At 40.3% G+C, this 72,089-nt stretch overlaps 1 pseudogene; it reads right to left on the bottom strand.

The window, feature by feature from the left end:
• Window positions 1–19,846: 19,846 nt before the first annotated feature.
• Window positions 19,847–20,730, bottom strand: LOC132515817 (small ribosomal subunit protein uS2-like; annotated as a pseudogene).
• Between the last annotated feature and the right edge of the window lie 51,359 nt (window positions 20,731–72,089).

Genomic DNA, 72,089 nt, shown 5'->3' with positions numbered 1-72,089 from the left:
TGATGTATGCGTTCTTTCAACACTTCCTTCATTTTCTTAATTGATTTTTAGCTCATTTTGAAATATTAGGTTACAGTTTTTATCTGTTTTGTACACATAACCTTTTGGAGTGCTTTTGTTGTCTAAAAGGATGTTATTCTCCTCTTTATTTCTTTTTAAAAATGGGTTTTGATCATGATCCTTGTTTGGGTCTCATTTTAAGCAAAATGAAATTTTCTGTGTTTCCTGAAGATAGTGGAATGGGCCAAGATAACTTTTCAAATTTCATGATTCAAGAGCTTCATCTTCTGTTGTTTTCACAAAGTGATAAATAGACTTATACTTTCTGAGATTGTTTTCCCCTACCCCCGTTCCCCTTTTGCTACTGTTTCTCTGTCATGCTGTATTTGAATAGACTTAGGAATTTCTCCTTACTAGTGGGATTTGTCCTGGATAAGTATTTAGTTTGTTAATTTCAAGATTTCACATAGCTTAGACTGATCTACGTTCTTCATAATTTACCGTGTACTCCTGTACTCACCCTGAGCATTGAACCACTCCCAGTTCAGCTACTGACCTTAAATTGGCCCATTGCCCTTTCCAGTGAGTGTCTATTGGGGATTTTGGAGTTCTCATATTCTCAGGAGCTCAAGACACCCTGCTATTTTCCTCTGTGTAGATACTGATGCCATGCAGGCCTTGTAGTTGTTGCTGATTCTCTCTCTCTCTCTCTCTCTCTCTCTCTCTCTCTTATTTTTATTTTGTGGCTTGTGGTAATTCCTGTCATCTAGTTTTGTGGTGAATTTATCCATGGGCACATTTTTAGCTACGTGCATTAGGCAGAATAATATTCACCTCCCCTCAAGGTATCTCCATCCTAATCCCTGGAACCTGTGAATCTGTTACCTTACTTGGTAAAAGGTGCTTTACAGATGTAATGAAGTTAAGGATCCTGAGATAGGGAGGTTGGTTATACTTTATTATCTGGGTGGGCCCAGTGTAATCATAAAGGTACTTATAAGTGAAAGAAGGAGGTAGAAGAGCCAGAGAAGAAAATGTTCCTGGAGGCAAAGTTTTAGAGCGATGTGATATAAGAAAGACTTGACTGCTGGCTTTGATGATGGAGAGAGGGGATTGTCCCGGGTAGAAAGGAAAGGAAGACTTGAGTCTTTGAAACGTGCCGAATCCAAATTATTCTGCTAGATTGGTATATTATCGTCATGTGGCTGCTGCAAAAAATTATCACAAATTTAGTGGTTTAAAAAAACAGAAATTTATTCCCTTACATTTATGCAGGCTAGATGTCTGAAATCCAGATGTTGGGAGGGTTGTGCCCCTTCTGAAGCTCTAGGGAAGAATCATTCCTTGCCTCTTCCAGTTTCTGATGACTCCAGACGTTCCTTGGCTTGTGGCTGCATAACTCCAATCTCTGCCTCTCTCTCGGCCTTTTCCTCTGTGTCTGTGTCTTCTCCTCTTCTGTCTCTTATAAGGATGCCTGTCATTGGATTTAGGGCCCATCTGGATAATCTAGGATGATCTCTGCTTGAGATCATTAACTTAATTATATTTGCAAAGATCCTTTTCCCAAATAAATTTACATTCACAAGTTCCATAGTTTAGAATGTGGAAATTAAAAAACATATATATATATATATATATAATTTTATTTATTTACTTATTTTTAAAATAGACTTTATTTTTTAGGGTAGTTTTGAGTTCACAGAGAAATTGAACAGATACAGACATTTCCCATATACACCCTGTCCCCACATACACATAGCCTCCCCTTTTATCAACATCCCCCACCAGAGTGACACATTTGTTACAACTGATGAACCTATGTTGACACATCTTTATCACCTAAAGTCCATGGTTTACATTAGAGTTCATCCTTGGTGTTATACATTATATGGATTTGGACTAATTTATAATGAGGTAGCCACCATTACAGTGATACAGAATAGTTTCATTGCCTTCAAAATCCTTTGTGCTCCACTTATTCATCCCTTTCTTCCCCTTAATGCCTGGCAACCACTGATCTCTTTATGGTCTCCATAGTTGCACCTTTTCCAGAATGTCATAAAGTTAGAGTCCTATAGTATGTAGCCTTTTCAGATTGACTTCTCTCAGTAATATACATTTCTATTTCTTCCATGTCTTTTCATGGCTTGATAGTCCATTTCTTTTTTAGTACTAAATAACGTCTTGTGTGGATGTACCACAGTTTATTTATCCATTCACCTACCAAAGGACATCTTGATTGCTTCCAAGTTTTGGCAGTTATGAATAAAGTGCTATAAACATCTGTGTACAGGTTTTTTTTTTTTTTTTTTGTGGACATGAGTTTTCAATTCTTTTGGATAAATATCAAGGAGTGTGATTGCTGGATTGTATGATAAGAGATTTTCAGTTTTATAAAAAAACAACCAAATGACCAAGCTATCTTCCAAAGTGGCTGTACCATTTAGCATTCCTCCCAGCAATGTATGAGAGTTCTTGTTGTTGCTCTACATCCTCCTCGTCATTTAGTGCAATCTGGTTATAATAATTTATTAGTTCCAGGAGGGTTTTTTTTTTTTTTTTTGCTGATTCTTTTGGATATTTTACATAGATGTTTATATCATCTGTGAACAAAGATAGTTTTCTTTCTTCTTCCCTTATGTGTTCCTTTTATTTTTTTTCTTCATCTTATTGCATTAGCCAGGGCTCCAGTATGATGTTGAAAGGCACTGGTGAAAGGGGACATCCTTGCTTTGTTCCTGACCTTAGTGGGAAAACTTCAAGTTTCTCACCATTAAGTATGATGTTAGCTGTAAGTTTTTTGCAGGTATTCTTTATCAAGTTGAGGAAGTTCCCCTCTATTCCTAGGTTAGTGACACATCTTTTTTGGGGTCACGAAAACTGAACACAGTTGTCTAAAATAGTTGTCTGGAAGAAGGAAATCCCTCTTGTCAGACAGTAATTCTTCTACTCTGTAAGAACATCAGTTATTTGAAGTCCAGTTTTTTTATGGTTATTACTAAAGATGATGAACTTGGGCCTTTATTTGTATAATTGCTTTTATAGGTTACTTGTGTAACATATGTGTTTTGATTAATTAATTAACAAAGTCCTTTATCCCACCTTGGTATCAGTGTAAGAAAAATCAGTATAAACTAACTATACTGTTCCTCTTGAGTTGAGGGAAAGATTTGAAATCTAGAGGTCTTTGAATAAAATAGTATAGCTCTCCACTTTCTGTACAACTATGTGGTCCATAAAAATAATTTAGAGTCACTTTATGAGTAAAAAAATCTGGTATCAGGCTGAAACTCTCTAATCTCTGGCATCCGGGATCAGAATCGGAAAATATACCACCTAGAATTTCCCTTAGATGACTGCAATTATGCTGCTTCAAGAGGAAGAAGATAGTAAGAAAAAACAATGAAAATCCTTCTAAGTTTTGGTGTCTTCTTATAGTTTCATTGCTAGCTAATCTTTTGGTTACCAAATCCAAATTTTATGCTATACATAGTCAACATCTTTGTGACAGTTCATTACTAAAATAACTTTAAAAGGGGTTAGACTAACTCTTTAGAAAATGAACTTCTCTTGGAAATTATGCTGTTCTGTGCACAGTTACAATAGATTATTAATGGAGCTTGTTGAAAGTAGACTAGACTCTGTGTAGACCGTCTTTAGATATGAGTAATACAGAGTCAGGGATATAACACTAGATTGTACCATCCTGTGGTTTTTATTTTATGTTGATAACTTTGTTAAATAAACAACACATAATTTGATTTTATTTGTCCTTATAAATTAAAAAAAGTCTCAGAGCAAAGGTGAAATGAAACATGAATCTGGTTGTATTTCAGAAGAAAGGACAAAATTGCTTTTAAAATGCCTATTATTCTGTGAGAACAAGTGGATTTAATTCCTGGTAGCCACATTTCTTTATTGGTCTGCCATCTGAGGCTCAGAGCCTCTGTGTGGTTTAGTCTCCTGGGTGCTTCTCTGAGCACTCGGAAATGTCCTTCTCAAACAGCTGCTTGGTCTTAATGCTCTAACTTAGAGTCCTCCTTTCTGCCTAATGGCTCTGCTTTTCCGCTTGGAGTCTACAAAGGTCCAGTCTTTTTCTCATGCACATTTTCAAGTCACCAAACGAAAGATCATCATATCCCAAAGGACTAAAAAAAAAAAAAAAAAAGGGTAAAAAGAAGATTGAAAAAAATGGAATTTGGGAGCAAGAAATATATTAAAAGATTGTTCCATTATTTAAAAGTAGGTGAGGTAATGTTAACATTTGTTGAGGATAATACAGACCTGCCTAACTCTTATTTTCCTCCTTCTTCTCTTTTAAAGAAAACAATTAACAAATTGAAAGATAGAATAAAGAATTAAAGACTGAGATGAATGAGTGAAAGCAAAAGGGCATCTGACTGCTTTAAATATACTCAAATCTTTAGACCAAGAGGAAGTAAATCATGAACCTGGAAAAGTATGCATATAACTGCTACTAATGATCTTTGAGAAAAAAAAAAAAAAGGCAAAGCAGAACATTGCCAATCACTTCAGGGAGGCAAACATTTTAACTTTTATAATGGAAAAGATAAACATCAGAAATTACAAATGGGAGACTTTGAAGTTGACTCACACAATTTTCTACGCTGGTTCTGTCCATGCCCATGTTCAAGACTTGGCAGGTAAGTGGTGCCCTAACCTCATGCCAGCTCCCAGAATTCTTGAACCTCAGCCCAATATCAGAGTCTCTTGGCTTCCATTTGCCATTGAGAGGAGATAGGACTGCAAACAAATAGCTTTAGGAACTTAGAAAAGTATGCTATTTTCACTGGGAACCAGTAGAAATGCACTAGCAGCAAGTCATACCAAAGCAACTTCTTTTACTTTCTGAGGGTTTACTTGTGTTGAGAGTATCATATTTCACCAAGATACCAGGAATTGTGGAATTGGAGAGCTGGTAGGGATCTCAGAGATCACTTAGTTCAAATTACTCATTTGTAAGTGAAAAAGGAAGACCAGAAAGAATGACTATATTGCCTAATGTCACACAGTAAGTTTATGGCAGATAGAGCTTGGAATAAACTCAAGTTTCCTAGTCTGAGTTCTTTGTAGAACATCAGGTTCTTCTCATGATATCTTTGTTGACAGAAGAAGTAAGGACTGAATGAAGCATAGTTAGGTGGGTTTATAGTTGGTGCAATAGCCACACTCCAAAAATGTTTAACAGATTTGTGTCATTTGAAGAGAAATCTATAATGGTATACTTCAGGTTTCTGGCTCTGTCACTGTCACTTTTAATATTTTAATAATTGAATTGGAGATGAAGGCACAGAAAACCTCTTACTAAATTTTCAGATGACAAAGTTGGGAGGAATAGCTAATACACTGGATGATAGAATCAAGATTCAAAAGGCTTTTGACAGGCTGGAACAATGAGCTGAAAGTAATAAGATGAACTTTAGTAGAAGTAGGAGAAAAATACTACAATTAATTAAAAAAAATCAACTGCTTCTATTCAAGATGGAGTGGTTTGTAGTTTTAGCTGAATGTAAGTGCAATGTAGGCCAACAGTGTCATTTGGCTGCCAAAAGAATGTACTGCAATCTCACGCTCTCTTAGAAGCATTCTTGTGTTCTGATCAAGGGAGGGGGTTATTCCCCGCACAGACCACGTGTGGAAGACGAACTGAACTTCAGCACCACATTTTATTTTATTTTATTTTATTTAACATCTTTATTGGAGTATAATTGCTTTACAATGGTGTGGTAGTTTCTGCTGTATCACAAAGTGAATCAGCTATAACTATACATATATCTCCATATCCCCTCCCTTTTGAACCTCCCTCCCACCCTCCATATCCCACCCCTCTAGGTGGTCACAAAGCACCGAGCTGATCTCCCTGTGCTATTCAGCTGCTTCCCACTAGCTATCTATTTTACATTTGGTAGTGTATATATGTCCATGCCACTCTCTCACTTTGTCCCAGTTTACCCTTCCCCCTCCCCGTGTCCTCAAGTCCATTCTCTGCGTCTGCATCTTTATTCCTGTCCTGCTCCTAGGTTCTTCAGAACCTTTTTTTTTTTTTTAAGATTCTATATGTATGTGTTAGCATACGGTACTTGTTTTTCTCTTTCTGACTTACTTCACTCTGTATGACACACTCTAGGTCCATCCACCTCACTACAAATAACTCAATTTCGTTTCTTTTTATGGCTGAGTAATATTCCATTGTATATATGTGCCACATCTTCTTTATCGATTCATCTGTCGATGGACACTTAGGTTGCTTCCATGTCCTGGCTATTGTAAATAGTGCTGCAGTGAACATTGGGGTACATGACTCTTTTTGAATTATGGTTTTCTCAGGGTATATACCCAATAGTGGATTGCTGGGTCATATGGTAGTTCTATTTTTAGTTTTTTAAGAAACCTCCATACTGTTCTCTATAGTGGCTGTATCAATTTACATTCCCACCAACAGTAGCACCACATTTTAACAAAAATATTGACAACTGTAGCGCTTTAGAGGAGAGTGACAGGATTATGAAGAATCTGTTGTGAAGAAAACTAGATATATTTATTCTGAAAAGGAAAAGACTTACAGATAATTTGTTAATGATAGCTATCTTTAAAATTGTTCATTTTTTTAATGTTCAATTTATCATTCATTCAATAAAGTTTTATTCAGAACCCTATACTAAGTGCCAGGGATACAGAGGTAAATATGATAAGATCTCTGCCCTTAAGAACCGCATAGTCTAACACTGTGTTTCTAAAAGCAGGATCATTGGACAACCTGGGTATCTGTCAAACAGTGTAGCGTACTAGGCTTCACATCAGATCTACTGAATCAGCCTAAGGGGTGAGGTCTGGAAAGCTACATTTTTTAGGATCACACATATTAGCAACATAATTGGATAAACATTGTTGTGGAGTTTTGTCTAATGTGCTTAGGAAGCATATGGGAAGGAGAATCAGAGTCTGTTTGATTGTCTGCCATGTATCAATAGTATAGGGAACACAGATAGTTCTGGTTGTTGTAGAGGGCAGGATTAGCACAAGTGAGGAGTAGAAATTAAATGGGATCAGTTTTCAACTGAGAACAGTGAAGAACTTTGTAACAGTAGGGGTTTCAGTAACAGAATAGGTTTCCTATTGAACAGCGCACTTCTTATCCTGGAGATGATCAAAAAGAGTCTTGACAAGAAACTGTCCTGGGATTTGGGGAAGAATGTTCATGCCTCCCATTCTACGACCCATGTTAGCACAAAGAGGGACATTTCTACCAATGCTTCTATCCCCTTTCTCTCAACTTGCTCACTTCTCCTCATGGGAGAGACTAGTCTGTTTTGTTAGAGTCTGGGGTATTTTTGAGGCCATGCTTTGCTACGGGCAGGTCACCATATAAAGCTTTTTTAAAGATGCTGGTGATTACTGTATGAGTCAGACATGCAGGCTCTTTATCCAGATGGGTGTGGGTCTCCAGGGTCTGCTCTGTGGACCCCATGGCACAAATGTGTAGGCGCCAAGGTATATATTGAAGATGGAAAATAGGGACCCCATTTAGCATCTGGTATAAACTGTATTCTCCAGCACAGTTATTAGAACACCTGCTTTGAGGATCGCTGAATGCTTTCCAGGCCATTAAGAAGCTGATATTTGGATCTCTGTTTGGTTAAAAGTTCCATTATCAGACAGAGTTCTGAGGTGGAGAGCAGGCCCATGTTCTGAGTAGTAGGCCCATGAATCCATACATATTTGTTTTTCATTGAATGATGTAAGGAAACTAGCAGTTGGGCTCTCTTGGTACTCAGACATCTAGTCTCTAGAGGTAGAAGGTTGGACTAAATGACTCCGTTAACCTTTCAGAGTCTTAATGGAGCCTGGATGCTTTAAGTCCCTGTTCATTTACAGAATCTGGCTGATATTATTTGAACAATTTGTCCTTAGATCTGGTGATCAATAATACCCATCTATCAAATGGTTGGATCTCATATTTCCTATGGCTTTAGGAATCCTCAGAAAGATGGTGTGGTCTCTCATGTAATTTAGGCTGTGCCCTTCATTTATGTAAACAAATTGTGGTGCATGTGTGGTATGCTGCCCAGGTCCTTCCTTGAGGACTGAAACACTCATTCCTCAAGTTGTTGAGAGTCGGAAACTTATGGCTTGTAGTGGAGTCCCTCACCAGAGACTGTCCTCTGATGAATGTCTCCTCACCCAAGGTGATGCTTCCTTCCTGGAGGCAAACCACATGGTTGATACAGAGGTATAAAGGCCCACGATTTGCCCCAATTTGAGATCACTCTGTAGAGCCATCCCAGTTCCAAATCTCCCCATGGGATCAACTGAGGATTTTTTTTTTAAAGCTTATTTATTTATTTATTTATTTATGTCACACTATGCTGGCATGTGGGATCTTAGTTCCCCGACCAGGGATTGAAGCCATGCCCCCTGCATTGGGAGCATGGAGTCTTAACCACTGGACCACCAGGGAAGTCCCAGGATCAGCTGAGGATTTTGTTGTGACCCACCACAAACCAATTTTTCTATCTGTTCAGTGTTGCTTTCATCTGTTCCCATAGGTACAGTCCCAAGAGGACTCCACAGCAAAGGTCCTGCATATGACTTGCTGTCTCAGAAGTCGTCTTCATCCTAGAGAACCCAAACTGCAACGTGAATACTTGCTGTCTTAATTTAGGTATCAAGCAAGTGCTAAGCGTACGGAATATGGCAGTGAGAAAAGAGCCTACAATTCAGTAGTTCATCTATTTCCAGTTACTGTGCTTCCCTGATCTAGGCTATGACTTGGTTAAAATATATTGCTGCCTGCACAGGTCAACCTTGCTGCGGATATTCACAGGGTCCTGCTGCTGCACCTCTCTTAACCCCTGTACTTTTGGGCATGTCTCATCACGGCCTATGGCTGTGCCACTAGTCACCTTGATGCTACTGGCTTGGCTCTGCCATGCTAGCTATGCTAGACCCTGTTGCTAACCTGTTCTCAACCTCTACTTCCCTCGATATGTCTGTTCTTTTCACTGCTGTCTGCTTGAAGCTTATCTCCATCTTTGCCCATATTTGTTCTCTGAATCTTTCGCTTGTGAGGAAACCTGTTCCCCTTCTTGTGTCTTTCTCCTTTATGGGGGTCTTTCCCTAGTGGTAAAAGCTTTTATTTTCATCATCTAGCCCTCTGTGGAGGTCATTTTCTTGTCAGAAATGCAGACGCCTTTGAGTGATTGATTTCTTTTGTATATTTGTTTTCATGTACTTCTCTTCTGCCTTGGATATACAGACATCCCAGGGGGCTGGCTAGGGTTAGACGGAGAGTGTTTTAAGAATAGCCTCATATTGTACCCAGAATAACAGTTCCCTTTTCTACACTCAGGCCCTGATACTAAGTCTCTCCCTCCTGAGACTCCTCCCTACTTATGGTAACTTTTCCTTCAGTGGCCTGCTTGTTGCTGTTTGGAGCATAGCTTCCCTTGGGACCTCCCCAATCTATCAGAAATGTCTGTATTTGTCTAGACCTCAATTATGAACACAGTTCAAGTTCTTTCCCATGGGGGTCCTAGGCCCATACCAGTAAAAGGATGCAGCTAGATTCTTATCTAAGTGTCCACAAACATTCCATGACAGTTACCCTTAATAGCCTGGTGCACATAGATGACCTCTGGACAGGAGGGCGCCTAGTTCCACATGCTAGCATATCTGAATCTCAGCCAGAATGCATTGCTACATACAACTTTGGGATCCCATGAAGTGATAATGTGTGATAGGAAGAGAACTGGACCTGGATTCAGGAGATCTGGAGTCTTGTTAGTGCCACAAACTCATTGCTTTTTAGCTCTTTTAGTCTCAGTTTCCACAATCAAAAATGAAGGAGTTAGACTAGATCACGTCTAATAAGTCTTTCAGTTCTATCGCTTTATGATTTTTTTCTGGCCACTTGTGTCATCTTTCCACTCTTTATTACCATGACTTTAATTGGCTCTGGCGTGAACTCTCTGAGGGATGACATTTTCAAAACAGTTTGCTGCTGGAATGCAGATGATACTTTTCCAGGGTTGACACATATGCATTTCTTTGTGTGACCTCTGAAACCCAGCACAGAATTTTCCATCACAGTCTGCCTGGAGAGGCCTGGAGAGGCCCATCCAGGATAGCTCCTTTGTAACAGATTTTTGGATAGAAAGCATTAGGTTCACCTTGTGCCCAGATAATACTGAAGACTGGAAGGAAATCAGTTGGTTGGAGATTTTTTTAAAATGTATTTACTCCCCTAATATGAAATCCTTGAATTCAGCATACAACAAAAAGCAAAGAGTAATAATGAGTGCATTATACATGCATATAACAAGAAATCCAACAATGAGAATGTCTGTAAACAAGTTCTACAGGATCAAATGCTGTCAGTACATAATGTGAATGTTTTAACATAGGGTGTAAAGCCCAAAGACAGAATCACAAGGCTAAAAACAACTGTATGAAGATATCTACGTTTCCTTTTCTGAAGTGTAGATGAGCCTCAATTAAGCCATCATCAGTGAAAGATTATCAGCGTTACACCTAATCAAAAACCAACAGAGAATCTACAGCCCTCAGGAAGAAGCACTTTCTCTTTCTCTTCACAGTAATTCAATGTCTAGAAAGCCTTCCCGTCACCACTGTCTCCATTCAGGGGAGGTATTAGGCAGGTAACTAGTACAGAGACACTTACAAAGTCAGCCTTCTTCTCCAGCCTCTGTCATCCATGGTCTTAGCAATTCTTTCTTTAAAAGGCCACCCTAATCTGTTCTCTATCTTTGTCACACCTAACCTGCTTTGGTTTAGGCCCTCGTCATTTCTAATCTGGATTACTGTAATTGTCTCTTCACTCAGTAAACTCCAGTTCCATGACAAAAGTAGAAACATGGGACCCAATGCAAGATTGATATTCCCAGCCACTATAAAATTTCACATTCTCTTGTAAGCATGGGAGGTAAGATTGACCAACAGTGGTCTGGCAGGCATGTATAAAGGAATTGGAGAGGGATGGAAATATTTATACAATGTTGGGCACATCTGTACCAAAGACTCGAAGAAAGATACCTTGGTACCATGAATGATATAGTTTCTGTATTCCTGGGCACTTGTATGGACTTAAGGGAAGGTGTGAAGTTAACTGGGTTCTGATCAGAGGTTATGACTCATCCTGTTTTTTTCCTACACTACCCAGGCGGTACTACTTCATTTTCCTATCTATTTTTCAGGATTTTGTTTTGGCCCTGGGATTGAGCTCACACAGTCCTGCCATACTTTTCTACGTTAGATGCATTAGCTTAGTTTTTCTACCACTTCAGTCTCATACTCCTTTAGTCCATCCTTTACATTACTGCTAAAGTCATTTTTTTCTAAAATGCAAATATTTTCATGTATTCTCCCACTCATCGTCCTTCATTGGTTCCCCACTGTCTTCAAGGTACCATCCAATCTTCTTGTTGGAATAAACATGGCCTTTTATTATCTATCTGTTGCTTACCACTCCTGCTTTTCCTTCCTTATGGCTTCTTGCTCTTGTGTATGCTCTCATCTCAGTCTTGTATACCTGTTTACCTCCTGGGAGTTGGCTGATTCCAGCTCATCCCAAGAGTCTCCGGTACTGGAAAGTCATTTCTAATCTCCCTTCATACTTTTAATTATGCTGATCTCAGTGAGGTTCCACTCTTTACTCCTGTGAGTTCCCACAGAATCCTGAACTTGTTTCTATCATAATAGTCATCACACAGTATTACAATTATTTGTTTCTTGTTTATCCCTGGCCTGGTTGGAAGCTTCTTGAGGTCTAGATCTTTGTTTCATTTTTATATCTTCTGCTGTAGCAGGAGATTGGCCCATAGTGGATGATCAGTAAGTGTGGGTTGGATAAATGAGGTTGAAGACCTTTCTAAGAGGGTTATCTACAGAAGGTTTCTTTTTTTTTTTTTTAACGGGTACAAGGTTTAACTAGACAACCTCTAAAGTTCTTTCTAGCTCTTAGATACATGATTTTATGCTATATTGGGGACCTTGAGGTAAAATGCTCAGAAAGTAGGGCTTCCCTGGTGGCGCAGTGGTTGAGAGTCCACCTGCCGATGCAGGGGACATGGGTTCGTACCCCGGTCCGGGAGGATCCGGAGCGGCTGGGCCCGTGAGCCATGGCCACTGAGCCTGCACATCCGGAGCCTGTGCTCCGCAACGGGAGAGGCCACAACAGTGAGAGGCCCGCGTACCACAAAAAAAAAAAAAAAAAAAAAATTCTCAGAAAGTAGCGGCTTCTACATAACACACATTTTTCTTGTTAGGGTATTTAATTTGGTGATTTTGATCTTTTACATGGTTCAGTTCACAGCATGAATCCTCTTTTCAAAAGATTCTTCTAAGTCAGTCATTTAACTGACAGAAATAATTTTCATTATCTTTGTTCAAACAATTTGATTAGATGTATTACTCAGTGATTTTATTCTGTATCTCTAAGATCCTATCAATGTACCTACAGTGTCAAAGAGTTTGGTAGGGAACAGGAATTAGGTGTGGGTTGCAAAGACATAGGCAGACATAGTCCTAAGAGTAAACCAGATCATCTAAGGATCAAGGTTCAAGAGCCAGAATTCAGATGAGCAGTCTGACAGTGTCACAGACATGTTGTCACAACCTGGCAGTGGAATAAACCTGGGCAGAGGAACAGAAATCAAGAGAGCACAGAACCCTCAGTATAGAGCAAGACAGGACCAATAGCCTAAAGTCTTAGCAGGTAGAGATAGAGGAAGAGCTGGGAAAGGGTCAGGGACAAGAAGGAAGACCAAAGCAGGAGCGAAAACAGATTCAAAGAACAAAACCTTGACTCTGAGGTAGAATCTGGCCCGGTCAGAAGATTCTTGATGCTCTTAGTATAGCAGAAATGAACATCAGCTTTGCTGGAAGTAATCTGAGGTTAGCAAATAGGAGCAGAAATTGACTATCGGAGTCCTGTGGCATTTCTTATGGTACTTGTTTTATAGTCTCTTATAAGCATATCTACTGTCTCTTGTTACACAGTGAACTCCTTGTGAACGACAACCACTGTTTTCTCTCTATTACACTGAGTGTAGTACTTTGCATATACCTGGTGCTCAGTAGTATGTAATGAATTAAGTTACAGCAGTTAGGAATTACATTATTAATGCTCCCTGGAGAATGCTGAGTGGCTCTAGTGATTCCCAGAATGTTCATTTAAGCCATCTGTAGATTCAGTTGTTTTTAATGCCAGTCACTGATTTTTTTTTTCTGGGTAATTGAATATTTAAGGTCTGTGTGACCCTGGAAAATAAGTAATGCTCTTAGGAGATGTATTGAGATCTCTAATGAGTCAAAAAAAAAAAAAGAGTAAGTTTTCTTGGGACAAGATCCCTGTCAGAGTGCCTCCCTATTGAGTGAGAATATCAGATTGTTTGCTCATAAAAGGATCAACAGCTGACACCAGTGAAATAAGTTTAAGATTCAAATTTATCTCAATGTCTCATAATTAAAAAAGAATGGTGTTGAAAACTCTGTAAAATTCAGAAACTCAATATGGTGAATCAGTTTCTGCTTTCTTGATAAAGTATCCTTCTGCTTTTAGGACTGTACACCTCTGCAGCCAGAACGATATTCTAGAAGGAACAACCACTTAGAAACACTGAGCTTTCAGAATCTTATGTAATACACACTTATGATACAATATCAAATTTAACCCCGACAAATGAGTACTGGAGCCTCATAAGGAATGGCTCACATCTTCTGATTTTTTTCTGAATCTATTTCTATACCAACTGGAGTCAAAACATCCTTCTACTTGCTTGGCCTTCCTAATTGTTTTCAGCTTCTTTTTCCTCCTTGCTAAATGATGAAAATAATCCAACTTTATAGTTTTCCAAGGTCAATACGGTGGCCCTATATAGAGAGTGAATTGAGATTAAGAATTCAGTTTTAATTCTGGGAGCTTGACACAAAATTGGTTTAATTTGATCTATTTGATTTTAGTACTTTAATTTCCTCATAAAGGAAATTTAATTTTCACCTGCTGGATTTTGCTGATTACCCTTTGCCCTGTCTTGTGCTAGGCAAAATTCCAAGTAGATTTGGAGTCCAAAGTGTTGGATTGGGGTCTCAGTTTCACCGTTCATTAGCTATGTGAGTGTGGGTAATCACCAGAGGCTTAGTATTCTCACTTGTAAAATAAGAATAAAAACCTCTTGCCCTGGGTGGATTAGATGAAAGACTGTGTGTCAAGGTATTCTGACAGCACCATGATCATTACCTAAATTTTTGCTTTATTTATTTATGAATGGAAACTCTCAGAAAGTTAGTTCCTCTACTGTCTTAACTTTTAACATGAAATCCTTAAGGCAAAACTCAATCGATGTTAACCAAAGACAAATAGAAAATAAAAACCATCATCACCATCACCACCCTCAACATCACAGTACAAGGTATACAGGGATAAAAAACCATATCAGGCTAAGAGAAAGGCCCTCTACTTCTTGGAAGAACAAATAAGCCAGCAGTGCTTTTTGCTATGCAGAATCAATTCAGTAGAAAACTACCTACTTTGGTATGATTTGAGGGGTAGTAAAAACATTTCTGTCCTAAAATAGAATCCTGCTAATGACCTACAGTAGAAAGTGAAAAAAAACATGGGAAACTGGGCTAGTTTCACATACTTTGTGAGACTTCCAATTGTCTTAGGGATCTATGGGGTCTGGGGACAATGTCAGAGGTGACACTTAGGGTTTCAATGATTAGCAGCATTTTAAAAATGGGGTTTCAAATTTATATTCTCTGGGTTTTTTTTGTTTTTTGTTTTTTTTGCATCTACATGGAGGAGGTGAAAGATGTAGGGGAACGCTACAAGAAGATAACAGAACTTTAGAAACTATGACCCCAAAACATTCTTCTCTACATGTTCCACTGATTAGTGATTGATTGTAGGTGGGTAATATGATATGATGGACAGTAACCTGGCCTGGGGTCAAGAGATCTGGGTTCCAGGCTTGTCTTTACTATTAAAAAATTTTGTTTTGCTTTTTAGTCCTTCATAACTCTGAGGCTCAGTTTCCATTCTTTTGAAGTAAAAGGGTTGAATAAATATCCTCTTAGTTTGTTCCTTTGGAAAACATTATTGAGCTCTTTTTTTTTAAAAAAATAATTTATTTAATTATTTTTGGCTGAGTTGGGTCTTCATTGCTGTGTGCAGACTTTCTCTAGTTGCTGCGAGCGGGGGCTACTCTTCACTGCGGTGTGCGGGCTTCTCATTGCAGTGGCTTCTCTTGTTGCAGAGTACGGGCTCTAGGCATGTGGGCTTCAGTAGTTGTGGCATGCAGGCCCAGTAGTTGTGGCACGCGGGCTCTAGAGTGCAGGCTCAGTAGTTGTGGTCCATGGGCTTAGTTGCTCCACGGCATGTGGAATCTCTCCAGACCAGGGATTGAACCCGTGTCCCCTGCATTGGCAGGTGGATTCTCAACCACTGCGCCACCAGGGAAGCCCCCGTTATTGAGCTCTTGTTTCTTGTTTAGTACTATGACACAAAATAAATAAGACACAGGCCCTACCCTCAAAGAGCTTACAGACTAATAGGGCAGATAGAAGGGTAGACAAATATGTGTAGTAAAGGAATACTAATATTAAGCTAGATGTCTGTCTAGGTCTCTTCTAATTCTAATGTTTTATTATTTTTAAACTGTCTTATAAAATACCAAGGGTTAATTATTAGCAATTACCAGCACAACTTTACTTTCTTGTCATTTTGTCAGGGCTTCTGTTGTCCAGTGACCTTCCTATTCACTGAAAATCATTTTTGACAATATGTCACTGCCTGTTTTAGATATTTTTACGTAATACAATGAACTTCCTAACTTAAAAAGGGATGGGGCTTCCCTGGTGGCACAGTGGTTGAGAGTCCGCCTGCCGATGCAGGGGACACGGCTTCATGCCCCGGTCCGGGAAGATCCCACATGCCTCAGAGCGGCTGGGCCCGTGAGCCATGGCCACTGAGCCTGCGCGTCCGGAGCCTGTGCTCCGCAACGGGAGAGGCCACAGCAGTGAGAGGCCCGCGTACCGCAAAAAAAAAAAAAAAAAAAAAAAGGGATTATTTTAATGTACTTGACCCATATTATTCATACCATTATATGTCACCCCAGATTCACCAGGATACAACAATAAAAATAACAATAACAGTTATTGCTAATGCCACTATTAATTATTCATGTTAGTGTCATCCACTAAAGTCATTCCAGAATTTCCCGGGTAGATTTAGGCAGTTTCTCTTCCATACTACCATCTCCTTACCTATCTTCCTCTTCCTTCTTTCCTTCCTTCCTTCTATGCTCACAGTGTTACTACAATTCTTTATTATCTTATCTCCTGCACTAAAATATAAACTCCTCCAGGGTACAGGCCTCTTACCTATGTGAATACCCTGGCACATCGCACAGTCTCCGGGCACAGTGTACATATTCAATGCGTGTTAGTTGAATGAAAGAATGAATTTGATTATCTTTACTATCGCTCTTTAGACAATGCAATGTTTTAAATCATAATTTCTTATTGGATATCCAGCCACATTCTGCCTTTAGGTACTTAGGCATTATTCCATTTGAGGACTTCTGGACATTATACATCTGTTTATGTTTAAAGAAAGGGACTTCAGTTGAATGTCATTTTACAGACTTTCAGACTGGCTTCTTCCTGTTTTTAAAGGGTTTCTTTCTCTTTTTTTTTTTTTTTGCCGTACGCGGGCCTCTCACTGTTGTGGCCTCTCCCGTTGCAGAGCACAGGCTCCGGACGCGCAGGCTCAGCGGCCATGGCTCACGGGCCCAGCCGCTCCGCGGCACGTGGGATCCTCCCGGACCGGGGCACGAACCCGTGTCCCCTGCATCGGCAGGCAGACTCAACCGCTGCACCACCAGGGAAGCCCAGGTTTCTTTCTCTTTTTTTTTTTTCGGTGCGCGGGCCTCTCACTGCTGTGGCCTCTCCGTTGCAGAGCACAGGCTCCGGACGCGCAGGCTCAGCGGCCATGGCTCACGGGCCCAGCCGCTCCGCAGCATGTGGGGTCTTCCCGGACCGGGGCACGAACCCACGTCCCCCGCATCGGCAGGCGGACTCTCAACCACTGTGCCACCAGGGAAGCCCTCTTTCTCTTTTTGAAAGAACCCACTGTCTCCATAACCTGAACCATCCACCCCAATTCTCCTCTCCCCCACCCTCATGCCTACTTTCGCTGGCACATGTATGATGCAGCACCATTTTGGGGCAGAATTTTATAAAGAGGAGGGACACTGGATCCATTCAGGTGGTGGAGAGGTGAAAGAACAGCTCATGTGTTTCTTTGTTTTCTGTCATTTTTTCCTCTCCTCATTAAGGCCTGTAAAGACAGCCTGTGTGAAAGAATCCGAAGGCTAAATATGACACCATGGGATACCCAAGTAGTAGTGGAGTGGGGGGAGGGGTTGGATGTGAAGATGTGAGGAAAGAATTTGGATCCTGAACCAGCTTCAGCTCAGTTGCCAACTGATCAAATGTCCCTTTGGTTCCCTGAACTTATCCATGAAATTTGTATCTTGGAAAAACTGCATTTGAACTTGGCAGGACACAAGTTTTATGTTTATCAGAGTCGAGTTTTAAGTGTTTCGTGTTCTCTTTCCCCAAGTGCTCCATGTGTTCTGAATAATCCTACCTTCTCCCCAATCCACAGTAGCGAAGAAATGCTGCTCAGGGTATGGAAAGATCAAAAAATATTAGCTTCAGAACTTGTCTAAGTTTTTTTCCATTGGCCAGGGACAATGCCAGATTCCCCATCCATTCTGGCCATGGACAAGCCAGTAACATCCACATTAATCTAGACTATGTTGACTTCACTCTGTTCTGACAACATGTAATATTATGTGTCTTGTTTAATCACACAACAGAAGGACACTTCTCACTGAGTCATTCACTCAACATATTCCAACTGCGGAACATTTGGTCATGCTTTTAATATTTATGGGTGCCATGAATGTACATGACAGGGAAATCACACTTGGAGGAAAAAAAAAAGGTTGTGCTCTCAGGAGACTAGTGTGGAGGAATGTACTCTTTCAAGCAAGCGAAAAGTTTGAGATCAACTCAGAAGAGTGAGCAGGCATATTCAAAATTCACCTTAGTGCAAGGTGTCATTGAGATTCATTTAATCATGCGAAAAATATTTATTAACTATCTACCTTTGTGGGCACTGTGCTAGGTGTTGGGGCATAAACTCTATGCCCTTACAGAGCTTAAGAAAAATATTGAACAAGTGACTATGAGTGTGAAGAGGGTCATAAAATAGATTATATAGAGACAGCATATGCGATATACAGAAATATAAAACAAGAAGAACTAACCTTCATCATAGGGTTGACACCTTCTTGGAAGTGATATTTAAAAAATTCTAAGTGTTTATTGCCATGAATTTTCTCAAAGTGAACAGATGGGTGTAACTACCCAGATGAAGAAGTAAAGCATCACCAGAACTCAAGAATCCCCCGTAATGTCCTCTCCCAGCCCCGACCTCCAATACCCAAAGGGAACTGGGATCCTATCACCAAATATTATTTTTCCTAATTTTTAGAGTTTTTATAAATGAATTTCTACAACATGTACTCTTTTGTGGTAGCTTCTTCCACTCAATGACAATCTTTCATAGCTGTTGCATGTGGCTGTAGTTCCCTGATTATCACTGTCATATGGTATTACATTGTATAAATACATAAGAATTTATCCATTCTACTTTTTTTTTTTAATTTTTAATTTTTTTCGCCATGCCATGCAGCATGTGGGATCTTAGTTGCCCAACCAGGGATTGAACCCGTGCCCCTTGCATTGGAAATGCAGAGTCAACCACTGGACTGCCAGGGAAGTCCCTATCCATTCTACTTTTGATGGACATTTGGATCTTTCCCAGTTTTTGGTCATCATTGCTGCTGAGAACATTCTTTTATGTTTGGTGTGCATCTAGTTGCATTTCTTTTTTCTTTTCTTTTCTTTTTTATTGAAGTACAGTTGTTTATAATGTTGTGTTAATTACTACTGTACAGAAAAGTGGTTCAGTTATACATATATATACATTCTTTTCTTAAAATACTCTTTTCCATTATGGTTTATCATAGGATATTGAATATAGTTCCCTGTGCTATACAGTAGGACCTTGTTGTTTATCCGTTCTATATATAAAAGCTTAATCTGCCAACCCCAACCTCCCACTTCATCCCTATCCCAACCCCCTCCCCCTTGGCAACCACCAGTCTGTTCTCTATGTCCGTGAGTCTGTTTCTGTTTTGTAGATAGGTTCACTTGTGTCATATTTTAGATTCCACTTATAAATGATATCACATGGTATTTATCTTTCTCTTTCTGACTTACTTCACTTTGTATGATAATCTCTAGTTGCATCCATGTTGCTGTGAATGGCATTATTTCGTTCATTTTTATGGCTGAGTAGTATTCCATTGTATATAAGTACCACATCTTCTTTGTCCATTCATCTGTTGACAGACATTTAGGTTGTTTCCATGTCTTGTCTATTGTGAATAGTGCTGCTATGAAATAGCGGTGCATGTATCTTTTTGAATTATAGTTTTGTCTGGATATTTGCCTAGGAGTGGGATTGCTTGATCATATTGGTAATTCTATTTTTAGTTTTCTGAGGAACCTCCATACTGTTTTCCACAGTGGCTGCACCAACTTACATTCCTACCAACAGTGTAGGAGGGTTCTCTTTTCTCTGCATCCTCTCCAGCATTTGTTATTTGTAGACTTTTTTTTTTTAAACTGTTTGTTTTCCGTCAACCTATTTCCATTTTAAGAGTGTGGAAGAACAGCTTAAGATGATTCACTGGTTGTTCCTACCCATTCAGTGGCCTGAGCAGTGGGAGCTGCAGACCAGTCTTCAGTGTCAGGCTTATCACTCCAGTCTTCAGTGGGGAACGGCTGAATAGGCACAGAGGGCACCTGCACACATTCGGACCAGTCTGCCACCTCAGGTTGAGAAGCAGTGAACTCAGGATCTGGAACAGACCATTCACTCTGAAATTCCTCCTTGGTCACAGCTTTCTTGGCTGTCACCTGCTCTTCCTTTTCCATCTCTTCAGGATCTCTGTAGAAGCAGAGATCAGCCATGACCTCCCATGGTTGTTCACGGGAGATGGTGCCACGCATGTGCAGAACATCCTCGGCGAGCATTCACCACATCAGACCCACTGACTGGGCTCCCTTCTTGTTGCATGGGATGGCAATGTCCACATAATACAGAGGAGAGTCTGCGTTACACAAAGCAATAGTAGGCAGGTTAACGTAAGAGGCCTCTGTGAGAGGCTGGTGGTCAGCTCTGGGATCAGTAACCACCGGAAGTCTTGGCTCCTGGAAGGCTGCCTGGATCTGGTCAGTGAAGGTTCCAGGAGTGAAGTGGCTCACAATAGGAGTGGCTCCGGTGGCAGCAGTAAACTTCAGCACAGCGCGCTGGCCAGTATTCCTGGAGGATATGACACTGACATCAGCTGGGCTTTCAATGGCAGTAATGGGACGAGCTACCAACAGAAGCTTCTCCCAGGTTCTCTTCCTTTTGTACATGTACTATTCCATTTGAAAGTCAAGGTTGCTGCCACCTAAGTGGGTTCCTGCTGCAAGGAATTTGAAGACATCCTCCTCCTTCATTTGCAGGACATCAAGGGCTCCAGACATTGTGGAAGTTTCCCTTTAAGTTACGATGGGAGGACTAGAGCTTCAAGATGGCAGAAGAGTAAGATGTGGAGATCACCTTCCTCCCCACAAATACATAAGAAATACATGTATATGTGGAAAAACCCCTACAGAACACCTACTGAAAGCTGGCAGAAGACCTCAGATCTCCCAAAAGGCAAGAAACTCCCCACGTACCTGGGTAGGGCAAAAGAAAAAAGAAAAAACAGAGACAAAAGAATGGGGACGGGTCCTGCACCAGTGGGAGGGAGCTGTGAAGGAGGAAAAGTTTCCACACACTAGGAAGCCCCTTCGCGGGCGGCGGAGACTATGGGTGGCGAAGGCTGGAAGCTTCAGAGCCACGGAGGGGAGAGCAGCAACAGGGGTGCAGAGGGCAAAGCAGAGAGAGTCCTGCAGGGAGGATCGGTGCCTGCAAGCTCTCACCAGCCCAAGAGGCTTGTCTGCTCACCCGCCGCGACGGGTGGGAGCTGAGAGCTGAGGCTCCGGCTTTGGAGGTTGGATCCCAGGGAGAGGACTGGGGTTGGCTGCATGAACACAGCCTGAAGGGGGCTAGTGCACCACAGCTAACTGCAAGTGTGTCCAGGAAAAGGTCTGGAGCTGCCAAAGAGGCGAGAGACTTTTTCTTCCCTCTTTGTTTCCTGGTGCGCGAGGAGAGGGGATTAAGAGCGCTGCTTAAAGGAGCTCCAGAGACGGGCGCGAGCCGCGGCTAAAAGCGCGGACGCCAGAGACGGGCATGAGACGCTAAGGCTGCTGCTGCTGCTGCCACCAAGAAGCCTGTGTGCGAGCACAGGTCACTATCCACACCTCCCTTCCGGGGAGACTGTGCAGCCCGCCACTGCCAGGGTCCCGGGATCCAGGGACAACTTCCCCGGGAGAACGCATGGCGCGCCTCAGTCTGCTGCAACGTCATGCCGGCCTCTGCCGCTGCAGGCTCGCCTCGCATTCCGTACCTCTCCCTCCCCCGGGTCTGAGTGAGCCAGAGCCCCCGAATCAGCTGCTCCTTTAACCCCATCCTGTCTGAGCAGTAACAAGTGCCCTCAGGTGACCTACACGCAGAGGCGGGGCCAAATCCAAAGCTGAGCCCCTGTGAGCTGTGTGAACAAAGAAGAGGAAGGGAAATCTCTCCCAGCAGCCTCAGAAGCAGCGGATTAAAGCTCCACAATCAACTTGACGTACCCAGCATCTGTGGAATACACGAATAGACAACGAATCATCCCAAATTGAGGCAGTGGACTTTGGGAACAACGATATATATATATAATTTTTTTTTTTCGTTTTCTGTTTTTCCCTGTGGATGACAGGGTCTTGGTGCTCCAGCCGGGCGTCAGGCCTGTGCCTCTGAGGTGGGAGAGCCGAGTTCAAAACACTGGTCCACCAAAGACCTCCCAGCTCCACGTAATATCAAATGGCGAAAATCTCCCAAAGATCTCCATCTCAATGCCAAGACCCAGCTCCACTCATTGACCAGCAAGCTACAGTGCAGGACACCCCAAGCCAAATAAATAGCAAGACAGGAACACAACCTCACCCCTTAGCAGAGAGGCTGCCTAAAATCGTAAGTTCAGAGACATCCCAAAACACACCACTGGAAGTGGTCCTGCCCACCAGAAAGACAAGATCCAGCCTCATCCACCAGAACACAGGCACCAGTTCCTTCTACCAGGAAGCCTACACAACCCACTGAACCAACATTAGTCATTGGGGGCAGACAACAAAAACAACAGGAATTACGAACCTGCAGCCGGTGAAAAGGAGACCCCAAACACAGTAAGTTAAGCAAAATGAGAAGACAGAGAAATACACAACAGATGAAGGAACAAGGTAAAAACCCACCAAACCAAACAAATGAAGAGGAAATAGGCAGTCTATCTGAAAAAGAATTCAGAATAATGACAGTAAAGATGATCCAAAATCTGGGAAATAGAATGGAGAAAATACAAGAAACATTTAACAAGGACCCAAAAGAACTAAAGAGCAAACAAAGATGAACAACACAATAAATGAAATTTAAAATATTCTAGAAGGAATCAATAACAGAATAACTGAGGAAGAAGAATGGATAAGTGACCTTGATGATAAAATAGTGGAAATAACTACTGCAGAGCAGAATAAAGAAAAAAGAATGAAAAGAATTGAGGACAGTCTCAGAGACCTCTGGGACAACATTAAATGCACCAACATTTGAATTATAGGGGTCCCAGAAGAAGAAGAGAAAAAGAAAGGGACTGAGACAGTATTTGAAGAGATTATAGTTGAAAACTTCCCTAACATGGGAAAGGAAATAGTTAATCAAGTCCGGAAGCACAGAGAGTCCCATACAGGATAAATCCAAGGAGAAATATGCCAAAACACATATTAACCAAACTATCAAAAATTAAATACAAAGAAAAAATATTAAAAGCAACAAGGGAAAAACAACAAATAGCATACAAGGGAATCCTGCAAGACAGAAGGGAGTGGCAGGACACTTTAAAGTGATGAAAGGGAAAAAGCTACAACCAAGATTACTCTACCCAGCAAGGATCTCATTCAGATTTGACAGAGAAATTAAAACCTTTAGAGACAAGCAAAAGCTAGGAGAATTCAGCACCACCAAACCAGCTTTACAACATATGCTAAAGGAACTTCTCTAGGCAGGAAACACAAGAGAAGGAAAAGACCTACATTAATAAACTGAAAAGAATTAAGAAAATGGTAATAGAAACATACATATTGATAATTACCTTGAATGTAAATAGATTAAATGTTTCAACCAAAAGACATAGACTGGCTGAATGGATACAAAAACAAGACCCATATATATGCTGTCTACAAGAGACCCACTTCAGACCTAGGGACACATACAGGCTGAAAGTGAGGGGATGGAAAAAGATATTCCATGCAAATGGAAATCAAAAGAAAGCTGGAGTAGCAATTCTCATATCAGACAATATGACTTTAAAACAAAGACTATTACAAGAGCCAATGAAGGACACTACATAATGATCAAGGGATCAATCCAAGAAGAAGATATAACAATTGTAAATATTTATGCACCCAACATAGGAGCACCTCAGTACATAAGGCAAATACTAACAGCCATAAAAGGGGAAATCGACAGTAACACATTCATAGTAGGGGACTTTAACACCCCACTTTCACCAATGGAAAGATCATCCAAAATGAAAATAAATAAGGAAACACAAGCTTTAAATGATACAGTAAACAAGATGGACTTAATTGATATTTATAGGACATTCCATCCAAAACAACAGAATACACATTTTTCTCAAGTGCTCATGGAACATTCTCCAGGATAGATCATACCTTGGGTCACAAATCAAGCCTAGGTAAATTTAAGAAAATTGAAATTGTATCCAGTATCTTTTCCGACCACAATGCTATGAGACTAGGTATCAATTACAGGAAAAAACCTGTAAAAAATACAAACACATGGAGGCTAAACAATACACTACTTAATAACCAAGAGATCACTGAAGAAATCAAAGAGGAAATCAAAAAATACCTATAAAGAAATGACAATGAAAACACAACGACCCCAAAGCTATGGGATGCAGCAAAAGCAGTTCTAAGAGGGAAGTTTATAGCAATACAATCCTACCTTAAGAAACAAGAAACATCTCAAATAAACAACCTAACCTTACACCTAAAGCAATTAGAGAAAGAAGAACCAAAAAACCTCAAAGTTAGCAGAAGGAAAGAAATCATAAATATCAGATCAGAAATAAATGAAAAAGAAATGAAGGAAACAATAGCAAAGATCAATAATACTAAAAGCTGTTTTTCTGGGGAAGATAAACAAACTTGATAAACCATTAGCCAGACTTGTCAAGAAAAAAGAGGGAGAGGACTCAAATCAATAAGATTAGAAATGAAAAAGGAGAAGTTACAACAGACACCGCAGAAATACAAAGCATCCTAAGAGACTACTACAAGCAACTCTATGCCTATAAAATGGACCACCTGGAAGAAATGGAAAAATTCTTAGAAAAGCAAAATCTTCTGAGACTGAACCAGGAAGAAATAGAAAATATAAACAGACCAGTGACAAGCACCGAAATTGAAACTGTGATTAAAAATCTTCCAACAAACAAAAACCCAGGACCAGATGGCTTCACAGATGAATTCTATCAAACATTTAGCGAAGAGATAACACCTATCCTTCTCAAACTCTTCCAAAATATGGCAGAGGGAGGAACACTCCCAAACTCATTCTACGAGGCCACTATCACCCTGATACCAAAACCAGACAAAGATGTTACAAAGGAAGAAAACTACAGGTCAATATCACTGGTGAATATAGATGCAAAAATCCTCAACAAAATACTTGCAAACAGAATCCAACAGCACATTAAAAGGATCATACACCATGATCAAGTGGCGTTTATCCCAGGAATGCAAGGATTCTTCAATATACACAAATGAATCAACGTGATACACCATACTAACAAACTGAAGAATAAAAACCATATGATCAGCTCAATAGATGCAGTAAAAGCTTTCAACAAAATTCAACATTGATTTATGCTAATAACCCTCCAGAAAGTAGGCATAGATGGAACTTACCTCAACATAATAAAGGCCATATATGACAAACGCACAGCCAACATCGTCCACAATGGTGAAAAACTGAAATCATTTCCGCTAAGATCAGGAAAAGACGAGGTTGCCCACTCTCACCACTATTACTTAACATTGCTTTGGAAGTTTTAGCCACAGCAATCAGAGAAGAAAAAGAAATAAAAGGAATCCAAATTGGAAAAGAAGAAGTGAAGCTGTCACTGTTTTCAGATGACATAATACTGTACATAGAGAATCCTACAAGATGCTACCAGAAAACTACTACAGCTCATCAATGAATTTGGTAAAGTAGCAGGATACAAAATTAATGCACAGAAGTCTCTTGCATACACTAATGATGAAAAATCTGAAAGTGAAATCAAGAAAACACTCCCATTTACCATTGCAATAAAAAGAGTAAAATATCTAGGAAGAAACCTACCTAAGGAGACAAAAGAACTGTATGCAGAAAACCATAAGACACTGATGAAAGAAATTAAACATGATACAAACAGATGGAGAGATATACCATGTTCTAGGATTGGAAGAATAAACATTGTGAAAATGACTCTACTACCCAAAGCAATCTACAGATTCAATGCAACCCCTATCAAACTACCAATGGCATTTTTCACAGAACTAGAACAAAAAAATTTCAAAATATATATGGAAACACAAAAGACCCTGAATAGCCAAAGCAATCTTGAGAAAGAAAAACGGAGCTGGAGGAATCAGGCTCCCTGATTTCAGCCTATACTACAAAGCTACACTAATCAAGACAGTATGGTATTGGCACAAAAACAGAAATATAGATCAATGGAACAGGATAGAAAACCCAGAGATAAACCCACGCACATATGAACACCTTATCTTTGGTAAAGGAGGCAGGAATGTACAGTGGAGAAAGGACAGCCTCTCCAATAAGGGGTGCTGGGAAAACTGGACAGCTATGTGTAAAAGAATGAAATTAGAACACTTCCTAACACCAAACAAAAAAATAAACTCAAAATGAATTAAAGACCTAAATGTTAGGCCAGACACTATCAAACTCTTAGAGGAAAACATAGGTAGAACACTCTATGACATAAATCACAGCAAGATCCTTTTTGACCCACCTCCTAGAAAAATGGAAATAAAAACAAAAATAAACAAATGGGACCTAATGAAATTTAAATGCTTTTGCTCAGCAATGGTAACCATGAACAAAACAAAAATTCAACCCTAAAAATGGGAGAAAATATTTGCAAATGAAGCAACTGACAAAGGATTAATCTTCAAAATTTACAAGCAGCTCATGCAGCTCAATATCAAAAAAACAAACAACCCAATCCAAAAATGGGCAGAAGACCTAAATAGACATTTCTACAAAGAAGATATACAGATTGCCAACGAACACATGAAAGAATGCTCAACATCATTAATCATTAGAGAAATGCAAATCAAAACTACAGTGTGATATCATCTCACACTGGTCAGAATGGCCATCATCAAAAAATTTACAAACAGTAAATGCTGGAGAGGGTGTGGAGAAAAGGGAATCCTCTTGCACTGTTGGTGGCAATATAAATTGATACAGCCACAATGGAGAACAGTATGGAGGTTCTTTAAAAAACTAAAAGTAGAACTACCGTAGGACCCAGCAATCCCACTACTGGGCATATACCCTGAGAAAGCCATATTTCAAAAAGAGTCATGTACCACAATGTTCATTGCAGCTCTATTCACAATGGCCAGGACATGGAAGCAACCTAAGTGTCCACTGACAGATAAATGGATAAAGAAGTTGTGGCACATATATACAATGGAATATTATTCAGTCATAAAAAGAAACAAAATAGAGTTATTTGTAGTGAGCTGGATGGACCTAGAGTTTGTCATACAGAGTGACGTAAGTCAGAAAGAGAAAAACAAATACCGTATGCTAACACATATATATGGAATCTAAAAAAAAAACAATGTTCATGAAGAACATAGGGGCAGGATGGGAATAAAGACTCAGACCTACTAGAGAGTGGACTTGAGGACACTGGGAGGGGTAGGGTAAGCTGGGACAATGTGAGAGAGTGGAATGGACATATATACACTACCAAATGTAAAATAGATAGTTAGTGGGAAGCAGCTGCATAGCACAGGGAGATCAGCTCGGTGCTTTGTGACCACCTAGAGGGGTGGGATATGGAGGGTGGAAGGGAGGGAGATGCAAGAGGAAAGAGATATGGGGATATATGTATATGTATAACTGATTCACTTTGTTATAAAGCAGAAACTAACACACCATTGTAGAGCAATTATACTCCAATAAAGATGTTAAAAAACAAATTTACAGTGGGGATCCAGAACAACTCCCTCCATATGGACCCCTGTCTGTGTAGCATGGAAAGCTACTTGTAGACTTTTTTTTACAACCCTGTTAGTATTTGCCTTATGTATTGAGGTGCTCCTATGTTCGGTGCATAAATATTTACAATTGTTATATCTTCTTCTTGGATCGATCCCTTGATCATTATGTAGTGTCCTTCTTTGTCTCTTCTAATAGTCTTTATTTTAAAGTCTATTTTGTCTGATATGAGAATTGCTACTCCAGCTTTCTTTTGGTTTCCATTTGCATGAAATATCTTTTTCCATCCCCTTACTTTCAGTCTGTATGTGTCTCTAGTTCTGAAGTGGGTCTCTTGTAGATAGCAAATATATCGGTCTTGTTTTTGTATCCATTCAGCCAATCTGTGTCTTTTGGTGGGAGCATTTAATCCTTTTACATTTAAGGTAATTATCGGTATGTATGTTCCTATTCCCATTTTCTTAATTGTTTTGGGTTCGTTATTGTAGGTCTTTTCCTTCTCTTGTGTTTCTTGCCTAGAAAAGTTCCTTTAGCAGTTGTTGTAAAGCTGATTTGGTGGTGCTGAACTCTCTCAGCTTTTGCTTGTCTCTAAAGGTTTTAATTTCTCTGTCAAATCTGAATGAGATCCTTGCTGGGTAGAGTAATCTTGTTGCAGGTTTTTCTCCTTCATCACTTTAAATATGTCCTGCCAGTCCCTTCTGGCTTGCAGAGTTTCTGCTGAAAGATCAGCTGTTAACCTTATGGAGATTCCCTTGTGTGTTATTTGTTGTTTTTCCCTTGCTACTTTTAATATGTATTCTTTGTATTTAATTTTTGACAGTTTGATTAATATGTGTCTTGGCGTGTTTCTCCTTGGATTTATCCTGTATGGGACTCTCAGTGCTTCCTGGACTTGATTAACTATTTCCTTTCCCATATTAGGGAAGTTTTCAACTATAATCTCTTCAAATATCTTCTCAGTCCCTTCCTTTTTCTCTTCTTCTTCTGGAACCCCTATAATTCGAATGTTGGTGCGTTTAATGTTGTCCCAGGGGTCTCTGAGACTGTCCTCAGTTCTTTTCATTCTTTTTTCTTTATTCTGCTCTGCAGTAGTTATTTCCACTATTTTAACTTCCAGGTCACTTATCAATTCTTCTGCCTCAGTTATTCTGCTATTGATCCTATCTAGAGTATTTTTAATTTCATTTATTGTGTTGTTCATTATTGTTTGTTTCATCTTTAGTTCTTCTAGGTCCTTGTTAAATGTTTCTTGCATTTTGTCTATTCTATTTCCCATATTGTGGATCATCTTTACTATCATTTTTCTGAATTCTTTTTCAGATAGACTGCCTATTTCCTCTTCATTTGTTAGGTCTGGTAGGTTTTTATCTTGCTCTTTCATCTGCTGTGTGTTTTTCTGTCTTCTCATTTTGCTTATCTTACTGTGTTTGGGGTCTCCTTTTTGCAAGCTGTAGGTTCGTAGTTCCCGTTGTTTTTGGTGTCTGTCCCCAGTGGCTAAGGTTGGTTCACTGGGTTGTTTAGGCTTCCTGGTGGAGGGGACTAGTGCCTGTGTTCTGGTGGATGAGGTTGGATCTTGTCTTTCTGGTAGGCAGGTCCACGTCTGGTGGTGTGTTTTGGGGTGTCTGTGGACTTATTATGATTTTAGGCAGCCTCTCTGCTAATGGGTGGGGTTGTGTTCCTGTTTTGCTAGTTGTTTGGCATAGGGTGTCCAGCACTGTAGCTTGCTGGTTGTTGAGTGAAGCTGGGTACTGGTGTTGAGATGGAGATCTCTGGGAGATTTTCGCCGTTTGATATTATGTGGAGCTGGTAGGTCTCTTGTGGACCAGTGTCCTGAAGTTGGCTCTCCCACCTCAGAGGCACAGCACTGAGTCCTGGCTGGAGCACCAAGATCCTTTCATCCACACGGCTCAGAATAAAAGGGAGAAAAAGTAGAAAGAAAGAATTAGTAGAAGTAGAAAGAAAGAAAGAAAGAAAGGAGGGAGGCAGGGAGGGAGGAAGGAAGGAAGGAAGGAGGGAAGGAAGGAAAAAAAGAAAGAAAGAAGATAAAGTAAAATAAAGTAAGATAAGATATAATAAAGTTATTAAAATAAAAAAAATAATTATTAAGAGAGAAAAAGAAAAAAATTAAAAAGAAAACAACAAAAAAGAAATGGACGGATAGAACCCTAGGACAAATGGTGGAAGCAAAGCTATACAGACAAAATCTCACACAGAAGCATACACATACACACTCACAAAAAGAGGAAAAGGGGAAAAAATCATAAATCTTGCTTTCGAAGCCCACCTCCTCAATTTGAGATGATTCGTTGTCTATTCATGTATTCCACAGATGCAGGATACATCAAGTTGATTGTGGAGGTTTAATTCGCTGCTTCTGAGGCTGCTGGGAGAGATTTCCCTTTCTCTTCTTTGTTCTCACAGCTCCTAGGGGCTCAGTTTTGGATTTGGCACCGCCTCTGCGTGTAGGTCGCCGGAGGGCGTCTGCTCTTCGCTCAGACAGGACAGGGTTAAAGGAGCCGCTGATTCGGGGTCTCTGGCTCACTCAGGCCGTGGGGGGGAGGGCGGGGCACGGAGTGCGGGGCGGGCCTGCGGCGGCAGAGGGCGGCGTGACGTTGCACCAGCCTGAGGCGCGCCGTGCGTTCTCCCGGAGGAGTTGATCCTGTTTCCTGGGACCCTGACAGTGGCGGGCTGCACAGGGTCCCCGGAAGGGAGGTGTGGGTAGTGACCTGTGCTCGCACACAGGCTTCTTGGTGGCGGCAGTAGCCTTAGCGTCTCATGCCCGTCTCTGGCGTCCGCGCTTTTAGCCGCGGCTCGCGCCCGTCTCTGGAGCTCCTTTAAGCAGCGCTCTTAATCCCCTCTCCTCGTGCACCAGGAAACAAAGAGGGAAGAAAAAGTCTCTTGCCTCTTCGGCAGCTCCAGACTTTTACCCGGACTCCCTCCCGGCTAGCCGTGGTGCACTAACCCCCTTCAGGCTGTGTTCACGCCGCCAACCGCAGTCCTCTCCCGGTGCTGCGACCGAAGCCCGAGCCTGAGCTCCCAGCCCCGCCCGCCCCGGCGGGTGAGCAGACAAGCCTCTCGGACTGGTGAGTGCCAGTTGGTCGTGAGCCTCTGTGCGGGAATCTCTGTGCGGGAATCTCTCCGCTTTGCCCTCCGCATCCCTGTTGCTGTGCTCTCCTTCGCGGTCCCGAAGCTTTCCCCCTCCGCCACCCGCAGTCTCCGCCCGCGAAGGGGCTTCCTAGTGTCTGGAAACCTTTCCTCCTTCACAGCTCCCTCCCACTGGTGCAGGCCCCGTCCCTATCCTTTTGTCTCTGCTTATTCTTTTTTCTTTTGCCCTACCCAGGTACCTGGGGGTGTTTCTTGCCTTTTGGGAGGTCTGAGGTCTCCTGCCAGCGTTCAGTAGGTGCTCTGTAGGAATTGTTCTACGTGCAGATGTATATCTGGTGTATCTGTGGGGAGGAAGTTGATCTCCGCGTCTTACTCCTCCGCCATCTTCCCGGAAGCCCCCTTTCGTGTAACTTCTTACTTGTAGACTTTTAATGATGGCCATTGTGACAGGTGTGAGGTGATACCTCATTGTAGTTTCTTTTGTTTGTTTGTTTTTGTTTTTGTTTTTCCGGTACGCGGGCCTCTCACTGCCGTGGCCTCTCCCACTGCGGAACACAGGCTCCGGACACGCAGGCTCAGCGGCCATGGCTCACGGGCCCAGCCGCTCCGCGGCATGTGGGATCTTCCCGGACCAGGGCACAAACCCGTGTCCCCTGCATCGGCAGGCGGACTCTCAACCACTGAGCCACCAGGGAAGCCCCTCATTGTAGTTTTGATTTGCATTTCTCTAATAATTATCCATGCTGAACATCTTTTCATGTACCTGTTGGCCATCTATTTTTCTTGTAGTGATATTTAAACTGACGCCTGATGGATGAATAGGACTTAGCCAAGGTTGGAGGGCATAGTGTATGCGTGTGTATGTGTGCTTGCACACATGCGTGTGTGTTAATACAGGGGAGTGGTTCTGTCTTATACCTGAGAGCAAGGTCAAGGGGGTAATGAATAGGGTGGGCAGGAGAAGGGCTATTGGTGGCAAGGAAATGGAAGCATATGATGGGAAGATTTCAGTGAGCATTTTCATTGTTTTAAGGTGTCAGGACAAGGTTCTGAGAAGCCTTGAAGAAGTACTATAGGAACTATGTGATTGGAGTATTTCCCACATTCATGAAAACTAGAAAATGAAGCTCCCTGAGGGAAAAACCAGGTCCTTCCATTCACTCATGAAGTCCCCAAGGTTACTGAATACCCAGCTTATAGTTGACGTTTTTAAAAAATATTTATTTGTTTTGGTTGAGCCAGGTCTTAGTTGCGGCATGCATATGGAATCTAGTTCCCTGACCAGGGATCGAACCCAGGTCCCCTGCCTTGGGAGTGTGGAGTCTTATCCATTGTACCACCAGGGAAGTCCCTCATAGTTGACTTTTAATAAATATTTGTTAAAAGTACAAATGAATAAGTAAGAGGATGAATGATTATCTCGAGAATTATCTTGGTTGTGCCTTCAGCCAGATTTGCTTTGCCATTTTCCCACAGTTACTTGGAGATCCTTGGAAGCTCTGTAAGTAGCCCTGCTCTGCTCAGCTTGGTTCTAGAACTTATCTCATAAAGCAGCTTTGAACTTCCCAGGTCTGTTTCCATTCTGACATAAGTCTTTGGAACACACTGTGAGTGCAGATGTCTAATCATGGAATAGTAAAATGCTCTGTGGTTTAGGGACTTAACATGATAGCAAAAAAGAGGTTTGCCATCATGATTGGTCCCTTGTAAATTCTCTAAATATTATTTCCAAGGGTGATCTTTTAAAATCCCATAGATCATCTTAGATTATAAAGACTCAGTCTTTCAAGGAGTTCATGATAGTTTAACTTATTATGGTGGTGGGAACCAACATTTTTGTAGTAACTTTCAGTTTGCAGAGTGTACTAGGGTACAGTCTCAGTACTTTATTTCATTTTGGTATTGTTACTATCTCTCTTGGACTCATGGGAAAACTGATGTTCAAAGGTAATTTGTCCAAGATCACAAAATAGCAGGTCATGAAGACAGGACACATACCGTATTTTTCAAGGACTTTTTCTTTTTTTTTCCCACTAGTGTTTCAACAAACTCGTAGTTTGGGGACTTATATCTCAATCTTTAGTTTCGTTGTTTGCAGCTATCAAAGATAACAGTCAGCTATGCTAGAACTATTTCTCATGATTATGGCTTTATGTTTTATATCTGGGGACATAATACTTAAACTTAAAAAATGAATGATTCCATAATAGCATAATTTTAGGTGTCATGGTAGGCTTATTAAAGAAATGTCCTTGTGTGAAAGGGCCTTTTCATGGTCTCAAATTTTATGAGAGCACAATATAGTGGAAAAAGCACTAAGTAGGAGCTAGAAACTCAGGACAATCCACTGAACTTTCGGTCTGAGTCTCTTCCTTCATGAAATAAACCTACTATTGTTCCATTTCATCGCAGGGTGGTTGTGAGGATCAAGTGCTGAAGTTTTTCTGAAAGAACTTTGTTCACTGTATATTACAGTGCATGCTATCATACCTTACGGTTGTCTATAAAAATGCATTAAAATGTGTCCACTTACCTTAGTAAATATTTGTTTGAGAATAAAAAGTTCAATTCAGAAGTATTGACAACATGATTTCTAATTTCCCTGTCGGCTAACCGGTCATGTTATTTAAACTGTTCATCCCTCTGTCCACATACACGGTTAACAATGAACGATCCCTGTAACTTTCATGTACAATGTACTGACAAATGGGAAAACAAGCTGGAAAAGGCTTTGAGGAAGGCTGTGCTATGGGATTACGACTAGTCTTTCCAGGTTCCTTTTGGTGAGCACAACATATGTTTCTGAAACATTTAAGGAAACCTTTCCATCTTCTCTCCATGATGAGGGGCAATGAATCTAGTCCCTTTTCTTCTAGGGATCAGAAAGGCGGATAGGATATTCTGGAAGATGAAATTCATGAGGAGGGACAGAAAATACATGGATATAGGGAGGTGGCATTTAGGGAACAGACAATTTGGTCTTCCTACAGGCCAGGATGGTAGAATAAAAACAGTAAAGCAGAAGGGAGAATTACATAGGAGAGGAAGTTGGGTCAAGAAAGGAAACACAGCCAGAACCTGGGTGGTGCAGTGCCTTAACAGGGAAGTCAAGTAGTTTAAATTGTTTCCAGAAAACACAGAGGAGCCAGGGAAGGGGCTTATTCAATTAGCATAATATAATAAGAGTATAATAAGCCTAATAGAATGTCCCCATGCTAAAGGGTGGGGAGCAGCAAGTGTTAAGTGCAACATAGTCTTACAAAGCTTCAATTTGGTGTCATCATTTCATAAAGAACTTATTTCTCTTCTTCCCTCTTTCTTTGAATAAACCTCCTTGAAGAACAGAACTCACAAATACACCAACAGGATGGAATTTAGAAAAACTGGAAATATGGGACCAGATTTTAAGTACTGTAGTAAGGTAAGTTTTTTTTTTAATCAGATTAATGTCAAAGGAAATGATATCTGTATAACTGCAACTTGGATTAGTCAAAGAGTGTTTTCTCAATGCCATTCTCCCAACGTACATAGGAAAACCAACCAAAGCTAACGCGGAGGATGGGAGGGGCTTGATGTAAAGGTCCGGTTTCTGTGGCACCGGAACTGCACGTGTTGAGGAACTCTTTTTTTTTTAATTAATTAAAAATATTTTATTATAAAAGCATTTCATGCATACAGGAAAAATAAAGAGAATAATGTGTATCCACCATCTCAACCACATGTTGAGGAACTCTTGTCTAGATCCCTGCAGAAGCCTTCCCTGTTAAGTCCTGTGTGTGAATGCTGGCCTCCACCTTAGCGCCTTGCTTCTCCTTCCTGGGAAGGAGATCCAGGCAGGCGGCACCTTTCTGAGTGTGTGAGCGAGCTGCTCCCCCCACCCCACCCGTCCCTTCTGCAGTGGTAAGCCCTTTAGAAGAATGCTGAGGTTTGGGGCCTCCACCCCAAGGTACCCAACAGTAACTTCAAGGACTAATGAGTAAAGTACAGTAACAAGAGCAAATCCCAATGAGCTTATTAAAAAACTGAACCGCAACTTTGGCAAGGGCAGAAACTATTATCTGGGACTTGTTTGTCGATTTTGCCTTCATATATTCCCCACCCACCCTTTCAGAACAGAGAGATTAGCAACAAAAGTTAGATCTTCAAAACTCCACACATCTGTGATTTATGCTCCACCTTGGAGACCTTAGGAAGGCTTCTCATTGGGACTGTACAGGGTTCCAACCAATCTCTGTTCCAGCTGACCTCCTGGGACTTTTGCTGTGGTGTATGTGGAAAGCGGAAGCGGTCTGATCCAACTCCCATTTCTTTTGCAAAAGCTCCTCTGTAATCGCTTTGGACTTTATGAAACTCTCCCCGAACCAAAAGCAAATAAACGGTTTCAAGTGCAGTAACTCTTCTCTCATGGGAATATGTATCACGAACGGCATGGGCTTACCCCCAAATTGCTTTTTCCCTCCCTGGGGGAAGATCGTGTTTTCAGAGTTCTTACAGAGGTTAAAGTAACTTTTGAGAATGCCAGGGAATTCCTGCTTTTCAGGGACTTGCATCCTCCGGAGGGGTAGTTGCGCAGTTCCTAATAGGTGAGTTCTAGTCAAGTTCTGTGTTAATGAGGCCAGTGTTGGAGAGTGAAAATCACAGGTGAAAAATACATAGGAGAAAATCACGGGTGAAATACCCTCTTGGAGAAATGTTTGGTGGTATCTCCTGAAGCTGAATTCATGCCCAGAAGCTGCACTTTCAGGTGTGTACCCAACAGAAAAGCACCAAAAGGCCTGTTTGAGAATGTTCATAGCAGCATTATTCATAATACCTACATCCTGGAAACTACACAAATGCCCACTGACAGGATAGGATAAATAAATTATGGCATTTTTACACAATGGAATAATATACAGCAATTAGAATAAATGATCTACAGCTAAATGCAATGACATGGATGAATCTCAACAAATAATGTTGAGTGCAAGAAGCCGAGCACAAAAGAATACACACTGTAGGATTCCAGTTATATAAAGTACAAAACAAGCTAAACTAATCAAGGGTGTTAGAAGTCAGGAGAGTTGATATACTCTTGGAGGGGTGTACAGTGACCACAAGAAAACATAAGGGAGGCTTCTGGGGTGCTGACTAAACATGTTCAGTTTGTGAAAGTTCATTGTGCTATACACTTATGATACATACTTTTTTCTGCATATTTATTGTAATTTGATAGAAGGTAAAAGAAATCATGGGGGTGGTTAGTTTCATTCTGTTATGTGATCACTTGGTTAAACTCCAACCTTAAAAGTCACCAAGGAAAGGTAGTGTTGTTGACTGCAAGAGAGAATGGAATTGGGCACTAGCTCACTACAACCCTATCAGCACAGTTCAAGATGAGCAAACAAATAAACCAAAAATGAACACTGAAGGTTTTAAAGTCCCTATTGATTGGTATCCACCTCACCCTACCCATCTGGTCTCTAGACTTTTTGCCTATGTGTAATCAGAGGGCTCCAGGTGTGCTCCAGTGACCTGGTGACCCTGGTGACCCATAAGAAAGATCAGGTGTGTTTGCTCAACATGGCATCACAGGTACATCAGTGAAACCGGATGAGGGCATCTGTGCTTTGCAGCAAGAGGCTTTTTTGGCTGAATTTGGCGATCTCCATGTATCACCTCCGTCATCACCTCCGGTAAAACCAAATTCTCATCTTCTCTTGAAACCCAAAATACATACTTTCCCTGGAACTGTCTGTAAACTCACTGAGTTTTCCTGAAAGGAGAAGTAAGACAAAAAGCTTTTGGTTTGGGTTTTTCCACACCTATATTGAACAATAAGTAGATCTTCCAACTTGGCAAGCATCTTATTGGACTACTCCAGAGTAGACATAAAGTCTATTTTATTCCTATCTTTTCAGCATCTTGGGATGGGACTTAGATTGTTTGCACCCAATCTATAAATATCTGAGGACTGCTGTATGGAAAAGTCCCCTGTATTACAGTTACTTCTTCACTTATTAAATGGATATTTACTGAGTATCTACAGTGCTAGAGGCACTAAGGGGGTGAGTACACTTGGGCAACCAGTCCCCTTTCTATCAATGGATATCTATTTAGCCTTGTCTCTTCTCCATCATGCTAGTGAAATTAAAAGAACAAATACATTTTAATAATAGAATAGCAATCAGAAGCATGGACTCTGAGAAAGATAAATCGGAGTTTGAATCCTGGCTCAGACACTGAATAGCTACATGTTCTTGGGCAAGTCTCTTAATTTCTTTATGCTTTGGTTAAGATAGGAATAGTAGTTGCAACTACCTCATAGGTTTTTTGGCAAGGATTAAATGTGATCAGATGACAGTTTCATCTTGTCCTAAGTTAGAGGCATGTCTGGATTTGAAGGAGCCAGAGGCTTGTTTCTTAACTGTACCTGCAGTGAATATAGACAGCATTCCTTCCAGATCTCAGGTCCTTCCTACTGGTTCTTTGTGGCCTGTGTGCTTTGCATCTAATGACTCACACCTCCACCTACTCCAGAGGACTGTCCTTAGCTTTCTAGAGCTTCTTGGTTTATATACCAGTTAGCCAATGGCTGATTTTGTGGAATATGAAAGGCCAGATTTCTGGTCTTGAGAAGGGACAAACTCTGAGGCTGTCATTTATGCTGCTGATCTCCCTGTGGGTTTAGATTGAGGCTGGGACTTTTCCTGGTCACACTCTTGCTTAACTACTACTGATTCTCTGTTCTTACAAGTGATTTATTCTACTTCCTTATCAGTTTCTCCTGGAAACACTTCCCTAATAAGTTAGTTGCATATGAATCCTCATTTCAGGGTCTGTGAGCCTGACCTAAGATGGTCCTTATTGTCATACACAAACTAAAGTAAGTTTCCCTGGGCAGTAGCTGGATTTGGGATGAGAACAGATATAGCCATTAAGTGGAGCAGTATATATATTTGGGAGTAGCTGCCTGTTTTTCTATAAAGCAATTCCCAAATGAGCTCAAGATTTACCAAAAAAATATTCTGATAGTGCCACAAATTGTTCCATTCAACAAATGATTGTTAAGCTCCTATCATGTGCCAGCTACATATATATGTATGTACATATATATATATTTAAGATACTACATTTGGGGATAATTTATTACACAGCAACAGGTACCTGATACAAAAAGCAAGGAGGTCCGTTTGTTTGAAGTGAAGTGATCCAGGGGAAGAGCAGTAGGAAAGGAAGTCAGAGAAGTAACAGTGTTGGGTGGGGGGAATCAGACCTCATCTGTCAAGACTCTGATTTGGTAGGTTTGATTCAGTAGGGTTGGAGTTCGGGCATCTCAATGACTTTAAAACCTCTGCAGGTGATGGTGCAGTCATGGTTGAAGAGCAATGAGAAGAGGAATGGTACTCGTGTTGTGATGACAACACCAGGAGTGAGGTTCACTATATTGTAGTTGAGGACTGTTGGTGATTGGAGTCATCCATATCATATTTATCAGCAAAAAGGACTGAAAATTTAAATGATTTTAGATGATGGGTTTGTGAAAACATGACTGAATGCAAAAAGCCCACGTATTTAATTTTTTGTGCTTCAGTTGTTCCTCCAGTTGAACAAACAAAATGAAGAGAGATACTCCTTTTATTCCTATTTCTTTCTCCTACCTTGCCACCTTCCTCTTTATAGGAATGTCCTCCTTTGTTTGAAAGCTTCCCTGAAGTTGGCTGTGCCAGTTTCCTCACCACGTTCTGCAAGGTCATACCCTATTCCTAGATCTCTTTATTATTTTTCCAATTTCCTTTGATCCACATCTGTTATTTCTTCCAAATGCTCTCCAGATCTAGAATGCAGCCTTCTTTGACTATGTCAGGTCCTTGATGAATCCTCTAAGAGCAAGTAAAACACACTGAGGTTTTGGAAATCAAGGAATATATGTCTGTGTGAATACCAAGGAAGATTTTCTTGAGACGAAAAAGGGTTACCCTATAGGGCATAATACGAGTTAATAGCTATTAATACTATGTCATTATAATTGTGATAGTTACACAAATATTAACTAATCCTTTTTGAGAACCATTAAGAATTTCTTTTAAGAATTTGCCATGGCCTCTCTTAATTATCTTCCTGGAATAGTCTCCTCTCTAAACATTCTCACCCTTAATTTTGTTAATTCTTACCCATCTTTCCAGTTTCATCAAAAATATCACAACCTCTGGGAAGCCTTCCCTAGCTATCATGATTGGATTAAGTATTCCAGTTTGTCCCTCCCCAGCACCCTGTACTTCCCCAGCATGACCCTTACTATACTTTAGCTTTTCAATTTCTCTCTCCTCCCTCCAAGACTCTGAGCAATTTGAGAAGACAAACCATGCCTTAGTTTGCTTAGTTTGGTTCCTTGGAGTCAAGCACCTTGCCTGACACCTAGTAGATACTTGAAAACTCTGTTGCAGCTGTGTTGGAGGAGGTCATTGAGAGGAGGTAAACTCTGCTTGGCCTGTGAGCTGGACCTGAACAATCAGAGGCTCCTCACCCCCTCCCCTGCCCTTGGAATGCATGTCCCACCTGCTATTCCCACACTAGCAGTCATTTCAAGGACAGCCTTGAGAGGGTAAGATGTTGTTGAGACCATCTGAACAGAATATATAGCTGACTTTAGTTAAGATTCTGGCAAGTGGGGGCCAAGACCTACTCATCTTGCAGCCACCCAAGATAAGCCTCATATGTATGTTCTCTTGCTTATTAAAACTGCCACGTACCAATCCGGAGTGTTATACCTCTTTGGTCTCTCCTTGCCCTCAGAGTATGGAGACCAGTTTTGAATCTTTCCCAGGGAACTCCTGAAGTTGCACACCAAAAGGCAAAGACTTTCTTATAACCCAGTGCTAGACTCTTTGCATAGCTCTTTACATAGTTATCTTTTAAAATATTATAACAACTCTCCTACATATTACATATTAGTCCCCACTGTGCAGAAAAAGAAATGGTGACCCCAAATGGTTAAATGAATCAAGTTTTTATAAAACTTGGCAGAGTTAGGATGGGAGTCAGGACTGTCAGACTCTAAAACTTTGAATCACTACCTTAGACTTCCTCTTATAGGAGACTTCCTGTAAGTCATTGGGAAAGTCAGTGGAATTAACTGTTAGGTTTTATATCTGTGTGACAGCAGAGCCATGACTCCACTTCTGAGGTTGAGATCTTGGCTCGCTAAATGCCGGTTTAAAGGGTCCGATACAGTTACTGTTGTAACTTCTCTCTCCCTTCTCTCTCCATAAGATGCAACCTAGCCCTAACTGCTACTCCTGGCATTCATTCTTTCATTCATTCATTCACTTTCTTAAATTCAATAGATGCTTGTTGAATGCCCACTATATAAAGGCATTTGACTAGGTACTGGGGCCCCTAAGATGAAGAGCCACAGGCCTGCCCTCAAGGAACTTATATTTTGGTAGGAGGAGTCAGGTAGAAATAAATAAGTGCAATGGATTGCCACAGTGGATAGTTAACCTTTGTAGGTTTTGCCTGCCCTGGAAGTAGCATTTCAGTTTTTCTTTATGGAAATACTCCTTCTTTATTAGTCCATGTGTGTCATATGGGGCTGAACCAGTGGTTTGCAGGCAAAAGACACAGGCCTGGCCAAGCAGAGCCTTCAAAAGTCTGGTCACATCAGTTGTTTGAGGATGGGGCATGTTTCAGGACAGTGCAGGATGGGGCATGAGAGCCCCACTCAGAACTCTGATGAAACTCTCAAGGAGGAAGTATCTTCTTTCTGCTTGGGTTGCTAGAAAAGTAAGATGCAGCTGGGGACCTACTCCTAGAGAAATTTTATCTGTGACAGAAGCCAACTCAGAGGAGAGTAGAGTCAAGAGGTAGAAGAAAAGACAGAGTCCTGATGATGTTGTTTGAGCACTTGCTGCATTATTATTGTTGACTTAAATTGCTTTTAGTTGGGTTTTTATTAACTGCAATATAAAGAGGCATGACATAAAGGGCTCGGGTGGAGGAGAATAAAAGATCATGTGGTCTTTCAAGATAACAGAAATGACCTTGAGCTTATCCTACAATTTGTATAGGTTAACAAATGTCCATGGATGCTAAGTCAAATGTGAAAAGAAGAGCAAAGAAGAAGATTTATTCTACCAGATATGAAACACAGTAAGCCATAGTAATAAAAGCAAAAAGTAGTGTGAGGAAAAGAATAGGAAAATAAATATATGTAATGGAACAAAGAATTAAAAGTAGACCCATGTTTATTTGGAAACCTGGCATATGATAGACGTGGCACCACAAATGTATATGTCATTGGATTGTTTAATATATGGTATTAAGGAAATAAGGCCACTATATGGAAAAAATTAAGACAGATTCCTGGGACTTTCCTGGTGGCACAGTGGATAAGACTCCACACTCCCAATACAGGGGGCCCAGGTTCGATCCCTGGTCAGGGAATTAGATCCCACATGCATGCTGCAACTAAGAGTTCACATGCCACAACTAAGGAGCCCATGGGCTGCAACTAAGGAGCCAGCGAGCTGTAACTAAGGAGCCCGCCTGCCTCAACTAAGACCCAGTGCAACCAAATAAATAGATATATATATTTTTTAAAAAAGACAGATTCCGATTCGACACTAAAAGTTAATCTTCTAGAAGGATCAAATACCTAAATGTGAATGTCATTGTAAAGCTAGTGGAAAAGAATGTCTTTGTGAGTTTGGAGTGAGGGAGGTCTTTTAAAATAAGACCACCAAAGCACAATTCATAAGGCAAATAGTTGATGTATTTGACTACAACAAATTAGAAGAGTTATCTTCAATGAATACACCATAGATCAAGTTAATAGACTGGTAATGACTGGGAGAAGATGTTTTCATTAACCAATATAACAATAAGGGATAGATATCTAGATTAGAACAGGAATTCTTAAAATTCAGTAAGACAGATCGGGGAACTCAATGGAAAATGTTCAAAAACAGGAATACGTAATTCACACAAGGGGGTATCTGAATAGTTAACAAATATATGAAAACTTGCTCAAATTCAAAAATCAGAGATATGCAAATTACAATAACAATAAAATACTATTTTATACTCAATGGAATAGCAAAAATTAGAAATATTGGTGAGGACTTGGGGACACTAGAACTCATGCTCTGCTGGTGAAATGTACATTGGTACAGTCATTCTGGAGAATAACCTGGAAGCCCCTAGCTAAAGTGATGTTTGTGGGTATACCTTATGACCCAGGAACCCTAGGCCTGAGCATATACCCCAGAGAAATGTTCACGCGTTACCGGAAGGGGGAATGTACAAGGATAGTCATAAGAGCTTTGTTTACGGAGGCAGAGAACTACAGGCATGAAAGAGGAGAATGAAAGAAAGTAAGAAACACAATGAAATTTCCAGCATAATACCACCTAAGTCTATTTAGAACACATACACACACCTCACACTGTATATTTTTCAAAGATAACCCTCCTCATATGCATACATACAGAACATAGATATACACATAAATCCACGTACATATATACATGTATCTCTATCTGCCTATCTATATCAAACACATTAATGTGGGTGCCTTTAGGGTGGAAGAGGGGCTAAAAAGAAAGAGAAAGAGAGGGAAATGTGACTAGAATCAGGTATAAAAGGAGAATAATAAAATAAAATATGAGAGAAGCCCTGCACGTACTGATAGTGATAGTGTGCTGTGAACTGGAGGGTATAATCAACTCTCTAAGTACATCAGGTTCAAAATAAAATGACAATTAAAATTTAAAATTAGAAATGCCTTAGGTGAGGAGAGGGTCAAGAATATTTCACATGAGCTCTAGTCTCATCCTACCTGGGAGTAGCATGTGACCTTAACGCGACATGGAGTAGATACTGTATTCTTCCAATTACCTCTCTGTGCAGCAAGAGTGAAATTAGATCTAAACTATAAACCATTTTCCATGCTTTAAAAAGTAACACAATATGAACTTTGGGTTTTTGCTACTAGGATTAGATAGAAAGCAATTTCTGTTTTTTTAAAAAGCAAACAACTTGTTGAAAATCAGTATGTTTACTGTCTAAAATCTTTGGCCTGAAATCAATGCTTCTGATTTCGTAGGAACCTGCAGTTTGGGGTTTCCTAAAGTATTCAGTGGTATGCAAGTTTTGGCTGTCCTCATTTGCATATATAAATTGTACTGTTTTCTTCCAGGTTCGAGATAAAACAGTCACACATCATGAAGAAAACTATTGGGTTCTAAATTATATCTAACATTCCTTTCTGGTTTTTGTACCCTGAGCCTAAATCAAACATATTCTCATAGGACACATATACTTTTTCTTTACATGAGACAAATCCAAACACACCATCCCTTTTCAGCCATGAAATAAACTTTACAAACACACAAGCAACATGAGGCTCAAGGACCTAGCAAACTGTATCGAAGTGGTGTTCTGGGAGCTCAAGGAGTTTATTTTTCTTGTTCTTTGCTGTATCCCTGTGCCTATCATAACACCTGGAACATAGTAGGTACTCAACAAATATTTGTGGGATGAGTGAATATGCAAATGAACTCACACACAGACACCCCCCCCCCACACACACACCCAAGCACACACCTATTTGTCTTTGGTCTGCAACCAACTGTCACGATTCATTTTTTCTTTTGTTTCTCCCTTTGAAAAACTTAGCCAGTCAACAAGCTCTTTACTAAAACATCTTAATGTACTGACATCTGTGAGAGTTGAGCGGGAGAATAAAAAGGAATTACAGAATATAGTTCTCATGGCTGAGAAACTTATGATCTAATAGGGCAAATACATATGAGAAACACATGAGAATAAGAACAGGAAGTGTTTTAGCACTACAGAACACTGCTTGGAAATTTATGAGAAAGAGACAGAGCGGGTGGATGTCTAGGAAACGGGGGGACAACCTCCCAGCTGGCCTATACAAAGCACGGGCCTCCCAGCACAGTCTGAGGCTTTGAGGGGGTGGAGGAGTTTTTTGGGAGAGCTGGCCTGGGGCAGGATCTTCACAAAGGTTTTCTTGGGTAACCAGAGTTTGAGCAAGTCACTGGTGGAGGCCTCACTGTTCTAACCAGCTACTAATGAGAAACTGGCTCTCTGATGCCAGGAGAGGCTGCTGAGGAGGCACAAGTACTTAATGGGTTTCAACTGAGCCTCTGCAGACACATCCTCTAAGGAGTGGAAAACTCCGTTCCAGACCCGAGGAGGCCAAAAGGGTGCCCATATACGTGAACAGGCAAATTGTGGCCTAAAAAGCCAGTAACACAAGGATGGAAACCCTCAGCTTTGCGTCCAGGGAAAGCTTGGTTTAGCAATCACTGCGAGTGAGTGGAACCAGCTCAATCAACGTCAGCAATCTGAAGACATCTGGTCTTTATTTTTGGACTTTTGTACACTGAGGAGGATTATGGTTGTACGGTGTAGAGGCCATTTAGCTTTGTCAGTCTACAGAATTTCTTATAATAGGAATCTCTCACACTTAGAATAGAAACTTGTTCTCCAAAGTCGCCTTGAGAGTTTCAGATATTAACTCTTTATCCCCCAGAGTGACAGTCTGAGGGACATTACTTTCAAGAGACATTTTTAATAGGGAAATTGAGTCTGGAGTAGATATGTATTTTGCCAAAGGGTAACCTGTTAGTCGGTGGAGCCCCCAGGAACTTCAGCCTCCCGTGACTGCCAGAAGTAATGCTTCTGTTCCATTGGCCTTCATTTCTTCTCTCTCTGCTTTGCCTTCTCTTCTGACTTTTGTTTATCTTTAGTCATCCCCTAGCTGGGCCTAATCTAGAAAAAGTTATTAGTCTGGAAGTCATTGATAGTCCAGTATTCACTTTCCACCCATTGCCCTTCATATCTTTTGGCCAAGGACCTGGTGCGTCCCCCAAGCCCACTTAGGTCTCTCATCTTCCTCTACTTCTTCCACCCTTCTGCCCCCATGATTCCTGACCTTCCTTACTTCCGCTGTTAATACCTGTGTTGAGTTCCATTGCCCAGGGCTCTAATAGGTGACTGGCTATTTTAGGTAATTTATTTGTAGCAAAGCTGTTAATGGCCTAAAAATGGCTCAGAGGCTTCCTCCACCAGATAACATTTACATTTTCATTGGGAATTTCAATGTCAAAGAAGTCAATGGAGCATTCCTGCACCTTGGCAGTCTTCACTCTTGATTTTCTTCCGTCTGGCTGCCCACTGAACTCACCTGCAGCGCTGGCACCTGCTCTCAGACCGAGGCTCCTGCAAGCTGGTTGGGCTTCTCTTTTTCTCATTCCAGTGTTTTCAGTTTATGTGGTGTTTTTCAATATTCTAGGAGCAAAGGACACAAGAAAAGCCAGGTAACAGGAAGAGGGAGAAGGAACATCGCACATTGAATAAAGGGCCAGGGCCCCAGGCTGAGGTATTCCCGCTGTGGAGAGGCCCACTGGGTACCAATGATATTGTAGTCCATTAAAAAAAATCCATAGGCTTTTTAAACATGCATTTTCAACTTAATACGGCAGGAGCAGCCACTTTGCCGTGCAATTCCTGAGGATTTATCGCTGGCTGGGGTTAATGGTTTGAGGTGTTATTTCTTTCTGTGCTTCGTTAATCCCCAGGAAGCGCCTGTGCTGAGGTGGCTCTTTGGCTTGGGCTGGCCACAGAGACACCCCCGTGCCTACTCCAGCTCCACGGTGGTGGCCAGCTCTCAGCCCCTGCTCAGCTTTTTGTCTGTACCACTGTGTCCCTTCCAGCCTGGGCTAGTGACCCGCACGATGGCTTGGGCTCTAGGTAAGTTTCAGGACAGATGGCAGACATCCTTCTTAGATACTGGCTTCCATGGTATGACTCAGTCCTGCCCTCACCACCCTCCTACATCTCAGAAAGTTTGAAAAAGACAAAATTGTCCCTGTCTGAAAAGAGGGAGGGTGAGTGCAACTCTCCTCGTGTCGTGGGTGACAGAGGAGACTGGTTGATGGAGGGGGCAGAACTGGAAACGGGGGGCAGAGACTCTCAGCAGCACACCACGCTTTCTGCTGATCAGAACTTACTACACTTGGGGGGAAATATCATAGCTTTCGAGAGGCCACAGTGTTTATAAAGTATTCTGTAGCCTTCTGTCCCACCTCTTTCTCTTCCACCAACCTTCATTGAGCACTTCCTTCTGAGGTGCTAATGTAAATTTTGGGGACACACCGGGAACAAGAATGACAGGGTTCCTGTCGTCAGGTTTTCTACACTTTAGTGTGTCTTTGGGACATGTGTGAGAGGGCCTGACAATACACGAACATTTGGTCTTTTTACAGGCCTGTGACTCAGGCAGGACAGGTGTGCCTATACCCATTTCGTAAATGGGAGAGCTGAACCTTCGAAGAGGTCATGTGACCTGTTTCAGGTGAACTGGCTTATGCATTCATTTGCTCATCTCTCAGGTTTATTGAGGGCCTGCTGTGTTCCAGATCATCTCCTGGGCTTTTGAGACGTAAAGATGTCTAGGGAATGAGCCTTGCCTTCCAGGGCTCACGGTGTAATAGGGAAAGAGCCACAGAAACACCTTTGAATCTGGTAACTGCTGTGATGAAGCCTGCACTTGCAAAGTGGGGCCTTGCATGAAGAAGCCCCAGGTCTGCCTGAGGACGTCAGTGGAGCAGGAGACAGAGCTGGGCTCAGACACAAGGCGAGGGCCCCCTCCTGGTGGCAGAGTGAAGAGAACGTGCTCCACAACACTTGTTGCATTAAATTGAGCCAGCCCTTCAAGGTCTGGCTTCATTCTTTGTTTTTTTTTTTAAAAGAAACTATTTTATTATTTATTTATTTTTCTTTTTAAAATTTTATTTATCTTTGACTGTGTTGGGTCTTCATTGCTGTGTGCGGGCTTTCTCTAGCTGCAGCGAGCAGGGGCTGCTCTTCGTTGCGGTGCACGGGCTTCTCCTTGCGGTGGCTTCTCTTGTTGTGGAGCACAGGCTCTAGACATGCGGGCTTCAGTAGTTGTGGCACACAGGCTCAGTAGTTGTGGCTCACAGGCTTAGTTGCTCCGCGGTATGTGGGATCTCCCTAGGCCGGGGATCGAACCCCTGTCCCCTGCATCAGCAGGCGGATTCTTAACCACTGCGCCACCGCGGAAGTCCCACTCTCTTGTTTAAAAAGGGTCCCAGGCCATCTGAAATCCTATATTTTCATTCAGCAAAAAACCCTCTTCTCATTCTAAACTGAAATAAAAATTGCTCATTCTACTTTTGGTCAGGCTTCCTGCTTTTATGTGATTAATTAACAGCTGAGTAGCTGCTAAACAGCAAGACAAATTATTTGTATCTTATTTATTAAGGCAAAATGTCCAGAAATTCCTGCAAGGGTCTGCTGCCTCCCCCCTCATCTTTCTTGCATCCCTCCCCTGCCTCTGTTAGACTGCTACCCAACCCCCACCATAGCAGTGTCGAAGGAGCCAGAGAGCAAACCCAGGAAACCTGGGTTTGTGTCCTGGACCCACCATTAGCTAAAGTTCTGACCTTGGGTAGATCCCTTCATCTCTTGGTGTCTCGGTTTCCTAAGCTATAAACGGGAATATAATACCTGTCCCACCGTATACCATGAGTCCTTCTGAAGATTAAATGGGCTCCAGTACGTGGCAGAGATTAAGAAGGAGCAAAACTCTTAGGACATGTTAGGGGACATCAGTACTATTACTACAGCACGCCTGCTGACTGAGGAGGATGCTAGACATTTGCTAACTTGGCTTGGTTTCTGATGTGAGCCAGGGGGTGTTAGACGTCTCATATTTCTTTAGCATTCGAGGGCTGAGATGTGGCCCTGGCAACTGAGAGCAAGCATCCTTTTTAGCATTCTCCCTGTCCAAGGGTCAGGTTCCCACTTAGAGGCTCAGTTTCCCCAGTCTAATAAATTGTAACAAATTGTCTCATTTTTCCCTGATAAGTGATGACCCCTGGCTGCCTTGTCTCCTTTTGGGCTGCAACGGCTTCCACGAGCTGGCAACTCCAGTTCTCCTGGGCTTGGGCCAGGCCTGGGTGGGAAGACCGTGAAGGAGATTAGCATGAGGGTTATCCACATCCTCTGCAGACACCCTCTCATGTTCAGTGTCTGCTTGGCGGCATTAAAGGCAGAGGGAGCGCTGAGGATGGGTATGTAGGGGGTGCAGGAAGGAAAAGATGGGTAGGGAGAGTTCTGTTGCCAAGATTAAAGTGTTATAAGAGGAAAAGTGGGTTGAGGGGAAAAGCAGAGAGGGAGGATATAATAGTCAGAGCCAAATATCTTATTTGAACAGATGAAAGAGAGAATATTCATTTCTTTTGTAGATAGAGTGATCGTGTTATCCAGATCAAAAACCATGACTGTGCACTGTGATCAAAAAGGTGTATGTACGACAACAAGAGGAAGTATAGTTCAAATATGGGCTGTCTGGGAAAATTCTGGAAGAGTGCTTCCTTCTGTCTACGACCTCATATCCTCTTTTTTTTTTTTTTTAACATCTTTATTGGGGTATAATTGCTTTACAATGGTGTGTTAGCTTCTGCTTTATAACAAAGCGAATCAGTCATACATAAACATATGTTCCCATATGTCTTCCTCTTAAAACTTCAAAACCGTGCTGAGTGCAGTTTTGCTATGAGGCGCAATTGGGAGGTTTGTGTTTGGGATCCTCCTATCTCTCCCTCCTTTCTTTACTTTCAACAAATATTTATTGAGCACCTATAGTGTGTGGGGTAGGGCCAGCTTCATGGGTTTGAGATATATTTAGTTGCACAGGGCCTCCACTTAGGAAGGCTCTGTGCTTGGTTTAGCGTACTACTGCTGTTGTCTTGAAATTTGTAATATTTCTAGAACAAGTGGTCCCGAATTTTCATTTTGCACTGTCCCCGTAGGGTACCATATTAGGTGCTGGAGATATAAAGATGAAAAGATACAGGCTTTTCCCAGAGTTTCTCCCTGGCTGTCACCAGCCTGCTGCCTAGGCAACACCCCAGGTGCTGGACACAGCTTTCCACACGGTCATCTGCTAAACACTGTCCTAGCTAACTGGGCCTTTGAAAAGTTCCTTCTTAATTAATTCACTATAAAACATTACAAATTACATAAACATGTTTCTTGTTATAACAGTGGTTGAAATCACTGTACAAAATTTGAACTATGCAGAAAAATATAAGGAAGAAAACATAATCTATGAGCCTATCACTCATATGCAATGGTCATCTCTGGGTGTTGGGATATTAGATATTTTCAATTTTAATTATTCCTATTTATATTTTTAACTAAAATTAGGAGCCTACTGTGCTTGCAATTTTGTAATCCTGCGTTTTCACTTAAAATTCCATTTCTTGCCATTTCCCATGTCATTAAATAATTTCCAAAGATATGGTGTTTTATGTTGGTAGCCTTCTATCACATGGACATGTCATGATATATTTTCTTCTCTTTTGGGGACACCTAGGTTGTTTCCAGTTTTTTGCTGAGGCGACTGTCACTTGGATGAACATCCTTGTGTATAAATCTTTGTCTGCTTCTTTGGTTATTTTCTCCGGATAAATTTCAAACAGCAGAATTACTGGTTAAAGGGTATGCAGAGTCACATATGCAAATTACTGGCAATTTTTACTCTCACCAGTAAGTGACTGAGAGGACTTATTTCACAAATCTTCCAATACTGCCTAATTTTATTTTCTAAAATTGTTGTCCAGGTTTACAGGTAACAGCATTTTTTTGATTACTTATTAGATTGAATATATTTTTCATACAACTTTTGGACACATATATGCCTCTTTTATAAATTATCTAATCACATCTTTACTCATTATCTTATCAGAGTGCTCCTTTTTTTTTTTTTGTATCTGTAAGTTAGTTATCTATTAACTACCTTAGTTTTTTTTTTTTAATGTATTAGGGAACATGCAGAATTAGATATGAGTGGCTGATAACAATTGCATATTTAACATGTTATTCCTGCTAAAGATTACTGTTAATAATTCTTTGAACTTAAACAATTATTTTCTCTCTAAAACTTTAGTGATGTTCATTATGAAAATGAGTTACTGTGAAGGAAGTGAAATTCTTATAATTGTAAGAATTTCTGCAAAGGCTGAATGAACGTCCACCAAGAGTGGTGTGGAGGGGATTCTTGCACTAGGTGAGAGGTTGGACTGACTGGGTGATGTCCAACCATTTTTGATTCTTTTTCTCCAATTTTAAGGGTAAAATTTCAAATATCAATACCTGTCTGGCTAGGGTCCTTCCAATTCTAGTCTATGAGTAGTTACCTCCAGGTACGTTCAGGCCGTCCTGGGTCAAATAAGTTATCCCATTAAATAACAGTATACTATCTGAGATATAATGAGACTAAGTTCCCAGTGGTATGATCAAGGGGACCACACTTCAGTATTATGGGGTGTCCAAAAGAAGGACTCTTAGGAGGGCTGTAGAAATCAGGGAAGTCCTCATGGATGGGGGGAGCCTTGAATGAATCGATCTGTGCAGTAGAGAGGGGTGTGAAGCCTTTCCAGGTGCAGGAAACAACAATGTGACTTGAGGGCTATGAACCTGGCCTAGGTGGGGCCCTGCATGTTTGTCACCAGTCAAGTCAGGGCAAAAGGGGATTGGTCACCTTGGGAAGTCAAAAATTCCTTGCTACATGAAGTACGAAGATTGTTTCCAGAACTAAGGGCAACTCCAGCTGGGGACTCCACAGTACAATCCTGGTTGTTAGGCTTATCTGTTTTGCTTAGAAATTCTAGATTAAGTGTTGTAGCTCTGAGGCCTTGGAAGTCTAGTCATTTTTTAATCAATCTAAGAGAGCTGAGGGGTTTTCTCTTCCTTTCCTTTCCCAGTTGTTTCCTCCTGATCTTCTATCCACATTGTTAAAAGTGTTGGCGGGTCCAGTTAGTTGCAAACAGAGAGAGCAGTTGCTTTTCAGGAAGTGAACTTCAACTTATCCATCTGAACTTTGAGAATCTGCTTTCACAGTTGGAAAACTATCTCTTTGTTACAAAGGTGGGTTCTTTGCAAAGGAGGGGGCCTTGGCACCTGGGCTGCCTGGTGAATCAGTGGCAGCTTGTACCTTGTTCACTCAGTTACCACAGTGAGGTGCCGGGTTCAGTTCTCACTCGAGCCAGTTGACTTCAGTCTGTTCCACAAATGGTCCTAACTTACACTCCCTAATCTGATCTGTCAGTTTACAAAGTCATTAGTTTTGGGGGAGAGGTGTAGGTGCTTCAGCACACACTACTTTCTCAATTGTGCTTCGGGTGGTTGGTGTGCCATGAATCCATCCAATAAGTTTTTATGGAGTCACTGCAATGTGTTCCAGGAACTGTGCAAGGTGCTGAAAATGCAAATTTGATTAAGGCGCTCTCTGTCCAGTGGATTTGACAAATATGTGAAAGATAGCATTATACAAGAGGGGCTGGCTGGGAAGGCTAAGTGGCAGCAAGGGGTGTGAGATCAGTGCTAGTCATTACAAAGTGGACAAAAGGCAATAGACAGGGATAATATAAAAGGTCGCACTACCCCCAGACTCTGTTTACCTCAAGATTTGTGGATTCAGGTAGCTTCCAAATTAGTTTTGATTACTTCACTTTTGGAATACCTGAATAAGCACCAGAAAGGAAGGTGATGTTTAACACAAGCTTCTGAGAGTCTCCCACCGTGAATGTCACTAAGCCATCACATTCCTCCCTCAAAATACCCTTTCTGGAGAGCTTCAGGCTGGCTGAGTTTTTCCATTGTGCTCAGGGGCATGTTTCTTTTTCCTGTATTAAGTACCTTTTATTTTTTTTTAATTTAAGTATACGTCATGTATAATGTTGTGTTAGTTTCTGGTGTACAGCAAAGTGATTCAGTTATACATGTATATATATTCTTTTTCATATTCTTTTCCATTATAGTTTATTACAAGATATTGAATATAGTTCCCTATGCTATACAGTAGGTCCTTGTTGTTTATTTTATGTATAGTAGTTTGTACCTGCTAATCCCAAACTTCTAATTTATCCCTCCCCCCTTTCCTCTTTGGTAACTATAAGTTTGTTTTCTATGTCTGTGAGTCTGTTTCTGTTTTGTAAATAAGTTCATTTGTATCATATTTTAGATCCCACATATAAGTGTATACGTATACTTTAAATTGTTTTAAATTTTATTTATTAAACTATAGTTGATTTACAATATTGTGGTAGTTTCAGGTGTACAGCTTCAGACTTTTTTCCATTATAGGTTATTATGAGGTATTGGATATAGTCCCATGTGCTAAACAGTAAATCCTTGTTGTTTATCTACTTTATATATACTGGTGTGTATCTATCAATCCCATACTCCTAATTTATCCCTCCCCTCCACTTTTGCCCTTTGGTAACCATAAGTTTGTTTTCTATATCTGTCAATCTGTTTCTGTTTTGTCAATAAGTTGATTTGGATTAGTTTTTTAGATTCCACATATAAGTGATATCATATGATATTTGTCTTTCTCTGCCTGACTTACTTCACTTAGTATGATAATCTCCAGGTCCATCCATGTTGCTGCAAATGGAATTAATTCATTCTTTTTTATGGCTGAGTAGTATTCCATTGTGTGTGTGTGTGTGTGTGTGTGTGTGTGTGTGTGTGTGTGTGTGTATTACATCTTCTTTATCCACCCATCTGTCGGTGGACATTTAGCTTGTTTCCATGTCTTGGCTCTTGTAAATTGCTGTGAACATAGGGGTGCATGTGTCTTTTCAAATTAGAGCTTTCTCCAGATATATGGCCAGGAGTGGGATTGCTGGATCATATGATGACTCTATTTTAAGTTTTTTGAGGAACCTCCATACTGTTTTCCATAGTGGCTGCACCAATTTACATTCCTCAGGGGCTTTGTTGATGCAAGAAGAACATTTGGGTATTTCACCAGCACCAGAAAAAGCAAATCTGCTAATTAGTCCCTGTGGCTTTTAGGTCTGTCCACAGCTAGTGAGGGGTCAGTTTGGAAGGCAGACAGTTTAACCAGCTCAGCAAATTCTCACTGCATCTTGTTGTGGGCACCCTTCCAGGTGTATGAGCCCATCTCTTCTTTCTTCGTACTGGCTAAGCACTGGGGGGGTGTAGTCATGAGCTGGACTCACTTAGTCCAGCTCCAACCCTCTTGCAGGTAAAGTGGGCTTAGAAAGAATTAGGAGTTCCAGCAGCAATATCTTCTGCATGGGGTCCTTTCTGTGTTCTCTTGTTCCTTCCCATCCTTCATCTCTCACATAAAAAGGCAAACTGATCTCCTGCTTCCAGGTATGACCCGGAAGTATACATTTCCCTGATGGTGGGATATATGAAGAATGTGGATCCCCAGCTAATGCCTCTCCTATCCCTCATGGGGACACATATCCTTTAAAAACTTTACCTTAATAAATAATAATAATAATGGTATATTTATAGAACATAAACCACCTGTTAGGTACTCTGCTTTGGTAATTTAAACACATCGTCTCATTAAACACACCAGTCCCACAAGGTAGGAACAATTATTATCCCCTATTAAGGGTAAGTAAAGTGAAGTCTAGAGTAATTAATAACTTATAGTAGCTGGTAGGTGGAACAATCCAGATTCGAGTCCAAGTTTTGGACTCCAAACTCTGTTTCTAACCATTATACCATCCTACCTCCAAATACTTCCAGAGATTATATACACTCAGCAGCTTGCTGGGCAGCACACCCTGGAAGGGACAGTGTTGGTCTCAAAGGCAAATGTTTCCTTCTGTTTTAATTTCCTTGATAAGTCCAGATCTTTCTGACCAAAAAACACGTCTCTTTCCTTAACTCATTGTGGCTTTTTAAAAGCCTAACTATTGAAAAAGTTCTTTTCTATCACAAGAGAAGTAGTTTGTGACTTCCCTCTGGCATCCATTGAATGCGCTAGTCCCTCCTCTTCTCCCTCTCTCTTCTTTTCTCTTTTATTTCTCTGGGTGTGAGTGTTAAGTCCCTGTGGCATGCAAGCACACGCTATAATCCCTCTAGCACCCCTATGAACACATCTGTGATGATAAGTGGAGGATGGATGGTCCAACATTAATTGCCTAGTGAGGAGAAGTGGGTACAGCAGCTTTTCCGCTGGGCTCTTACTGTGGGTGGCACCTTGGGGAGGGCTGTCTTTAAGGATTACATTAGCAGTTGCATACTTCCCGCCCAGGCCGGGAGAACAGCTCCCACTAGAAAAGGAAAAGAAAAGCTGACTATGGTATTTCTTGGGAACTGGCCCGAGTGTGACTGCTTGTGAGAACATCCATTGGGCCAAAGGTCCTGGACTGTTTTACCTCTCACCTCCCAAGCGCGAGGGGGCCCCCGAGACACTTCACGCATCCTCCAGATGTCCCCCAGCGCCTGTAATCCCGGGATGCATCAGAGGCCTCGTCGAAGCCCGCAGTATACATTCCACCGCTGCAAATACGCGCTCCTGGCGCGCTCCCCGCTCTTCTCCGAAGTTAGTCCTGGTTCCTGTCAATACTCTTTACATACCTTTGCAGGGGCAGCTGTCAACTACTTGATAGATTTTTATGTGCTGGAGGAAGGGACTTTGCCCTCCAAAATGCCTTCCAGAAAACATGATGGAATTTCTCTAACAAGAAGCACAACTTTCAGTTTAGTTAAATTCCCAAATACAAATGCTAACTGAAATTCACACTAACATGTCATTGAGAACCACCCCACTCCAGCACCACGCAGGAAGGTCCCGGACTTCAGAGGTGGAGGTGAGGAAGGATGCTGGGTGGGGCTCACTCACCCACCACAGCATTAAGGGAGAGACCCAGGATACCGAGAATTAACTTGAGCTAACTTCTCATCTTGCCCCATGTGGACATCTGTTTCCATCTATTTCCTCCGCTTACCAGTGGCCCCAATGAATAAGGGGTAAGAATTCTCACTCCTGTCCTCCCTTCCGTGGACAGCTGTATAGAACAGTCCCCTTTCTTTAGTTTCCTAATGAAGATGTCTCAGCATCCATGCTTTTCACCTGCCCCTTCTAGACCTGAAAGAAGAGAGACAAACCAGAGCAACGTGTTCTAGATCCAGGGGAGAGGAGAGTGATCAGAATGGAGAGAGTCAAGAGAAATGAGGCTGGCTCTAGGCTACATGGAACACTTGGAGAGAAGGAAAATAGAACTGAATTGAGGAAGGAATGCTTTCATGAAGGAAGACTTAATGTTCCTGATGGCAACAAAACAGAAAATCCAGAGAAATATTCAACCCCTAATGAAAATGGCTCAGAAGCAACAAAAAATGTGAAATGAAAACACAACCATTTTTAAAACAGCACAACAATTCCAAGAATACTTTGTGCTTATCAGCTTTGCGCCAGCCTTCCTCATGTGGTGTCTCCTCTAATCTTGGCTGGATCTGATTTCTAATCTGGAGACCACTGTTTTGGGTCAGTGAATTAAAAAAAAATTAAAATTCTTTTTTTTTTTTTTTTAAGTTTTGGGCTGAAAGAGAGGAAGAGCTGGTCCCTTGGTTTCGCTCCAAGTCCCCAGTGGCTTCTCCGGTCAAAAAGCACACCCTCAGAATGTAAGGGAGCTATTGATTATGGATCCTGAGTTTGTCTTCTCTAACTTTTACAGATAGTTGGCGATACCTGGTGACTGTGCCTCTTTGGATGGGGTTTATGCCTAAGCCAGGAAGGACATAGGAAGGGAGGTGTTTGTTACTTGGCACAAGAAGAAGCTGTGTGGGGCAGTGAAGAATGGGCAGAGCTTCGGAGAGGAGGATTATGCATGGTTCTGACCTTGCTTGGTTCGGGTTTGAGGGATTTGAGGTGCTTCCCCCAAAGGGATGAGGAGCTCCAGCAAGGTTCTGGGAGACTTATTTCCCTCTAAGCCAATTAGATTTTCATTCCTAACTTTCATTTGCCCTGTGTTTTAAGACCCAGTTCAAGATAGCCTACCTCTGGAAAGCCTTCTCCAGAAACCTCAGCTCACGTGTGTTATGTGTGTTTTAATTTAAAGCCTTTTAAAAATTATAACATAAAACACAAATACAGAAAACCAAAAAAACAAACTCAGGGCTTAGTGGATTGTTAAGGCAAGCACCTACTTACCCATCACCCAGATAAAGAAAGAGCACCTTGTCAGCCATGTCAGAAGCCCTCCAAGGGCCCTGTACCGGACCTCCCTGCCCCTGAAAGTAACCATTATACCGACTTCTATAGAAATCACTTTCTTCTGTTTTTTTTTTAAGGTGGGGCGCTGGTTACTACCAAAGTGGCATCTCTAAACACTATAGTTGAGTTTTGTCCATTTTTAAAAACTTTGATATGTCTTTTAAATCTCTTTAAACCTACAGTTCTCCCTTCCAAACTTTTCTTTTCCCTACAAGTGATCTGTTGAAGAACCCAGGTCATTTGACCTGTAGAGTTTCCTGCGGTCTGTTTTAATTGCATACTCCTGATGCAGTTCAGCAGGTTCCTCTATCCTCTGTATTTCCTGCAAAATGGCAGCTGGATTTAGAGGCTTGGAACTCAAGGTCAATCACTTAGGCAAGATGATGGGTGAGCCATTAGGAAGCATATAATGACTAGTTGTCTCTCTCTGTTAAGCGTATATTGATGCTCAATGTCTAGATCCATCAATTTATTGTGAACTTCAGAATATTATAATTTTATTATTTTGTTTATTAGAATATTTCTATAAAAAGACACTTTTCCTCATCTGTTATTTGTTTAATCAGTGGTATAGTTCAGACAGGAAAAGCGAAGTAAATGCTCCATTCTTTTCTTTACCAGTTGTCAAAATAATGAATGTTTCCTATCATCCTACAAAGATGTCTTTTTATTTTAATTATCATGGACTTGTGTATCCATGTATTCATACGTGTATTCAACATATTGGATAGGTTTCAAGCAATTATAATAATTATCTTTATTTTCAGTTCATCCCATCTTTGGCCAGTGAGAGCCTCTTCCATTGGCACTAGAATCCTTTGATATGACCCTAGTAGTCTTTGATGGCTTCCTTAGTATTTGATATAACAAGATATTCTAGGCTCATCTTGTGCATTTTCTGCCCCAGACCTGGAATCTGCCATTTCTTCAAGAATCCCTTGTTTCTTTCAGTAGGCAATGGTATTTCAAAGCCACAACCCAGGTACAAAGTATGTTCATTACGACTGTGTTGATTTTTGTTTCTAGGCCTTTTCAGTGGATGGAACGAGGAAATATCCATATATTTTTAAAGATAAAACACCTCATGAGTGCATTTTGATACTTTCAGTTCAAATTTGGTACTATAGGTTTTTTTACAAGCACGACAGTCTCAGAACAACAATACTAGTACTAATGCCACCAATATGATTACTGAGTTACATTTTTTAATTTTTTCTCTGCAATTGCTTCCATTTTTATATGAGTGTTTTATTTTTTAATTTTTTAAATAGATTTTATTTTCTAGAGCAGTTTTAAGTTCACAGCAAAATTGAGCAGAGGTACAGGGATTTCCCGCTAACCTTCTGCCCGCACTTACACACAGACTTTCCCACTACCTATGTTCTCTACCAGAGTGGTACAGTTGTTACAATTGGTGAATGTACATGGACATATCATTATCACTCGAAGTTCATAGTCTACATTAGAGTTTATTCTTGGTTATGTATACTGTATGGATGTGGACAAATGCATAATGACATGTATTCCCCGTTATAATATGATACTGAGTAGTTTCATTGTGCTAAAAATCCTCTGTGTTCTGCCTATTCATTCCTCTTCCCCCTCCCCCTGATCTTTTTACTGCCTTCAAAGTTTTGTCTTTTCCAGAATCTATATGGTTGCAATCATATATCATGTAGCCTTTTTGGATTGACTTCTTTAACTTAGCAATGTGCATTTGTTTTCTCCAAGTCTTTTCATGGCTTGGTGGCTCATTTCTTTTTAGCTCTGAATAATATTCCATTGTCTAGATGTACCACGGTTTATTTATCCATTCTCTTACTGAAGGACATCTTAACTACTTCCAAGTTTTGTCAGTTATGAATAAAGCTGCTATAAACATCTGTATATAGGTTGTTTATGTGGACATAAGTTTTCAGCTCCTTTTGGTAAATACCAAGAATCATGATTGCTGGATCATATGGTAGGAGTATGGTTAGTTTTGTAAGGAACTGCTAACCTGTCTTCCAAAATGGTTGTGTCATTTTACATTCCTAGCAGCAGTGAATGAGAGTTCCTGTTGCTCCACATCCTTATCAGCATTTGATGTTGTAAGTGCTTTGGATTTTGGCCATTCTGGTAGGTGTATAGTGGTATCTTATATGTTGTTTTAACTTCCAGTTTCCTAATGACATACCATGTTGAGCAAATTTTCATGTGCTTATTTGCCATTTGTATATCTTCCTTCGGTTAGATGTCTGTTCAGGTCTTTCGCCCATTTTCTAACCTCATTGTATTTTACCTACTTTTGAGTGTGCCATACTTAGAATTAGGGTGACAGGCAGGTGGGTCATTCAGCATGAGCCTCAGATGTATCCACTATGGATTTCTGATGTTTGATGTATTGGTAGAACAGATACGTAGAAGGCTATTTGCATGAAATGTTTCCTGGAGGTGAATCCATCAGGGGCAGTTCTGAAGACAGTAAAATGTATATTACTCCTATGTCTGATTACTATAGATGTGGTTGGCTATAGGTAAACACTAAAAGAATGATTTCACTAAAAACTATGTCCAGTAGTAAGAATAGGCTAGGTAATGATGCATGTTGCAGAAACAATCAAGTGTGGAATCCCAGTGGCTTGATAGCACAATAGTTTACTTATTTCTCATTCCACATGTTCAGTGCAAGTTGGTGGGGGCTTCATTACCTCAGTCATTGGGAACCCAGATTGATAGAGGCTCTATCATTTTAAGTTTGTACAGTCAAGAACACATGACCTTCTTTGTTAGAGGGGCAGACTCCTGGAGGGTTTCCATGTTGGCTTTGCTACATTCAGACCTGGAAATGACACACACCCTTTCTATTCATAGTCCACTGACCAGCACTAGTCACATGGCTGCCTAACTGCAAGAGGGCTGGAAAATGTGGGAAATCAGCTGGAATGCTTGGTGAATTCCACTATTTCTGCCATACTCTGTTAGCCATTGTGGACTCAATGGGGGTGATGGAAATGCCCACTTGAGACTTGGAGACAGAGTCCAGCAGGAAATGGTGGTACCCAGTGGGATTAGAAGGGATGCTCAGCAGGAGACTTCAGGGAATAGAGGGAAACGAGGACATCTAGTTCCTATCCAAGGCTCACACACTTATTACAAGCTCCATAATTGTTTTATTGCTTCACATAAAAGCTGCAATTACCAATTCTTTTAATTTGCATAGTACAAAAATGAGAGGAAGCTGCTACCAGAAAATGTGATAGTTTTCAAACCTGAGCTGTGAAATAAGCCATAGGAATAGGAACAACTTGGTAACTCGCCATGGTCCTTAAAGTACTTGCACTCTCAAGCCCCAGGAATTTATTTTTTCCATTTTTAAAATTGTGCTAAAACACACATAATATAAAATTCATCATCATAACTATTTTTAGGTATATAGTTAAGTGGTATTAAATACTTTCATAACGTTGTGCAACCATAACCACCATGTAACTCCAGAAGTCTTTCATCTTGTAAAACTGAAACTCCATACCCATTAAACAATACCTCCCCATACCTCTCTCGCCCCAAGTCCCTGGCAACCACCATTCTTCTTCCTGATCTCTCTGATTTTGACTACACTATGCTCAGTACCTCATATAAATGGAATCATAAAGTATTTGTCTTTTTTTGTTACTGGCTTATTTCACTTAGCATAATGTCCTCAAGGTTCATCCATGTAGGATATGTAGATTTTTCTTTCCTTTTAAGGTTGAACAATATTCCATTGTACATTTATACCACATTTTGCTTACCCATTCATCTGTTAATGGATACTTGGGTTGCTTCCATGTTTTAGCTATTGTGAATAATGCTGCTATGAACATGAGTATACATATATCACTTTGAGACCCTGCTTTCAATACTTTTGGGCATATACTCCAAAGAGGAATTGCTGGATCATATGGAAATTCCATTTTTAAATTTTTGAGGAAATGCCATACTGTTTTCCACAGAGGCTGCATCATTTTACATTACCAGTAGTGCACAAGAGTTCGAATTTGCCCACATTCTCACCAACACCTATTTTCTGTTTTTATTTTATTTTTTAATAGTAGCCATCCTAATGGGTGTGAGGTGGCATCTCATTTTAGTTTTGATTTGCATTTCCCTAAATATTAGTGACGTTGAACATCTTTTTGTGTGCTTATTGTCCATTTATTTATTTTCTCTAGAGAAATATCTACTCAAGTCTTTGCTCATTTTTAAATCAAGTTGTTTATTTTCATGTTGCTGAATTTAGGAGCTTTCTATATATTCTGAATATTAATCCCTTATCAGATAAGTGATTTATAAATATTTTCTTCCATTCTGTGGGTTACCTTTTTACTCTTGATATCATTTAGTGATGCACAAAGAGTTAAAAATTTTACAAAGTCTGATTTGTCTATTTTTTCCTTGGCTGCTTGTGCCTTTCAAGTCATATTCAAGAAATCATTGTCAAATCCAATGTCGTGAAGTTTTTGTCCTATTTTTTTTCTAAGGATTTTATAGTTTTAGCTCTTATAATATGTCTTTGATCCACTTTGGGTTAATTTTTGTATATGGTCTTAGCTAAGGATCTAATTTCATTTTTTTGCATGTAGATATCTAGTTTTCCCAAGATCATTTGTTGAAAAGACTGTCCTTTCCTCATTGAATGATGTTTGTTACCCTGTCAAAAATCATTTGGCCATATATGCAAGGGTTTATTTCTGGGCTCCCTTCTATCCATTGTTGTATATGTCTGTTTTTATGCCAGTACCACATTGTTTTGATTACTGTAGCTTGGAAGTAAGTTTTAAAATTAGGAAGCATGGGTCCTTCAGTTTCGTTATTCCTTTTCAAGATTGTTCTGGTATTCTTGGTCCCCTGAGATTCCAAATGAATTTTAGGATGAGTTTTTCTCTTTTTGCAAAAGAATATCTTTGGGATTTTGATAGGGATTGCATTGAATCTGTATCTTGCTTCGGGTCATATTGACATTTGAACAATATAAAGTCTTTCAAGGTATGAACGTGGGATATGTTTCCATTTATTTACGTCTTTTAAAATTTCTTTCAGCAATGCTTTGTCATTGTACAACCCTTTTACCTCCTTGGTTTAGGCAATTCCTAAGTATTTTGTCCTTTTTTATGCTACTGTGAATAGAATTGTTTTTGTAATTTCTTTTTCAGATTGTTTATTCTTCATGTATAGAAATGCAGCTGATTTTTATGAGTTGACTTTGCTCCTGCTACTTTATTGAATTAATTTATTAGTTCTAGCAGTTTTTGTGTGTGTGTGTTGTGTGAAAGCTTTAGAGCTTTCTACATGTAAGATCACATTATCTGCAAATGGAGATAATTTTACTGCTTCCTTTCTGGTTTGGATGCCTTTTATTTCTTTTTCTTCCTAATTGTTCTTGCTAGAACTTTCAATACTATGTTGAATAAAAGTGGTGAAAGCAGGCGTCTTTGCCTTGTTCTTGATTTTAGAGGAAATGCTTTCAGTGTTTTACCATTGAGTGTGATGTTTACTGTGGATTTTTCATATGTGGCTTTTATTATGATAAGGTAGTTTTCATGTATTCCTATGTTTTGAGTGTTTTTTTTATCATGAAAGGGTGCTGAATTTTGTCAGATGCTTTGGATGCATCAGTTGAGATGATCATGTGATTTTTCCCCCCTGCATTCTGTTGATGTGGTATATTCCATTAATCAGTTTATGTATGTTGAATCATCCTTGTATTCCAGGAACAAATCCCATTTGGTCATGGTGTATAATCCTTTAACATGCTGATGAATTCAGTTGCTGATACTTTGTGGAGAATTTTTGCATCATTGTTGGTAAGAGATACTGGTGTGTAGTTTTCTTTTCTTGTAGTGTCTTTGTCTGGCTTTGGTATCAGGGTAATGCTGGCTTCACAGAATGAGTTGAAAAGTGTCCACTTATCTTAAAGTTTTTGGAGAAGTTTGAGAGAGATTGATGTTAGTTCTTTAAATATTTGGCCAAATTCATCAGTGAAGACATCAGGTCCAGGGCTTTTCTTTCCTGGGAGAATTTTGATTACTAATTCAAAATCCTTATTAGGAATAGGTCTATTAAGGTTTTCTGTTTCTTCCTGATTTAGTCTTGATAGGTTTTATGTTTCTAGGAATTCATCCATTTCATCTGGGTTATCCAATTTGTTGGTATATAATTGATCATAGTATTTTTTTTTAGCATCTTTATTGGGGTATAATTGCTTTACAATGGTGTGTTAGTTTCTGCTTTACAACAAAGTGAATCAGTTATACATATACATATGTTCCCATATGTCCTCCCTCCTGCGTTTCCCTCCCTCCCACCCTCCCTATCCCACCCCTCCAGGCTGTCACAAAGCACCGAGCCAATATCCCTGTGCCACGCAGCTGCTTCCCACTAGCTATCTACCTTATTACGTTTGTTAGTGTGTATATGTCCATGACTCTCTCTCGCCCTGTCACAGCTCACCCTTCCCCCTCCCTATAACCTCAAGTCCATTCTCTAGTAGGTGTGCGTCTTTATTCCTGCCTTACCCCTAGGCCCTTCATGACATTTTTTTTCTTAAATTCCATATATATGTGTTAGCATACGGTATTTGTCTTTTTCTTTCTGACTTACTTCACTCTGTATGACAGACTCCAGGTCTATCCACCTCATTACAAATAGCTCAATTTCGTTTCTTTTTATGGCTGAATAATATTCCATTGTATATATGTGCCACATCTTCCTTATCCATTCATCCGATGATGGGCACTTAGGTTGTTTCCATCTCCGGGCTATTGTAAATAGAGCTGCAATGAACATTTTGGTACATGACTCTTTGAATTTTGGTTTTCTCAGGGTATATGCCCAGTAGTGGGATTGCTGGGTCATATGGTAGTTCTATTTGTAGTTTTTTAAGGAACCTCCATACTGTTCTCCATAGTGGCTGAACCAATTCACATTCCCACCAGCAGTGCAAGAGTGTTCCCTTTTCTCCACACCCTCTCCAGCATTTATTGTTTCTAGATTTTTTTATGATGGCCATTCTGACTGGTGTGAGATGATATCTCATTGTAGTTTTGATTTCTCTAATGATTAACGATGTTGAGCATTCTTTCATGTGTTTGTTGGCAGTCTGTATATCTTCTTTGGAGAAATGTCTATTTAGGTCTTCTGCCCATTTTTGGATTGGGTTGTTTGTTTTTTTGTTATTGAGCTGCATGAGCTGCTTATAAATTTTGGAGATTAATCCTTGATCATAGTATTCTTGTACAATCTTTTTTATTTCTGTAGAATTGGTGGTAGTCTTCCCACTTTCATTTCTGATTTTAGCAATAGGAATATTTCCTCTTTTTTTTTTCTTAGTCCATCTAGGTAAAGTTTTATCAATTGTGTTGATCTTTTCAAAGAACCAGTTTTGGTTTCATTGTTTTTCTCTATTATTTTTCTGTTCTCTGTTTTGTTGATCTCTGCTCTAGTCTCTATTAGTTCCTTCCTTCTGCTAGCTTTGGGTTTAGTTTGTTCTTTTATTAGTTTTTTAAGTTGTAAAGTGCCGTTGTTGATTTGAGATCTCTTTTGTTTTTTAATGTAAGCATTTATAACTATAAATTTCCCCTTAGTACTGCTTTTTCTATGTCACATAAATTTTGGTATGTTGTGTTTTCATTTTCATTCATCTCTAAGATTTTCTAAGTTCCTTGTGTTTTTTTCTTTGATTCACTGGTTATTTAAGAGTGTGCTATTTAGTTTCCAAAGGTTTACACATTTTCTAGTTTTACTTCTGTTATTGATTTCTAACTTCATCTTGTTGTGGTCAGAGAAGATACTTTGTTTGACATCTATCTTTTAAAATCTATTGAGGCTTATTTGCGGCCTAACATATGGTCTATCCTGGCAAATGCCCCATGTACACTTGAGAAGAATGTGTATGCTATTGTTTTGAGTAGAATGTTCTGTATATATCTATTACATTTAGTTGGTTAACTGTTAAGTCCTCTATTTCCTTATTTACCTTCTGTCTGGTTGTTCTATTCATTATTGATAACGGGGTATTGAAATATACAGCTGTTATTGTAAAACTATGTAATTCTCCCTTCAGTTCTGTCAGTTTTGCTTCCTATATTTTTATGGTCATTAGGTGCATACCTGTTCACAATTATTATATCTTCTTGCTTTGTTGAACCCTTTATTAATATATAATGCACTATTGTGTCTCTTGTAACTTTAAAAACAATTTAAAGTCTATTTTGTCTGATATTAGTATAGCCACCTCTGTTCTCTTTTGGTTACTATTTGCATGAAACATCTTTTTCCATCTATTCACTTTCAATCTCTTTGTGGCTTTGGATCTAACGTGAGTCTCTTGTAGGCAGCATAAAGTTGGATCATATTTTTAAATCCATTCTGCCAACCTCTGTCTTTTTGTTAGAGAGTTTAATCTATTTACATTTAAGTAATTACTGATAAGGATGTACTTACTTCTGTCATTTTAGTATTTATTCTAAATATGCCTTATAGCTTTTTTGTCCCTCATTTCCTGCATTACTGTCTTCTTTTATGTTTAATTGACTTTTTATAGTGAGACTTTTTTTTAATACAAATGAATTTATTTACAAAATAGAAACAGACTCACAGACATAGAAAACAAACTTATGGTTACCAAAGGGGAAGGAGGAAGGGGGGGATAAATTAGTAGTATGGGATTAACACATACACACTACTATATATAAAACAGATAAACAACAAGGATTTACTGTATAACACAGGGAACCATATTCAATATCTTGAAATAACCTATAATGGAAAAGACTCTGAAAAAAATATAACTGAATCACTGGGCTGTACACCTGAAACCAACACAATATTGTAAATCAACTACACCTCAAAAAGATAGTTTGGGTTCCAATTCTTGTTTCATTCTTTGCTAAATGTATGTAATTATCATTTAAACTTTCTAAGCTACAGTTGTTAAAAAAATCTGTGAAGTGAGGATGAAATACCACTAATTTCAAAAAATAGTTTTGATGGGGACTTCTCTGGTGGTCCAGTGGTTAAGACTCCACACTTCCAATGCAGGGGGTGTGGATTTGATCCCTGGTTGGGGAACTAACATCCCACATACCACGCAGTACGACCAAAGAACTTTTAAAAGTACATAAAAAATAGCTTTGATGATTTAATGAAATTATATAGGTAATGTGATAGCTTCTGACACAATATAATTAATAACCTTAGTAAAGGTATAATCATTATTATTTGTTCAATACTATTATGATAGAAGTATAATCCCAATGAAGAACAAATGGCTTAAAAAAATATCCCTAGATAGATTTTTACATTCTTCTATGGATCCACAGTATATAGTGAGATATTTAAGTGTCTTCCTCATTTGCTTTTGTGTATATTCTATAGGTATTTTCTTTGTGATTATCCTGGGAATAACATTTAACATCCTAAACTTATAACAATATAATTTGAATTTATACTGGCTTAATTTCAATAACATACAAAATCTCTACTCCTTTAACATCTCTCTGTCTCCATCCCTTTCAGTTGTTGTTGATATCACAAAATCACATTGTTATACATTGCCCCAAAATATAAACCAATAATTATTTTAAGTGTATTAGTTTCTTAAATTATGTAAAAAACAAAGTGTGTAGTTACAAACTAATATTTACAATTATACTAGCTTTTGGACTAATTATTGTTTTTTTAAAAATGTAATACTCTTGTAAGTCATATTTAGAAAAAAAAGTGGGGTTATAAATGATTGTTACAATAATATTAACTTTTATAATTGTCCATCTGTTTACCTTTATTAAGATATTTATTTCTTTATATGGCTTTGTCTAGTGTCCTTTCATTTCACCTTGCAATTTTCCCTTGAGCATTTCTTTCAGGGCAAGTCTAGTAGTCACAACATCCCTCAGCTTTGTTTATCTGGGGATGTCTTAGTTTCTCCTTTACTTTTAAACGACAGTTTTCTGGATATAGGATTTTTTTTTTTTTTTTGCGGTATGTGGGCCTCTCACTGTTGTGGCCTCTCCCGTTGCGGAGCACAGGCTCCAGATGCGCAGGCTCAGCGTCCATGGCTCACAGGCCTAGACGCTCTGCAGCATGTGGGATCTTCCCGGACTGGGGCACGAACCCGTGTCCCCTGCATCGGCAGGCGGACTCTCAACCACTGTGCCACCAGGGAAGCCCTGGATATAGGATTTTTAATTGACGGGTTTTTTTTTTTTCTGTTTTGGAGCTCTCTGGCCTTCAAAGTTTCTGAGAGAAATCTGTTGATAATCTTATTGAGGCTGTCTTGCATAGGAAGTGTCACTTCTCTCTTGCTGATTTCAAGAGTCTTTCTTTGTCTTTTAAAAGTTTTATTCTAAAGTGTCTCTGTGTGAGTCTCTTAGAGTTCACCTTCCTTGGAGTTTGTTGAGTTTCTTTGATGTTTATATTAATGTCTCTCATCAAATTTAGGAAGTTTTCAGCCATTATTTCTTCAAATATCCTCCCTGACCGCTGCTGTCTCTCTTCACCTTCTGGGCTTCTCACAATGCATATGTTGTTCATTTGGTGTTGTCCCACAAGCTTCTTAGGCTCTGTTAATTTTTTAAAATCTTTTTTCTTTCTGTTCCTCAGACTTAATCATTTCCATTGTCCAGTCTTTAAGTCCATTGATTCTTTCTTCCACATGCTCAAATATGTTTTTGAATCCCTCTAGTGAATTTTTAATTTCAGTTACTATACTTTTTAGGTCCAGAATTACTTTCTGGTTTCTTTTTTATGTTTTCTATCTCTTTATTGATATTTCTATTTTGTTGATACACCATTTCTTGACTTCCTCCACATATTCCTTTAGGTCTCTGATTTTTCTTTAATACAGTTGTTTTAAAGTCTTTGTTAGTAGATCAGGTCTTTTTCAGGGACTGTTTCTGTTGATTTATTAAATTTCCCTTTGAATGGGCCATACTTTCCCATTTTTTGTATGCCTTGTGATTTTTTTATGTGTTGAAAACTAAACATTTAAATCTAATAATGTGGTTACTCTGGAGATCAGATTCTCATTCCCTAGAGTTTGCCTTTTTTGCTGTAGTTTTTGTTTATTGTTTTTGATTTTTAAATTGTTGTACACTTTCTTTGTGCCAAGGATAATCCTGAGGTGTAAACTTAGGGTCTTCTCAGGTTTTTTCTGAGCCTGCACCTTTCCCTGGGTGTGCATGGTCATTTTCTGATTTTTCTATATATGCAGTTGCTTTTGAATAACCTAGTCTTTAATGTCTGGCAACCAAAAGGGGAAAAAGAAAAAAATGAAGAGAAGAAATAAAAGAGCACTAGCCCTTTAAATCTGCTGGAAGTCACTTCAGCCAGTGGGGAGGGACTAGTCACAAAGAGGGGAAGGAAGTACAAAATGGCTGCCCATTTCTTTGTCTACATCTCAATGATTATAAGCAGCTAACAGAGACCAGAGCACAGATCCATGATATTTCAAGGAGAGGGTTCTTATTGCCCACCCTGACTTGTGCAAACTGTGTGCAGAGAAACACATGCACAGTTGCCTGACACGGGGCTAAGGGTGCAGGATGGATAGTTGCGACTGTTTGAAAAGCTGAAATTGACCGAAATTAACCACAATTTACCATCCAAACCTTCCCCTGGAAGTTGCAATCCTCAATAGACTCCAAAGTTCCAAAGTGGTTATATCAGACAGGTTCTGTCAGTGCAATTATTGTCTAGGTCAGGAGACAGGTTCCTGATGCTTCCTACTCCACCATCTTCTTAGAATCCTTTTCCAAGCCTCAAGATTTTGCACTTGGAGAAAATCATATGTTGTATCAATAAGAGGGTGAAACAAGCAAGATGGAAAATTGTATGTGCAGTACAAACACATCTATGTTAAACAACTGCAATAGAAGCTCAATACAGAAAAAAAATGGAAAGAAAATAAACCAAATGTAAATGCAGTAGTCATCTTTGGTTGGTGGCCTTAAGAGAAATTTCTTCTTATTCTACTTTTCTGTATTTCCATATTTTCTATGTTGAAAATGAAAATAGAATGAATTTACATGGTAAATAAAGTACATAAATTCTATGCTATAAAACTGTTCCTGGGGTATGTAGCTCATTTAAAGCATGTGCAATAGACTTCCTGTGCTGAGAAAGCCACACTGTCATTAACTCTGGGCTGGCAAAGAGTAGGTGCTCAATAAATATTTGTTGACTGAATGATTGTGTGTGTGTGTGTGTGTGTGTGTGTGTGTGTGTGTATGTATGACTTGGCTCACAAATAACGAAACACCTAGTACAGGTGAAGATTTTTTAATGGAGTGTTACTGAAAATGAAAAGCCCGGATTCTCCACTCTTGGCCCAGCGTCAGTTGTTACTGGCCTCAGTGCATCCTTACAGAAGGAAAGTATACACTGGGGAGAGATGGTTGCCTCTTTTAGTAAGCAGCAAGAACCCTGTGTACTGTCACTTTGTCCTCCTGATACCCAGGAATAGCCCTGGCTAGAGAAGTTCCTGTCATTATGGACTTTCCAGGATGGGAACTGGGAAAAAAATTGCCAGACAAATTTACTTTCTAAAAATCTCACCAGACAAGTTAAATGATTGAAAAAGGTCATCTGGCAATGTCTTGGCTGGGCCAAGAAAATAACTCAACATCTTATATTCCTTTTAATAGAGATTAGCAATTTTGGTGTGTTCTTTTACTTTGTTTTTTGGAAGATGGGAGTGGGAAGTGTTTTTAGGAGGAAGGAAAGAGTCATGGCCATTTGTCCACTTAATTTGGAAAGTCTGAAAAATTGGGATGGTAAAATGTTAAAAGAGAAGTAGCTGAATTATCTGTCTTGAGACATCTAACTGGTACCTATTATGGAAATGGGAAACAGAAACCAAGAGTAATTGCTGGGCTTGCAGAGGGTGCAATTTTCCAATATTAGTAAGGTATTGGATTTTCTGAGTTACTGTACTTATTTGGTGCTGTGACTTTAAAAGGCTTTAGTAAGTTTCAGAGCAAAGACTGTTTCATAAAGTTTTAATCATTTCTCATCTACCCTAATATCTTTTCTGATGACCAGGCCAGTATCCTTTTAAAAGAGAAGGGAAAATATTGAAAACACATTCTCAGGAAGGCCTCATCTCAGTCTTGCCAACATCTGAGTCCCTTCAGGATGTAAAATGTGGTTCAAAAACTGTCAGCAAACACTTGTGTCTCATGTCTATAACGTAGGTTCCTTGAGAGCAAGGAACTTGCCCGTCTTATTCCCTGCGTCCCAACACCTAGAACGGTGCCGGCACACAGGGGATTCCCAATGCTTATTTGTTGACTGAATATCATTTGTTCTCTGCCATACTCATGGTTCTGAGAATCTAAGAGCTGAAGCCCAAGTCCCCACCATAATAAGGAAAACAGATGGTGACTGTCATTGTTTCCTAAAACCAGCAATCTGGCCTCCAGGTGACATGCTTTATTGTGATGGGATGTGACAAAGATGGAGTCTTGAGTGGGCCAGGTCAGTAGCAAGAGAGTATGGAGGCCATTGGCTTTGTCTGAGGAGATCCCCAGAGTGGCATTTGGGATGGGTATCAGGGTGTGAATGAGTCGTCTCTCATAGCTATGGCAGGGAAGTATCAGAGATTCTCATTCGACTGGCACAAACAAGTCAGAAACCAGAGCAGCCAGTTAAATATGGAAGACAAGAACTGGAAATCAGAAATTTGGTGGTTCAGATGAATTTCAGAGACTGTTTTTAATGGAATAGTCCTGTGCATTCAGGATGCCAGTGCGGGGAAAATTTACCGGCACCATGTGGCTTCTGTGCCCGTGCTAGCCAGAATGAGCATCTGTGTTACTCTTCAGGACGGAATAGTCCTCCTGTCCTTTCCATTTGCAGATTTTCTCCAGGCATATAGAACTTAATGCCTGGGAAAAAGAAATACTTCTCTACCTTGGGGAGAATAGACTCCCAGTAGGAAATGCTATTCCTCATCCACACCTGGGATTCAGACCTTTCAGAATTATCTGAACACTAGCCTTTGGAAGGAGTTCACTCTACTCTTGCCTTTGGTAACAAGGACCTTTAGAGATCTTGTTTACAGGAAAGATAAGGAAGTGTTCCCCTGCCCTAAAGCCTTAATCCTTGTCCAAGTCCTTGTGCTGACTTCTTCCAGTAACTCTTGTTGGACAAAATATGGTGCCTGGCAAAGAACTCCTGGAAACCAAAGCATCCTTAAAGTTTGCCAAAACTAATGTGTGAGATTCAGGGACCCTGGAGTGGTTCAAAACAGATGCCTGGTACCTTGGGTACCTTCAGACCACATGGAAGCAGAGCCATAAGCAGACTGCTATCTTAGGCACCCAGAGCCAGTGAGCTAGTGCTCCTACATGCATGGCCCTAGGCATGCGTCCTCCCATGTGAATATTTACCTGTCCCACTCTTATGCTTAGACTCAAGAACTCCCTCCTACCACTCTGGTTGCTCAAGATTTGTTCTCATGGGTATACTGCAAAGCCAGCAAGGCCCTTAACTCTCACTTCAAGGGCACTTTTTATTTCAGTTGATCTGTTGGCCCAATTGTCAGTTTGGGAACCATGGCTGGGCTGACTGTACCAGCATCATCTGGGAAGATTTTAACAATTACATATTCCTGGATTCTTCCTCAGAGGTTATAATTCTGTATGTATAAGGCGGAAGCCCTGGAATGTGTATTTTTAGAAAAGACTGATGTGAAACCAGTTTGGAACCAAGTGGTCTCTTGCCCCTCCTTTGGCTCATGGGTATTTGCCTGGGGAAAGTTAGAGTCAGGTGCCTTCAGCTCTGTTACCATGTTGGTGAGGCACTGGGAGCCTCAAAATCCTACTATCAAAATTTGCTAAGAACTTTAAGTGGGCCAAAGTCATCCTTAGGCAATCTCAATTTATCCTACCCCCCAACTCTGCCCCGACAGTATCCTCTTCCTGTTCAGCTTTTCAAGAGAAGCTCCAAGGAGATGCCCTCTCAACCCCATCTAACTGGTCTCAAGAAGAGAGATCAGTTTTGTTGAGAAAGACAGGTTTTGATTCCTTTATTCCTCCCATCAAAATCTCCCCTTCCTGCCCTATCCTTCTTCTCAGGATCTTGGCCCAGTTTTACTTCCTTCTTGTGACTTCGGTTCGTGCCAGTACTCCCTTTGACAGGCAAAGTGCTGGGGAATGTGAGTCTAAAATTTTAAAACCATGGCTTTCACAGTAAGAAATGGATTTTATATTGTGATTCATTACAAACATACATACCTAAAAAGAAGTCTCACGCAGCATTGTGAACTCTTACTACATGTGATACACTCCATTCTCTAATCTATACTATTCTGTTTAATTTTAAAAAGTAGACTGCTTAGATCTACAGAATTATTTTTATGGTCCACTAAGGGGGCTCAAGCCATTTTTGAAAAACACTGCTATAAGGATTCTCAGACAGACCTATATCTTAAATATGGGTGTGAAGAGAGTGAACAACAGAGAATTCAAGCTAATAACAGATTGTCAGCCTAGTTATTTGCTCTTAAAGACATGGGTCAATTGTGTGGATTCAATACGTAGTAGTTATAGCTTATAGGTAATGCCTGATGCAACATATCTGGAAACTGCTGGCATGCTAAGCTTGGCTAGGATCTATGGCTGAATATTCTGAGTGGGATCTGTTATTGAAAAGACTGTAAAGGAAAAAGCATATGCCAGCCTGTGGGGCACGAGCCATCAAAGCACTTAATTTTCAACAACAGGAGACTGAGGAATCGTTGTTAAGAATCTATATTGATTTCAAAAGGCATTCCATATTCTTATATCCTTTTAAAAACAGTTTGAATGTAACTAACAATAAAGGCTACTGTTTAAGATCACAGACTCAGGAGCCAGATAAACCCTGATTTGGTTCCCAGCTCTGCAACTTAGTAGCTGTGTGCCCTTGGGTAAGTTACTTAACCTCTCTGAGTTGCAGTAAAATGGGGAGAAAAGTAAAATTTACTTACCAATAGGGATATTATGAGGATCAAATGAAGAAGCATAAAGTGTTAGGGAGGGTGCATTACACAGCAACAATCATAGCCTGACAGTAATTACTTGCATTATGTCAAATGCCAGATTTAGGTTCAGACAGTGGATTTGTTTTTACCTCAGTTAGAATGTGTGGACGTCAGCTTGAGAATGTGCAGACAGGGATTTTATCTAAGCTGTCAGTATTGTGCCACAGTATTCTCGGGCCACTGGTTAGACAGAACAAAGAATGGCCAGCAAGACTGGTCAGGTT

This window comes from Lagenorhynchus albirostris, chromosome 2 (assembly GCF_949774975.1).
Source record: "Lagenorhynchus albirostris chromosome 2, mLagAlb1.1, whole genome shotgun sequence".
Lineage (NCBI taxonomy): Eukaryota > Metazoa > Chordata > Mammalia > Artiodactyla > Delphinidae > Lagenorhynchus > Lagenorhynchus albirostris.
The sequence above is the reverse complement of the archived record's forward strand: the minus strand, read 5'-3'. Positions and strand labels throughout refer to the sequence as shown.